The following is a 72089-nucleotide window of genomic DNA, read 5'->3' on the forward strand; positions in this document are numbered from 1 at the left end:
ATGAACCCTGATACTAGCCAATGACTCCCCAGCCATTTACCTCACCGTACATCACTGCCAAATACACCTGCTGCAGGCGAAGGAGAGAGGCTGCTGGACATACACAGGGCAAGGGTAGGTAAGAGGCTGCTCAAGGGACACTGGTGGTTGCATAATATGTAAGGGGCATTACTGTCTGGCCTAATGTTATAGGGGCATTACTGTGTGTGACCTAATATTATAAGGAACATTACTGTGTGGCATAATGTGTAAGGGGCATTACTGTGTGGCATAATGTATAAAGGGCACTACTACTGTGTGGCATAAAGTGTTGTAAGGGACATTATTACTGGGTGGCATAATAATTATTAGGAGTACTCCTGTGTGGCATAATGTGAATGCGCTCTGTGTGGCATAACATAAATGGGCTCTGTGTGGCATAATGTGAACAGGTGGCATTATGTGTGACATCTTATGAATTAGGGTCAGTACTGTGCAGTGTAATATGATTAAGGGGCACTACTGTGCTTTGTAATGTAACTAAGGGGAACTGTTGTGTGGCATAATTTGAATTGGGGGTACTGTTGTGTGCTCATACCCCTTCCCAGCAAGAACACACTTTTTTTTCGGTGCTCTCACTGCTTCAGTTATGGATGGGGCTACCAAAGCTCTTCATGTACACAGGGCACCAAAATGAATAATTACCGCTCTACTTGAGTGTGCATAGATGTGTTGTCCATTGTGCTCAGCACCCCCTGCCCTAAAAATTCATACAGTGATCACTATCTAATCCTCTACAACTACTAAGCCAGGGTTTGGTCATTTGGAAAATGAACCAACCAAATACCAAATGTCTGACTATGGCACATGTATGAATCCCCTACAGCATGTGTGTTGTGTGTATTTTAATACAGAGAATGATGTACACATGTATGTTGTTCTAATATTAATTATATTTGTTAGAGCATAGACTAAGAAGTGGGAGGAGTCAGTAGAAGTAAGAGGAGGAGTCTATTCCAGGAGCCAGGTGCTGACGCAAGGTGGGCCTGTGTGCTTTAAATACTAGGGCCTATTTTTAGTACCAGTCTGGCCCTGTGTCCATCACATGATCCTTGATCATAAGGGAAATACAGGACTATTAAGCAAGATCAGGACTATCAGGGTTAGCATTTCTGCTTTGTAAGGTCACCTACTAAACTAAATAAAATATGATCATTGCCTAGAAAATCATTGACCCCATTTGTGATTTACGTGGGTGCATATGTCTAGAACATTCCCAATATTTGTGTTATTATTTTAACATGTATTTTTATTTCCCTATGAAAGCGGCACTATATGAAAAACCTTCATTATACAGATCCCGCTGGGGAAGAGATGTCCTTTAATGAGAGAGGAGATCTGCCCTCTAAGTGGTCAATGGCAAACATGGTCATATACAAAACTGGCATTACACATGAGTTTCTTCTAAAATCCTTGACCACCTTTGAAGAATCACTAGAAGATGATCAGGTTTCCCATATAGATCCAGCAGAAATCACTTGGAAAGAAGGCACGGTGAGAGAAAATCAAATATACTACTGTACATATAAATTAGTTGTTTGATACAAGGTCTATTCAAATAATTAATCAAACTAATAAATGACCTTATTAACTGCACTAAATTATTTTGTCTGGACATGGAAAATCTTCCTATCTGAGATTATTGACATAAAACTGTAAGACCCCCTACAGAGATTGGTCAAAGACCCTCTGGGTGCAGCCTCTTCTCATGGCTAAGACACAAGGGGCCACCTTCAAGGCAAGTTGACAAGGGCACATTGTGCAGTGATAAAACACAATATCATATAATTAATAGGTATGGGAAGTTTTTGGTATCAAAATGTTTTTCTTCTATTATATGTCTCTGATTGTACTGTATTTATTCACAACTAGATTGTAAGCTCCTAGGAGCAGGGTCCTCCTCCCCACTGTCTCACAGCCTTCTTCTCTAGCACTTTAATTACAGCCTTCACCTTCCCAGCTGTAATGTGCATGGAGAATTGTGTTGCTAATTGCCATCATGGAATATCACTATAGGAAACTGTATACTAACATTTCCTTTGCTTAATATGTACTCTAACACTAAACACCACGCACTGAGGGCCTGATTCAGAGCAGGATGCTATTTGCAGACGCTCGTTCAGAAAAAGGGGATGGCTATTTATATTGAGCGCTCGCTCTTTTGTGGTCTGTTGACGCCTCTATGTCTGAGCGAGCGTCTGAAACATGCGCTCACTATTTTGTAAAAGACGCCCCTTGGCCGCTCGCATCCTACGTCATCTCCGCTATTTATTTGATTAATCGAGTACATCGAAAGGCGTATGAACTGCTCGCTATTCTTGTGGTAGCATTTTCCTACCGCAATCATGTGAGCAGTTCAGGCTAAGAGACAACCAAGTGACTTGGTCAATGACGCTGCTTTGTTAATTATGCACACCCTTAAAACACCCGATTTGACCATTTGGCACGCCTGCGTTCGGATCTCCACTCCCCGTTTTCAAGCACCTTCCCCTGTTACCACCCACATACGCCTCATCCTGTCACTCAAATTAGCAGGCATTCGCTATTTTGCGAGCACACGATTTCTGACCGCACTGACTGGTTGGCGCATGCGCATTACAACCCATACGCATGCGCAGATGTGCGAACATCGCTTGGAGCGAACTAGCGGCCGCTTACGAGCGGCTCTGAATCAGGCCCTGAGACACTACTAGATAGTATGCAGACATGTAATAAAGCTTTGAGTGCTGGATGATATTTAGTGCCATTTATGTCAATACAGTTTATAATACTGCACTCCACTGAAAGCAATGGTGTATTACACCTATATGGTCTCTATTCATTATGTTCATTGCTTTTAGTTTTTAAGGTATTTTTTTTTAGAGTACAATCATGTGAGGTCTGACTAGCTTGTAGTTGGAGGGTAAGTATATTGCATGCTGCAGCCTCCTATTTTTTGCTGTATTTCCATTTCCCAGCATTAGGATTAATTAAAGTGTCTGCAGTTAACAAGCTTTTAGTTGTATCTGTTAATTCTTCTTCAAAAAAGGGTGAGCAGCATACATAGGAGCAGCAGTAGGATGTCCAATTTTAGTAAATTAAATTTGATTATACAGGTTGAGTCTCCCATATCCAAATATTCCGAAATACGGAATATTTTTAGCATGACTGAAATAATGAAACCTTTGATTTTTGATGGTTCAATGTACACAAATTTTGTCTAAGGCACAAATTATTAAAAATATTGTATAAAATTACCTTCAGGCTTTGTGTATAAGGTGTATATGAAACATAAATTAATTTTATTTCTGTACACAAACTTTGCTTGAGACACAAAATTATTGAAAATATTGTATAAACTTACCTGCAGACTGTGTGTATAAGGTGTATATAACACATAAATGCATTCTGTGTGTATATTGGGGTCCCATTCCCAAGATATTTCATTATGGTATGCAAATATTATGAAATACGGAATATTCCATAATCCAAAATACCCCTGGTCCCAAGCATTTTGGATATGGGAGACTCAACCTGTAAAGGCCCCCATATGCTAGCAATTGATTGGGGTAATTCGCCGTTCCCCAGACTTCGGGGTCAGTGCATCGGTAAAATACAACATGTTGGATGACTTTGATTTGCCGATCACAATCAAAACATGATCATGATTAGTAAATCGTCAACTTTCATTATGTGGAATTTCACCGATCCACTGATGGATCGGTGATCGTCAATGGCCGCTGGTCAGCATTTCCAACTGATGGATCATCATTTCTGATCCAGTTGGGGGATCAGGCAATCTGTCGGTAGATGTATGGGCCCCTTAAAAAGCATTGATTTTATTGATGAAGAGTAGAGTATTACAATAAAAATAAAATCAGCTTGGGCCACATGGAGATGGAAGATGAAAGTCGAGTTTTAGCACAATATTTTTCACTTAAATGAAAAAATGTAAATGATTAGATTTGATTAAAAAGATTATAATTAATTTCAATTTGAAAGAGACCCAAACTTCAGTGCTTACACGCCTCTGCTGATGACGGTAATTGTGTTGAGAAAAATATATACCATATAGCAAGCTTCAGCCGAAGTTTGTTTTAATTACAAATTAAGAATTTTTCTTTAAAAATTGACTAAAAAATTATTACAACTCAATAATTAAGGCAGTGACAATTGATTAATGTAGAATTACTAATATTAGACATTGACATCTCTGTCTTATTTTGGATGCCAGTCTTGCAGGGAGGCAAATTAACACCTGTCCCACTCCCATCCTCTTGATTCCACCTGTGGCAATAAGCAGCCTTTGCCACAGAAGTAGGACACTTTAATTTCTTCTAGAGTAACCATTGGTGTTCAAGTCTTGGAGCTGGCAACAGCCTTCTAATTTTTATTGTATTTCACCATTCCCTTCCCCACTCTCTAGCAATTGCATGAATTAAAGTGTCTCCAGTTAATAAGCTTGTACGTGTATCTGGGGATGCAGCTCCTGGTCCTGAAATAGATTAATACCACATCACAGCACAATGGTCAATAATTGGATTTATGACACATTAAATCCTCTAACGAGCACCTATTGGTGATCAGTCTTGGTGCCTGCAGCAGCCTATCTATTTTTTGGCTCTATATTTGCTCCTCTGGGTTTGGGACTGATGTTATTGACAAACCAGTCTCTGAATAATACTGTAATTAATAAATATTAATAAAAAAATAAAAAAATATCTTTGATAAAACAATAATAATGATTTTAGCAACATAAAAAACTACTTATTTTAGGAAATAAAATGACAACTAGTTAATTGATTTCTTTATTGTTTGCAACATTCACAATTAAAAATAATAAAAAATAAATTAATTGGATTTATCTGTATAAAGGATGTTTTCAGACATGTACTGACATTTACAGCACCACCAGTTGCTGTTTTAATATGATTTTTATTTTACCTATGTATCATTGGTTACTGGGATGTGTTACACACTGTTTCGTGGTGTTGGATGGTGGTCTTGCACTCCCCCAGCTGCTGCTGCCATAAGTCCGTATGAGTGCTACTTCTATGCTTTGCTGTTTTTATAATGTTATTTTTCTTTGATGGGGGTAAGTTTACTGACAAATACCAGGGTAGTGCCCCAAACTTTTTCAGCTTCCTATGTAAACTGCGATATAACTTTTAAAACTGATGTTCACACAGTTGAGTGATTTTTTAGCTACTGCACATGCACAAAACCACAGTGGGAAGTCTCACTACGCTTGCGTGAACTAATAGATCCGAATTCTGGAATAAGTTTTAGGAAAGATAAGCACCCTGTTTAGGATGGAATATTGCTAGTTCACCAGTTGTTAAAGGAGAAGATGGGGCGTAGCCAGGATTGTGTCCATCAAAATAATAGCCTATGGTAGCAATAAAGGAAAGGGCCCCTACTATTCATTATAAATAGTCTGGAAGAGGAGCCATCTTCCTCTTTTCCAGTTCTGGAACCCCACCCATCTAAGCTGCTTTATGTGCAATTCTTGTTGATTTTGTTGGACTGTGCAATTATCATGTTTTCCTTCCAACAGGTGGAAGTGCAGCCTGGTGGGAAGCAGTGCTCCTAGGCAACCTATTATAGCATTAGAGTGCCTCTCTAGCATTTACTTTTTGATAGCGGCCAGTTGGTCACTCCCCTTAGGGGGGGACTGGGCCATCATCTTAGGGAGGGGTCAATGCTCTGCCAATTAAGGGAGAATGGTTCTGCCTCAGGCCAGTTTATGCCGGGCGGGTATCCGCCTCTTATTATTTAGTCAAATATATTTGCCGAGCTGTGGCCTTGGAGCACTGCTTTTTACTGCCACTATCTTTCTAATTACAAATTGATCAATAAATTTCGTCTGTGTCCTCTTTTAATTCCACATAGGTGTCCGTGTGGTTATTTCTAGTTAGTAAGTGAATTAGCATAGTATAAGATTCAAACAATGGGTGACTTAAGGCGTTCCTTGGTGGAATTGAGGCCGAAAGTGTTTGTAAAAAGAGGCTGCTTCATGGCCATGTTATGGGAGTCCCAGGGGTGTGTCTGTGCACATGGCTGTGTTCCCTATCACAGAACCATAGTCTCAGAGGCCATGTTATGGGAGTCCCTGGGGTGTGTCTATGCATTTAGCTGTGTTCCTTATCACAGAACCATAGTCTCAGAGGCCATTTTATGGGAGTCCCGGGGGTGTGTTTTTGCACATGGCTGTGTTCCCTATCACAGAACCATAGTCTCAGAGGCCATGTTATGGGAGTCCTGGTGGTGTGTCTTCGCATGAGGCTGTGTTCCCAATTACAGTTCTATAGTCTCAGAGGCCATGTTATGGGAGTCCCGGGGGTGTGTCTATGCATGAGGCTGTGTTCCCTATCACAAAACCATAGTCTCAGAGGCCATGTTATGGGAGTCCCGTATGAGTCAAACCTCGATACGCATCAATCGTATGCAGGGAAATCTTCAGTCACAGTGTATCTTGTTGACTTCTGGTAGGCAAGCTGCTGTGAACTGACTATTCCCACTATGATTCCTATTTTATTATGCATTGCTTCAACAATTGGTTTTTACTTGTGAGTGCAGATGTGGTTTTTACTATCATTGAAAATAAATAAGAAGTATTATACAATTATCCCTTCCTTTCTTCCATACTTACCCCATTGTGGAGCCTCCTTAAAGGGACATCCTAAGATTGGGAAAATTGATCCACGGAACAGAAATACAAAGTGATATGTCTGATAATCAATGATTTCTAAGGGAATATCTATAGGGGAAGGGTTATTGTCATGACTTCATTCATCCTGGGTGGTGTTTGGGATCTAAGGCTTTCTTGCACAAAGGGTTTTATTCAAATGCACAAAATGTTTATACACTATATTTGTTTTATTTTATTTGTAAACCTCATTATACCTTGTGAGAACTTGTTATCAGGGGGAGTGCCCTAGAAGTGAGTCATCTACTTTTATATATATTAAACTTTACTGTGGGAGGAAGAGTAGACCCTCCCCGAGTACACATCATCTACTCTGCAGAAAGGAAATGTCACTTGGATGTACTAACATCCGGATGTGATAAATCTCTGTCCCTGAATATCCTCTTCGCACACTTCTCATGGTGTTTTTGACAACAATACTTTTGTAGAGTGTCTGTGCATGTGCCACCGCCAGCTACCGCTAACCTTTCTGCCGCAGTCACCCTCCCCCCAAAGTTTTATCATCTCAATTTGTTTCATCACTGTGCCACCTCCTCTCCTCACTGATATTCTCCTCTCCACTCCTTACACAGTGCATCCCTTATGTGGTGAGCTATGGCTGACACCCACTTGTGGCAGTACTCTACCAAGCACCGCACTGTGCCCACAGCTGAAGGGTTTGCCAGCCTGGTTTATCGCAATTGTTTTAAATATAATATCAATGATGATAATGATAACGATGATGATGACAATGATTAATGATGATGATGATGATATTGATGATGATGATGATGATGATGATGATGATGATGATGATGATGATGATATTGATGATGATGACAATGATTAACAATGATGATGACAATGAAGGTTTCTGCAGAATAATCTACTGTAGCTGCTTCTGCTTTACTGTAGGCTAACTGTACATTCATCCCCAACTGCTGATAGTATTGTTGTGGCTATATCATGTACAGTAGCTTCCTATTCTGATTGCATTTTTGTCCTTTTCACATGGTCTGTTAAAAAATGAGTAGTCCCATTGAACTTATTTAGCATATATAACATAATATTTTGTGTGAAAATGACTTTTCCTACAACAAATTTTTCTTCCCAGATTTGTAACTCTATGGGGCATATTAAATTAGCTGCAGGGTTTCACCCGCGGCTAATTGTCAGGCAAAAGTCCCGCGACCCGGGGATTAGCTATTCAATTAAATAGGTAATTCTCCATGTCTTTAGAACGGGACTCCCACGCGAGAACACACTGATTCCATGTGAACTGCAGAATCAGTGTGTTATACCCTCTCGCACAAAGCTGAATAGGGCAGCTTCACGCTGATTTTACCTCGCACCTACATGGGGAATTCCTGCTAAATGAATCCCGACTATCGTGATAATTAGCTGCAGATATGCCCCTAAATATTTATTCCCCATATATCTTCTCAGTTTTACAGATTTCTGCTGGTCCATCACACAGGCTAATACATGAAGCCCCACCACCTGCTGTCATGAGTTATACAGGGCATGACTGGGGGGGTGGTCTACCTGTATTGCTTGATATCAATAGTCATGTTCTTGTCCATCACACAGGATTATACACGAAGCCCCACCACCTGCTGTCATGTGTTATACAGGGCATGACTGGAGGGGGTGGTCTGCCTGTATTGCCTGGCATCAATATGACTGGAGGGGGTGGTCTGCTTGTATTGCCTGGCAGCAATAGTCCTGTGCTTGTCTGTCACACAGGACAATACATGAATCCACACCACCTGCTGTCATGTGTTATACAGGGCATGACTGGAGGGGGTGGTATGCCTGGTATTGCCTGGTATCAATAGTCCAGTTCTTGTCCATCACACAGGATAATACATGAAGCCCCATCACCTGCTGTCATGTGTTAAACAGGGCATGACTGGAGGTGTTGGTCTACCTGTATTGCCTGGCATCAATAGTTCTGTTCTTATGCATCACACAGGACAATACATGAAGCCCCATCACCTGCTGTCATGGGTTATACAGGGCATGACTGGAGGGGGTGGTCTGTCTGTATTTCCTGGCATCAATAGTCCTTTTTTTCTCCATCACACAGGATAATACATGAAGATCCATCATCTGCTCTCATGAATTATACAGGACATGTCTGCAGCAGGTGGTCAGTCTGTATTGCCTGGCATCAAAAGTCCTCCTCTTGTTTGCCACACTGGCTAATACATGTAGCCCCAAAACCTGCTGTCATTACTGTATATAAGCCTTGACTTGAGGGGGTGGTCTGCCTGTAATGTGTGGTATCAGTATTCCTCTTCTTGCCTGTTAAATGGAAATTCAGCTTCTCAGCCATGTGGGAGAATCAGGGGAAGGCTGATACTAGCATTTGTATATTATCACAGCTGAAAATCCAAATGATATCGCAACCATGCATGTATTAGCCTCCACCTCTGAATCAGGCCTGTAGCATCAGCAGAACTGCCTTTGGCTTCTGTAGGTTGGCTGAGACATTCTTATGGTATTTTGAAGTGCTTGTAGCAGTTGATGTTTTTTACATTGAAAATTTTAAACTGCAGACAAGGAGCAGACAATGTCCAAGGAATGGGATATTTTCACAGAGGCTCATTTCACAAGTCCACATAGGGCTGGTGTACAATTCAGCATTGGTTAATGTTTTTGGAACATATTGTTTTTTTTACTATGTAGATTTGGGGGCCATTCCACAATATGTCCCATATGTGACACTGCTAAAAAAAATTCTGTAGCTGTGTTACTTTTGTGTTTTCAACATACAGTTTGTTGGTAAGTTAAATTATAGCTATTTCTCATTGGTTTTCTTAAAAAAAATAACTCAGGCTTTTACAAAGAGTTGAGCTGAACAATTAAATAGATCTTTCCTATATGTCCCATACTGTATGTGACATTCAATGGACCTTCGGCACATTTTGGATCACATTCAGAGTCGATCGCTTGCTGCAAGCGATCGCTCTGAATGAGGGCGGCCACTTACTTTTTAAAGTGCCGCCTTCTGGTCGATCACTAGGCTGTGGGTTACCAAAGGTTTAAGTGCGCCTGGCAGGGGTGTAACACTTGTGGGTACTCAGTCACTGGCATAAAACATGCACTTATGTTGATGAGGATTGACAGCTGCATCTGATTGGTTGAGTATGTTTTGATACCTATAAAATGTTTGGATCAATGGACTTGAATAAACCTTCAGAATTGCCATGCCCAATGATTCACCTACAGCACCTGCATTTCTCAAACAAGTGAACCTCAATTAGTAAAGGTTTATTAACAGACACTGATGAGTAATAGTTCAAAAGCTATAAAAACACATTGAATTAAATTCTTATATGGAAACATGTAAAATAAATTATCTTTTTGTTTAGATGTTAAAATACACATGGAGGTGCAGAGGCTGCAGTTTGAGCAGTAATCTGAGAGAACACAAGGAACAGACTGATGATGTGTCTCACTGAGAATAAGATGTAAAGGCCAATGATCAGGCCCAATACAATATGTAGCAGTCTGAGATTTTATATTGATGTGACTAATAGCAGCACAATGAAAGTACAGACCGTAGTGTAGGGTAGTACAGTCTACAAGGCCATGGTCTGAGCCATTAATCAGTTCATAGAGTAACAATAAAAAAGCCAGGCCTTTCCAGTATATCTATCCTTAGAATAGTGAGTGCGGGGGCGTGGCTTAACTTCCAGAGCAGACGTGACTTGCTGGAGCTCTTACTGGCTTTATAGATTTTGGCCCGATTATGCCATACTCAGCTTGACCTGCACCTGCACCCACCTGCTCTGTCCCAGAACCCTCGGAGGCTCTGGTGAGGCCTGGCACTCCGTGGCCCACCCACCCTTCAGAAGCTGCGGCCTCGAGTTTGGAGCTCTAGTGGCAAGCTGCGTGCAGTAGATGCTGCGGCCGCCACTTTGATTCCCGTTTCAGCTGACACATCGGCAGCGGTCTTTGGTCTCCCCTATTGACCCACAGGACCTGGACTTCATCTCCCCAGCAGAGCTACTTATAGAGGAACTACCTGGAGTGTGACCTGACTGCCATAGTGGGTGGACGTGGGACCTCGAAGTTCCTTCCTTTTACTGCTCATACAGTGGGCATATGGCCCGTGAGACAGACCTGAAGGGACTCACAGGTGGCAGTACATCCCTGTACCTCCCGACGAATGCACTTTGGAGCCCACAAGCAACTATTTGACTCCTGAGCTCTGAGGCCTAGCACACAAGACGTATCCCCAGCCTTGCAAGCGACTCTACTCCCGATTGTGTGACATGGATCGTTCGCAATAAAACCACTGGTGAGGAGACACCAGGACAGGTGAGCACAGGTGGCGGATATCTATAAACCTCTCTACCTATTTATTTGATGTGAATGACCAATCCTGTGGATTACTAATACACTGAAATCAGCGGTGATGGATGGCCATTTCCTTCTCACAGCCTACCCTGCACTTACTGCGGCGGGAACCCTGAAATAATTTCTATGGCCTAGACTTGCCTTAAACCTCCCTCCATTCACTCTTCTTTGCAAGTAATCGAAGCAGACAATCCAGTGGTGAGATCATCAGTACTACCTCTATAAATATATATATTATCAGTGTGTTGATGAACACAGGGAATAAGAGGCTGGATTATCCCACCTTCACTCAAAGTCCCACAACACCTACTCTTTCCCCAAATGATGATTCCAGTGATGATGCCCCTCTGACAGTGGGCTCTATGAAATTTTTGGCTTTATTCAAAACAGATATTTCTAATGAATTCAAACTAGCTCTCCAGACGTGTCACATCAGGGGATGATTTAGGCCATCATACTGATCACCTTGAAAATAAACTCAAAGAGGTTGGAAAATCTCATAATAATCTTATTAATCTTTATGAGAGAATTGAGGCAGACGTTGTGGCCCTTCAGGGTAAAGTAGGAGATCTGGAAGATCGGTCAAGATTAAATAATATCAAAATCTGTGGCATTCCAGAGTCAGTCTCTCAACCGGATATAACACAAATTGTCACGGAAATATTTCAGCCGACCAATCAAATGTCTGACTTTCTTTTGGATCGTATCCATTGCTTACCCGCAAGATACCTTGATGCACCTTCATTACTACCATGTTAAGGATGCTATCCTTCATGCAGCCAGACCCTCAGATGCCACCTCCAAAATTTTGGGTGACCTCCAGATTTTTGGGGACCTCTCCGCATCCACCCTGGCCCTACATAGATCCTTTTTGCCGGTCACGAGAGCTCTATAGAAGGCTAATATCCCATATTGGTGGGGATACCCAACTAAATTGCTCTACTTCAGTGGTATTTAATCCAGCAGATGGAGTTCAACTCCTGGTGTCATGGAATCTGGAGGACATTTCTTCAAAACTGCCTGGTAGCCCCCGTATGGACAGGGAGTGGACCACTGCAGGCAGCTCCTCTTCTTGAAAATTTTTTAAGGATAACAATTTGACTGAATGTTTATAAGTCCTTAGTAAGTCCTTACTATGTTGTCCTGCTAGGCTCACCTTTACTGCTATGAATATTCGGTCTCCTGTTTATAATATTGCTTCTCAAAAGTAATTGTATAGCTTTCACCTGGCATTATGTTTATAAGAATATCCTTACCTAATCTGAGCTACAAATACCTTAATGCATACTATGACTGTTATAGTTTATAACTGGTGTGATTTATCTACTCATGATGGCTGCAAGTGTTTACAAATGTTTTATACTGATAATGTATATATTTCCATATTGATATAGATATTGATCCCGCTGTCCCAGGGTGTGGCTGTTTTGCTCGATGATAATACTCCTTAACTCGCCTATTCTTCCCTATGTTGAGAGAATGTTTTGAATGTCTGGAGTACAGCGCCGCAGTTGTCCACTGGGTGGCAGCTAAGTGTTAAGGTTATTTTTTCGGCCATGGTTATTATGTGCCTTAAATTCTCTGTTGAGGGAGGGAGTGTTTTTTTCTTTCAATGCTTCCACATACCCCATTGTGCTGCCTCTGGAGATGGCCCCATATAGCCCCACTATGGGTCTATTTATGCCTTCTTTTTTGTGCTATCCCCTTTTCTTTTAGTAAATTTACTACTATTTTTCTACATTTTTTACCCCTTTTGCTTGGGTAAATGTCCCTGGTATTGTTTCCCTGTCCCTTCTCCTCATATACACACTACATCGATTCTCATGATAATGACAATTATATACCACCTACTGTATCATCCTCTCTTTCATTGATCCCCAATGGTTAAAGTAGTGTCAATAAATGCAAAAGGTCTAAATTCCCCTAACAAAAGGAAGTTGGCACTTCGTTACTTTTTTAACACTAAAGCTCATATTGTAACTGTACAAGAGACACATTTTTCTCGTTCCGCCCCACCAACAATTTTTTACCATAAATTCCCACATTGTTATACATCAAATAGCCCTAGTAAGAAAGCAGGAGTAGCTATACTTCTGGCTGCATCATGCAAATTTACTCTAGACAAACAATGATTGACCAAGAAGGCTGCTATCTCATCCTCATTGGTAAACTAGAAGATACCCAGGTGACTCTATCTATGGTGTACACCCCTATTCCGAAATAGGTTAGCGCCACCAGACATTTTTGTAATGATTTTTGTTCCCATTGTAAGGTTATGCCTCTCATTTTAGGAGACTTTAACATGGTCCTTCATCCCCACATGGACAGGTCCACACATAAAATAATTTCAAGAGCCAGCCCCCCCATGACCACTCTCAGGTATTCTGATGCATCCTGCTGGAATATGATCTGTATCTGTATATTTGGAGGGCCAAAAATCCTTATGTGATAGATTACACCTTCTTTTCCCAGGTTCACCTCTCATACTTAGCTATTTCCAACAAATGGACCCTTCAACAGATTAAAAGGACCTCTATCCTGCCAATGATGTGGTCTGACCACTCCACACAGTCTACAATGGAATATCTCTTTTACTGGAACTCCTCCCAGTTCATGGAGCTTAGGTGAATATCTTCTTACGACCATGCAGCAAAACAATCCATCTCCCAATCCTTATCTTTATACCTCGAGTCTAACCCAGTAGGGGATACATCTGTTTTCACGGTATGGTGTGCTTCAGAAGCAGTGGTTCGTGGGACTGCTATCAAGACTGCAGCCTGACTCCGTAAGAGTGCACTGCAAAGACAAACAGAATTGGAAACCCAAATTGCGACTAGAATCCAGACATAAAGCATCCCCATCTAATAAACAAATTATAGAACTCTCCTTCAAGTTATGGAGGAATGAAACATGTTAGCTCTAAAGGCAGTACATAAATCACTCTTTCAATTGAAGCAGAAATTCTATGTTAAAGAATATAGGGCTGGCAGAATGTTGGCTAGGAAACGTAGGGGAAAGTGGCTAAAGAGCAGATCAGAACTATTACTAATTCTCAGGGAATTAAAGTTACAGATCCGATGGAAAATCTGATGCATTTGCTAAGTATTATTCTCACTTATACAACTTGGCTGATGATTCTGCAACTCCACAGCTGATAGCGGAGGATATTAGCAAATTCCTAGAAACTATACATTTGCCCTCTCTGGACACAGAAGCCCTGCAGTCTCTTAAGCTGCCATTGGTCAGCAGAGTAGATAGTAGCCGCTATAAATGCTCTCCCTTCAAACAAGGCCCCGGGTCCAGATGGTTGCATAAACAAATTTGATTAATTCTTTCAGGATTCCTTAGCCCGTTCCTAGCCCAGGTTTTTAATGAGGCTTCAGTATTAGGATCTTTCCCCAAGGAGATGCTAGAGGCCAGGATTATGGCCTTTACTAAATCTGGTAAGAATCCGACTCTGTTGTCTAACTACCACCCGATAGCCTTACTCAATACGGATGTCAAACTATATGCTAAAATTATCACTAATAGACAATTCCATTACTCTCCTTCCTGATACACCAGGACCAAGTGGGTTTTGTACAGGGGAGACAATCCCCTGACAATACAAAGAGGTTCATCAATATTATCGATGTCTTCTCCAGTAGAGAGGATTTTCTTCTTTTGTTGTCTTTGTACACTGAAAAGGCATTTCATAGACTTCATTGGAAGTATTTGCAAGCCACTCTATGTAAGTTTGGAAAAATGGGCAGAGCCCTGCCCTCTATTTCTGCACTGTACTCCAACCCTTCGGCCAGAGTTTTCATGAATTCCTCTTTTATACATTTTGTATAACCAATGTCACATGCCAAGCCCTGTCTCTGCTTGTGTTTGCTCTTGCGATTGAGCCACTGGCGGAAACTACTCGTTCCACCCTCACTATACAAGGCCCTGTGCTTTATTGGAAAAATTCATAAAGTCTGCTTATTCACGGACAATGTCCTCCTATTTATTACCAATTCTACTTCATCCCTCCCCCATCTGCATAGAGTATTGGAGGACTATTCCAAAGTTAAATTGTTCTAAAACTGAGGCCCTCCCTATCAATTTTACCTCAGGACTACTTAGTTCCCTTAGTGATATATATTCCTAATTATGACAGGATAGGGGCATTAAATATCTTGGAATTCAAATTACCCCTAAAACTGCATCCTTGATCCCCTCTAAATAGCTCCCTCTATTGAGTAAAGTAACACTTATGCTGTTGGACTGGATGATGCAGGAGGTCTCATGGTTGGGGCGTGTAGTGGCTCTAAAAATGGTCATTTTGCCCAAAATACTTTACTTATTTAGAACTATTCCTATCTGAGTCTTTTATAAATATGTTTGGAAAGGTAAGAAACATAGACTAGCTAGATGTACAATGTCGCTTCCGAAGTCTGAGGGTGGACTTTCCTTCCCTGATCTTCATTGCTGCCAAATAGCAACTCTTTTGTCACAGTTGGGTGAATGGTCAATAATGACTGATGCTAAAGCGTGGCTATTACTTGAACGTGATCAAGCAACTCCTCTCCCATTACTGGATATATTAATGTTCACGTCCACTATCAAGCTATCCTCATATTGTTTATCAATAGCGGTGCACGCATCCTGTTGAACCTGGTTAGAATTAGTGTCTCTTACAGAAGATGTGTCCCTTCCTACAACGAAGCTGTCTCTAAAGAGTATAGCACAGCAGATTATTTCCCTACATTTGTGGGCAACTCAGGGAATGCTCTCATTAAACGATATCATGACAGAGGGCACTTTGGTCTCTTATGCTCAACTCCAAACACAATATTCTGTTTCACACAGAGACTTTTATAAATACCTCCAATTGTGATATTGGATCACATGCAATTTGCAGAGATCCCAAAAAGTTTTGACACTCTCTCACTCTCTCTCTCTCTCTCTCTCTCTCTCTCTCTCTCTCTCTCTCTCTCTCTCTCTCTATATATGTATATATATATATATATATATACAGGAGAAGCTTTATAAAACAGGGAGTGAATGTAATATTACTTGGTGGTATTCACTATTAATACAACCTCAGACTTCAATCCTATTCCCCTCATTGATAAAATGGGAGAAGGACCTCTCTTGCTCTATCTCCATGACTCAATGGCATAACATATTTCAAAATTGTTTTTGTGTTTCTAAATGTATCTCCCATTTTGAAAAGTTTTATAAACTCCTTCACATACTGTATTTAACCCCTGCCCTTATGTTATTCAACCATCTACTTCTAATCTTTGTTGGCGGGAATGTGATCATGTGGGAACTTTGTTACACGTTTTTTTGGACCTGTACTAAAATCTCTTTCTTGTGGAAGTCGATATTTGCCCTAATTTCAAAGATCTCCAATACTCATATTGCTCCAAACCCAATGTTAGCAATGTTTCATGTTACAGAAGAAGCCACTATATTCAGCAACACTTACATATTGGGTCATATCCTAATTTCCACTAAGCTCTTATTAGCTCACTATTGGTGCACAAACACGGTTCCCTTTCTTGTAGAGGTGGAGAGAAGTGTACAATCCCATTATGAATTGGAAGTGGCGAGGGTCACTTACTTGTCTAAGGCCTCCAATCTTCATATTCGATGGTTTAGCTATAATGAACATTGATTATCAAAAAATTATTAATAATAACTACAAAGTGGATGCTGACAAGTCTTCATAATAGAGGGTATTACTATTCTCTAATTGTACTGATAATGATACAGTTTCATTTGATATTGAAATATCTGTGACGTATGCAATGGCTTGTTATGTGAAATGTAAGATTGGTGTATATCCCATTATCCTGTTCCCCTCCCCCAATTAACTTTCCCTCTCTCTTTTCTGTATCCTCATCCTTTCCCCCTCTCTTTTTATGTCAGTTTGTGTGTATATATATATATATATATATATAATATATTCTTATTTATATATACTCCAAATAAAAAGGAACTTTGAAAAAAAAAAATCAAAAAGGAATAGTGAGTGCAACTTGGTATCAAAGCCAGAAATTCAACCCAACCATGGAGAGAGCAAATCAGGATCAAAGCCAGTAATTCAGTCTGAGGGGCCTATTCATTAAACCTAAAAATTCTCTGGAGATAATTAGCTTTAGAACTCTCTTGCAGTTCTAGCTAATTATAGGTGGAATTCATCATTCCACCTCTCCATAAGTATCTATTCCGGTACCTGTCATTTTTGCGATGACAGCTTTTTGGGAAATAGATACTTTTCCTGCCTACACTACTTTATCGCATCTGGAAACAGTGTTGCGCATGCGCTGTTACATCTGTAAAACCAGCGCATGCGCAGCACTGCCTACAGATGTGTTAAGATTCGTACCACCCCCCCGATTCCCCCCACCCCCCTCCCCCTTCCGCTCACCTTCCCCCCCCCCGACTTACCTGTCTGCGCAGCAGCCTCCGGCTCCATCCTGCTGGTCTGTTATGTGGTTTCCCAGCAGACCACATGACCGATTAGTAAAAAAAAAAACTTTTTTTTTTTTGTCTAAACTTTCTGTCCGACCAGCCTCTGGAGCCTGAGGACAGAGCAGAGCGCCGGAGGGACTCATCGGGGGACCTGCACACACGGATACAGGTAAGTTTCACCTGCTATTCGCCACCTCACAGTGGCGAATAGTAACTGCATCAAATTCCGAAAATTGATAATTTTCGGAATTTGATGAATACCATAATTTCCACATCCCCATACTAATGTACTAATGTACCCATACTAATGTACTAATGTACTAATGTACTAATATACTAATGTACTAATGTACCCATACTAATGTACTAATGTACTAATGTACCCATACTAATGTACTAATGTACTAATGTATGGGGAGTGTGGAAATTAACGCCGGGGAACTTAGCAAGGAGATATCTGTGATATCTCCTGTGCTAAGTGGCTACATGAATACCAAAATAACGTTATTTAATTAAAATGTCCTTAAAAACTTTATTTTAGTGTTGATGAATAGGCCCCTGAGAATGCTGAGAGAAAGCCATCTTCAAAGGCTGTAATTTGATCCAGGAATAGTGAGCACAAACTTGGGTCAAAGCCAGTAATTCAGTCTGAGAGTAGTGAGAGCCGAAATGTCTGTCTAAAAAATAGTCTACACAAGCTAAGGTTATAGGACCTCATTCAGAGTCGGTCGAAGCGGCCGCACGGTCGTATGCCACCGATGTTCGCTATACTGCGCAAGTGTAAAGTTCACAATGCGCGTGCGCAAATTAGCTGCTACGATCAGAAATTTCTCTCTCCTTGAACACAGCCAGGTCGGTAGTTTGAGTGACAGGATGAGGCATTTGTGGGTGGTAACAGGGGAAGGTGCTTGAAAACAGGGGTGTGGAGATCCGAACGCAGGCGTGCCTAATTATGCGAACAGCGTTTTATAGGAGTGCATACGGTTTATGGGAGTGCATAATTAACAAAGTAGCGTCATGGCACATGTGACATGGGAGGTTTTTACACTGACATGATCGTAGAGCTTAAGAGAGGGTATGGTCAACCTTAAGCTCTACGACCAGTTCCGATGGTTTCCGATGGTCTCGATTAATCCTTATATGTCCGGAGATGACGTGCAATGCGTACGAGAAGGGGGGCGTTTTTTTTTGTCTTCCGACCGCTTCCTCCCCTTGGTCGGCCAGCTACCGATCCGAACTTAGGGACGCAACTTGCGAGGGAATCATTTGCATATCCGGCCCCTTTTCCCGTATGACCGTGCGGCCGCTTCGACCGACTCTGAATGATGTCCATATTCTCATGCAGACAGGAGATTAACTGCACAGATATTAGTAGAATTATTTCACTGCAACCAGGAAACAGGAGCAGTGCTATTATTATTATTATTATTATTATCATTTATTTAAATGGCACCACAAAGGATTCGCAGTGCCTTACACAGTACATAAATGAGCACACAAAAAAAAACATTAATAGAAATACAAAACATTGCAGGACAAGGACATGGTTTATACACACAGCTGCATAACACAAGCAGCAGGGCATCAGCAACTAAGTGTTTGGTGCCAATTGGGGAGTTAGGAGTACATGATAGTATAAGTAAGGGGGGGCAAAAGCACATGAGGGATGAGGGCCCTGCTCGTGAGAGGTTACATTCTAAAGGGAAAGGGAAGACAGACAGGGGCAACACAGATGGGTAGATAGTGAGGAAGGAACATGGAGCAGTGGGTTAGGATATGTGCCACGGAATGTGTGTGTTATAAGACCTTGTGTTATGTTAGAATTAAGTCCTTCGTTCATCTGTCTCTATGACAAAAATAGATTTTATTTATCTGTTATTTACATGAGAAATGTACAAAATAAAGTAGTTACACTTTAATTGTTTTGTGTCACATTTTAGCATCTAAACACATCCAGCTAAAAATGTGGCAATTATGGGTCTGTCTCACCATCCTAATAGTGAGTACTATAGTCCCGGCTGCTGGCTGCTATGCCATGCTCCTATTAGTGGGTGCTTCTTACAGGCTAGGCCCACCAACAGAGAGGTGCAGCCATCCACAACATGCAGTGGCCACACCCCCTCCAGGGGGGGACCCCAAGTTGTTGCTTTACTCGGGTCCAGGATTTCTTATGGCTGCCCTAGAGGGGACCAGCAGAGACAGTAGATAATGGGGCTTAGTGGTGGGGTAGCAAGTCCATTGAGGCAGGAAGGTGGTTAAGATTGGAGGAACAGGAAAGGTGGGTGAGAGAAGTAGAGGTTTGGAAGGGAGCTTGGCGAGAGAAAAAAGGGGGAACAGCAAGTGGAGGAGACTAGAGGGGGAGGATAGGGATGGATAATGTAGGGAAAACAGAGGATTATGTAGACACTGATTAAGGTGGGTGACTGAGGCAAAAGGTATTCATGCTGTGGATGAGGTAATAAGTGAGATGAAAACTGGAGTGTGATGTGTGAAAACTGTGTGATGTGGAGACTGTGATGTAGAGGCTGTGTGATTTGGAGGCTGTATGATTTGGAGGCTGTGTGATGTGGAGGCTGTGTGATGTGGGGACAGTGTGGATAAATGTGGTTAGATATATAATACAGGTAAAAGAACAGTGCTGCTAATATATGAGCACAGCTCCAAATGTGAAATATAAAGAGAAGTAGGTGAGTAGTGGGTGCGGGAATTAGTTACTAAAATAAAGAATATTAAAGTAGATAGATGTGAAGCAATGGAGGGAGGAAATACAGTACAAACAGGATTTTCAGTAGCATGAAGGCAAAAATTACAATGTACAGAGCTGATCTATTCAAAGGTGTTCAACAAGAGCAATCAGTGAGGGCAGCACAGAGTTTGGGAAGTACCTGCTATGTATAAGTAGGGAGTGCAGTAAGGAGTTTCCTGGATATACAGTACAGCAGCTGTTACTGATGGTGAATTTGCTTATTCACACAAGTATGTTTGATATCCTTCAGCAAGTGTTCTGGCTTTCAGTGTGTTCTCTTTCAGTTTTTCTCCAGTATAACTTCAGTATAACTCTGTCTTAGATTATAAGTGTAATTACAATTTAATAACTAACACTTTGAAACTAACACTAACTTTAGAAGCCAAAGGCCATGCAGCCTAACAGATCACTACTAAGTATAGCTACAAACATGTGTCTGTTTTTTCACTGATTGGGAACCCTCCACCAGTACTCAACACACACTAGATTGGGATGCAATAAAGTTGAAGATAAGCAAATATTGAGATGGGAGAAGACCATCACAGATTCCCCAAAAAAAATCCTAACTTCATTTATAGTAATGTCAGCTAATATAAATGTAGTAGCAGATTACCTGCAAGTCATAGAAAGAGAGAAGTCAGATCAGTCTTTGCATCTTGTGCATATGGCTAATAAGATCTTCGGCGTAACTCCGTCTTAGGGCTCTATTCAATCTGAGGTGAAAACACGTTATTGGCGATAATTTATCACTGACGACTTCATTTTCATCTGTTTGAATTTTCCCCGTATTCAATTACATTGACTATTCGCCGGTGCGAAAAGTCAATGTAAACAAATGGGTATAATTTTTCTCCAGCCTTTAGCTGGTGAAAAAAAGTGCAGAATTGGGGTTTAGGGGTGAAGGCTTAAAGAAAATAGCCTGCACCCCTGGGAATGCCCTCTAAAAACAATGTGTGTCAATAAAAGTAAAAAAAAAAAAAATAGGGACACCCCAAAAAAATATTAAAAATTCTGGGGTAAAAAAAAATACAGGGGTACCCATAGTGATCCTCTATGTCTGGACATCTTTAGGGGGGTCCTAGGATGATTTCCTGAAAATTCCCATTTTTTTTGCAGTTCCAAGTTTCGCCAGGTCCCGTTTTCGCATCCTTTGATATTGAATACGGGGAATAACGGGCACGTGCACAATACTTTTCTACCTGGAAAACGGGAGGAGGCAAAAAGTCCAGCATGTGAAAAGTCTGGACTTTTCGCCTCAAATTGAATACGGGCCAATGTTATTAAATTGTAAGTACACTTATAATCTAACACTTTGAAACTAACACTAACTATAGCAGCCAAAGGCTATGCAGCCTAACAGATCACTTATATGTATAGCTATCACCATCACCTGCATAAACATCTGAGGGCAGATAAAATACCAGCATCCAATCGTAAAGACTGCAAACCGTAGCAGGTAATCATTTTATGTACTGTATGTAGCAAGACAAACAACGAAACAGTTGTGAATGATCAGATTGTCTTCAGCTGATGATAACAGCTCTCTCCTTATATTGTTGGAGGAAATGTTAAAGGCACTTTAGATCAAGGTTTCTGTAAAAAGACTTTATTGGTCTCACTGCTGAATGGTTCTTCCTGGCACCTAAGCCATATCTACTGGACCATGGTCTTTCCAGTGAACAAGATAGTGGTTTTGAACTTGATCTTTCTTAGCTTCCAATTGTTTTTCATCAACATATTCTGGAGGGTCATCAATAATCACTGATTATGATTTAGCAAAGCTTCTTCTAGAAAAATCTTTGATGTAAAAACTGCTATATGCAAGGAACAAACAACGGTTTTACGTATTTGAAATTACTTGGGTAAATCAAGTTGTAAAGAGACTGGATTTACTTATGAAATTAGCTGGTTTTCTATATCAAAAATATTCTTGTATCAACAGCTGAACAAAACAATTCTAAATAAACTTCCTTGCAAACCTTCTTTATGCTTATAGCCATGTCCCTTACTTCAGCAACTCCACAACAATTCACGCTCAGAAAAGATTGTGACCGATAGATACAGAAAGAAGGAGAGATCCCTGAAGAAGCATTAACAAAATTGTTATATGAAAACTACAGTAATTGTTGTAGTCAATAATCTTCAGTACAGGAGATGTAACATCTGAGGATGATTTCTAGATGTTGATTAATTCTTTCAGTTTGACTATTGGTCTGGTGATAATTTAAAGAGAAAGCAACCTTAATGTCTAACACTGAGCAGAGAACTTGGAGAATCATGCAATAAATTGGGATGCAATATTGGAAACCATTGATCACAGACAAATACTACTGTCCTCTCCCGGCATTAATCTGGTGGACATGCTGCCCCTATACTGAGACAATAATAGGCAGAAGATGTAGTCATTGATTAAATCCAGGAAGCAATTAGGAGACTGGGAAAGGTCTTTTGCACAGTATATTCCTGTGATCAACAAAATGATAAATTGTAAACTTTTGATATCAATTAACCATCTTCAAAACTTGCTGTAAGAAATGTGTACGACACAAAACACAGAAATCGCTTGGTTGATCTGTGACAATACTTCCTCTGATCAGGAAAACCAAAATTCAAAGAGGTCATTGACCATAAATGTTAGTGTGTAGTGATTGTGACCAGAAACAATGATCATGTTGTGAAGTGTGTGACCAGCTAAAGTATTTCCCTTTATTATAAGTGCCCATAACAGCTTGGGAGGGGGCTGCACTTATTGTAATGAAGAAGTTACTACATACCCATAAAGTATCCAGTCTAACATCTGGATAATCAGCACAGATATAAATCATATAATGGCACCAATGCTTTGTGGGAATAGTGACAATGTGAATGTGTGATGTACATAAGTCACCACATTCTGTCATATATTTATGTTGAATAATTATTGTTACTATAAATCAAGTCAAATGATTTACAGTAAAAAGTCCAAATAAATGTCAGATGGGGAATCCCAACACTATATAATATGCCAACAATAATTACATCACAAATTAAAAGTTTAGAACAATTTTAGAAACAAATATTAAAAAATTAGCAATATGTATAATATAATATTTGACATTTTATTACATGTGCAAGGTCCCCAGATCCCAATGCAATGATAGATGTTCTCCTGGATACAGAAAAGCTTCTAATGGAGGATTCCATGTCTGCTGCTATGTCTGTGTCCCGTGTTCTGAGGGGGAAATGTCCAATGTTACAGGTGGGGATGTGTCATATACAGGAAGAATCATCTTAGCAGTAACTAAAGCTAATGTACAGTACAATTTCTAAGTTAGGGTCCTCACACTAGTGTGTAAATGGTGACAGTGCTATTGACTTAAACAGCAATTAAGCAGTGATACCACAACCCCCTAAAATACTATTGTTCTAATGCCAAAATGTTTTCAGCTAGTGACCCCAATTAATTGAGCTACAGCAGTTACACATTGTAGCTATCTGAGAGACTATAATAATTATATTGATATACTCTAACACCCCTCAATGAGGCACCTAAGCTTTGAGAATTACCAGGTTGAAGCAAGGCCAAAGATTGCTAAGAAAATGGATGGAGGCTATTTGTGTAGTTTTAATGGATGTTGATGTTGTTTATTTGTTTTTTTATTTAAAGAGAAATGATCACAAGTGTGCAACCATAAAGTGCAAATCTGCCTGTGTAACACCAATGGAGCCTTCACCACACTCACAAAATAACTTTTTAACAACAATTAGTGTCCCACAATTTGAAAACAGTATATTCTCTTACCAAAATTCTCAGTCTTTAAAAATAGTTCAGCAACAAATCCTGCTGGAATTTTTCATATAGCTTTTTATCCCAAGTGAGCAATCCTCAAATTACATTTTGTATCTAAAAAGGAATCAGAACAGAAACACATAGTGCAATACAATTTCTTTTACATTGCACTCACAATAGAACAATTAATAATAGCATATATTACAATATCCAAGGTGAACTTATCATAGGGCCACCAATAATCAATAATGTAAAAGATCACTCTCCATGTGGTAATATGTAAATTGAAGTCCACAGGTCCACAGATTACACCTGGTAATCTTCACCACTGATGCCCCAAAAGACAACCTTAGCTTAACGCATTTCAAACTTTGTAGAGTCCTTCTTCAGATGTGTTTCTGTTCTGTCACTTTTTGTTGTTAAATAATTGTTTTATTAGGAAGATAAATACTGAGCACATAGATAATACATGTTATTTTATATTTAATTATAGATAGTGATGTCTGCCATAGATGTCCTGATGAAGAGTGGTCGGATGAGAGAAAAGTGAGCTGTATTCCCAAATCGTACGACTTTCTGTCATATGAGAAGGACATTGTGGTACTAATTTCTGCAGTAACAGCTTCATCTTTTTCTGCCATAACTTTATTTATATTAGGGAACTTTATTTATTACTGGGACACTCCCATTGTGAAAGCCAATAATCGGGCTGTAAGCTTCATTCTCCTGGTCTCCATTTTGCTGAGCTTCCTCTGTGTGTTCTTGTTCCTCGGACGGCCGATGGATATAACCTGCAGGCTGAGACAGACGTCATTTGGGATCTTCTTCTCCATAGCTGTCTCTTCTGTACTGGCCAAGACGGTCACTGTCTGCATTGCTTTCAAAGCCACCAAACCTGGCAGTCCCTGGAGGAAGTGGGTCACACTCAAAGTGTCTAATTATGTGGTGATTGTGTGCTCCTCTGTCCAAGCTCTGATCTGTGGTATCTGGCAGTCTGTTTCTCCTCCCTACCTGGAGTATGACCATCACTCCTATCAGGGAATGATCATCATTCAGTGTAATGAAGGGTCGGTGATTGGGTTTTACTCTGTGTTGGGTTACATGGGGATCCTGATGGCTGTGAGCTTTGTTCTGGCTTTCATGGTGAGAACATTACCGGACAGTTTTAATGAGGCCAAGTACATTACCTTCAGCATGCTGGTGTTCTGCAGTGTATGGATTGCAATGATCCCGGCCTATCTGAGCACCAAAGGGAAAGACATGGTGGCTGTGGAGATATTCGCCATATTGACCTCATGTGCTGGAGTTCTGGGCTGTATATTTTTCCCAAAGCTGTATATTCTGCTTATAAGACCTGAACTTAACTCCAGGAAAATCATCCTGGACAACAATTTATAAAAAATCAAATACTGTACCAATATTCAATACAATAACTGTTTTGTTCCATAAGCTTTGTTTAATTAAGTTGCATTGTAAGATCATTTATTTAAATAATTATAGATACATAAAGAGCTATTAAAGTGATATCATAAACTATTCCTCTAAAATAAACATGGCCACTACACAGGGTAATGTCATTCCAATAACAACAGTTACACAACTGATCCACTATTACAGTATGTTTAAGACTTATAAACACAAAATTCTAAATAATTTATTTAGTAATAAACAGAGGTTCAGCTGTAATTTACCCTCAGGACATGACTGTTAAGTAGACATAATATACAGTTTGTGGAAATAAAATACTTTTATCTTAATGAAAAACTCAGGATTGTTTGATTCTTTTCCAAGGTCTAGCTATGTCCCCATATGCATGCCCCACATTCTGGCCCTCATTCAGAGGCGGTCGGAGGATGCAAGCGGTCAGTCAGAAACTGGGCGGCCGCTTGCATCCTGACCGCCTGCCTCTGTTTCAGTCGTTAGGCTGTGGGTTTACACCCACAGCTCTACGACCGCTAGGGTGATGGTCGTGATGGTCATAGACTATCACGACCATCGGGGCTTACGACGAGACCCTAGGGTAGGGTCTCACTTATCGTAAGCCCTGGAGAGCTTCTGCCTCTGTCAGAGCCGGAAGCTCTCCATTGACATCACTAGTGATGTCAGTGGGGCCTCCCCCAAACGGCAGGTGTTCCCATGGGAATGCCTCCATTTGGGCTGCCACCCCCCCCGGCCCACCTTCCAAACTTGGCGAGCTGTCAATCAACATTGACAGCTCGCCCCCTTTGGAAAGAGACCCGCTACAACCGGCGCTGTCGGTCATAGCGGGTCTCACGCATGTGCATGAAGGAGCCAGCTCCCTTGTGCGCATGCGCACTGGACAAACATCAAGGCGGCCATGCGGTCATAGACCATACGGCCGCCTCTGAATGAAGCCCTCTGTCTTTGCTGTCTTTACTATTAGTATTTGTATGGAGCCACAAGTGTTCTGCAGTGCCTTACAAAGTACAAAAATAAGTGAACAAGAAACCAGTGACTTACAGTACAGTTCAATGCAGGACAAGGTTTACATACATTTCTGCATTAGCAATCATAACACTCAAATAAGTAACAGGGTGTAAGTCACCAAGTGTTTGGTGCCCTAGTGGGAAGTAAGAAGTACATTAAATTATAAATAAGGAGAAGCACAAGAGATTAGAGGGCCCTGCTCATTAGAGCTTACATTCTAATGGGGAGGGGCAGAAAAACAGACATGACACAGATGGGCTAGACAGGGAGAAAGGAAAATGTAGCAGTGGGTTAAGATGAGAGCTGGAAGGCTTTGATGAAGTAGTGGCTCTTGAGAGCCTCTTTGAAGATTTGTAGAGAGGTGGAGAGTCTGATGGGGAGAGGGAGAGAGTTACAGAGGTATGGAGCAGCATATGCAAAATCTTGGAGGCTGGACTGGGAAGAAATAATCAGTTGGCAGGAGAGATGGCAAGTATTTCTTGAGTGAAGAGGGCAGATGGGAGTATGAAGGGAGATAAGGTAAGAGATGTACAGTAGATTGGAGAAGAATGGGTGAGGGCATTGTAAGTGAGTGAAAGAAAGTGTATATTTTGATTCGGCACTGGACTGAAATAAATAATGCTTTTGAAAAATAATTATCAAAAGCAAATAAGTACTAATAGTAGATTGAATAAATCAATTGAATTTCTTCTTTTCTTTTTAGCTTCTGTTAAAATAATTTATTTTGAGTCATTGTAAGTGAGTGTAAGAACCTTGAATTTGGTTCTGAAGGGGAATGAGATCCAGTTGAGGCATTATAGGAGAGGGGAGGCAGATGTAGAATGCTTGGAGGGTAAGATGAGCCAAGAAGCAACATTGAGGACAGATTTTAGTGGAGAGAGGTGTGAGTCAGGGAGGCCAGATAGGATGAGGTTACAGTAGTCCAATCTGGAGATGACCAGTGAGTGGATGAGGGTTTTAGTATCATCCTGGGTGAGAAAAGGTATGATTTTGGAAATATTTTTGAGATGGAAGTGACAGGACGGTGAGAGGTGCTGAATGTGTGGTTTAAAGGAGAGGGAGGAGTCCAAGATAACTCCAAGAAAGCGCACTTTGTGGCTAGAGGAGATAGTTGTGCTATCAATTGATAAGGAAATTGTGGGAAGTGAGGTTATTCAGGAGGGCGGAAAGATATCAGCTCAGTCTTAGACATATTAATTTAAAGAGCACTGGGACATAAGAGATAGCAAGGAGAAATTTGGAGATACGAGTAAGTAGAGAGGGGGCGATTTCAGGGGAGGAAAGGTAGATCTGAGTATCATCAGCATGGAAATGCTATTGAAGTTCAAATAAGCTGAAGAGTTCACCTAGAGAGGATGTATAGAAGGAGAATAGAAGAGGTCCAAGAACAGAACCTTGTGGGAACACCTACTGTTAGTGGAATTACGAGGGAGAGAGGTGATATGAGTGGAGACAGAGCAGAAATGTCCAGGGAGGTAGGAGGACAGCCAGAAGAGGGCAGTGTCACATACACCAAAGGAGTGAAGGATTTGCATGAGGAGAGGAAGGTCCACAGTATCAAAAGCAGCAGAGAGGACAAGGAGAATGAGAATAAAGTAAAAATAATAATAATAATAATAATAATAATAATACTAATAATAATTATAATAATTTTATTTATATAGCGCTTTTCTCCTAAAGGACTTTATATTTGCCTTTACAGTACAAAATACAAAATAAGCTTAAACAAGGGACTTTAGTTAAATGCTTTGGTGAAGAGGTAAGTCTTGAGTCTATTTTTGAAGGATTCTAGAGTGGAGGCCTCTCGAACTGTGCGGGGAAGTGAGTTCCATAAGGTTGGAACCCCAAAACTGAAAGCTCGACCCCCAGATGAATTCCGGGAGATTCTAGGTACTGTTAATAGTCATTCATCAATGGATCGCAGTAATCGAGTTTAACTGTAAGGAATCAGAAGCTGCTTTAGGTACTTTGGGCCATGGTCATGTAGGGCTTTGTAAGTTAGTAATCCAATCTTGAAAACAATTCATCATCTGACAGGCAGCCAGTGAAGGGAGTAGAGAGTGGGTGTTATGTGGCTAGAATGGGGCTGGTTGGTTAATAGCCTGGCAGCTGCATTTTGTATCATCTGCAAGCACTGCAATTCTTTTGCTGGGAGTCCAAGTAATGGCCCTTGTATTTGGCAGCAAGAGGTCTTTGCTGACTTTCATTAAGGCAGTTTCAGTGGAGTAGAGGGAAGGAAAGCCAGAAACAAAAGGGTCAAGGAGGGTGATGGAGGAAGAAAAGGAGGTAAGGTGGTAGTAAACAATATGCTCAAGGAGTCTGGAGACAAAAGGAACGAGAGAGATGGGTTGGTAGTTGGAGACAGTGTTAGGCTAAAAGATAGTTTTTGAGAATGTCGTGGACAAGGACATGTCTGAATGTAGAAGGGAGAGTGCCTGCTGAGAGGGAGAGATTGAGGATGTGGATAATATGGGAACAGGCAGCTGGAGAGAGGTAGTGGAGAAGATGAAAAGGGTGTTATGAAAGGGGGGGACTGGATGAGGGCTATGACTTCCTCTCTAGATACAGGAGAGAAGGATGTCAGAGTTGGTAAGATGGATGAGTGGTGGGGGCCCATGCAGTGGCATCACAAGGGGGGTGCGGGCCGTACCTGGGTGTCACCCGCCAAGGGGTGACACCAAAGTGCAGACTGACACTACCCCACAGTGAGAGGAGCCGGGTGATGAACTGTAGTATTAATGCAGCACCCGGCTCCTGACACTGTGAGGGAGCCAGCACTGCAACACAATGCAGTCAGCACCCCCTGCCACCCCTCCAAGTAATATAAAAAAGGGACGAGAGGGATTGGGCTGCAAGGTCACACCCCTGTCCCACGAGGCCACACCCATTTGGTTGAGGCCACACACCCTTTTTGGGGTGCGCACGGCTGTGCCGCACTCACAAAGTCCCTCCCCACAGCGGGTGACACCGCAGGGAGGGATGCCACTGGGCCCATGATAGGAGGACCACTGATCCATGATGATTCTTGCTCATATGGCATAGCATATATCACTAGTAGTGATATGGAAATACAGATGAATATGACACTGTACACTTAGGCATTTCACTGTATTAGTTCTAGTCTAGGCTAATACAGAGAAACACATCAGATTAAATATGCTTTATGTCTCATCCTTTTAACTACCCATCTATTAAGACCCAAGTGACCCTATGAGAATAAACTGTATTTCCAGGGAGGTATCTGGGCTACAGATAGACAGTTAAAAGGTCAGCAATGTCTAAATAGACATCCGATGTTAGACAGGTTATAGGTCGACAGGTACAAATGATGGGCAGGGACAAAAGGTCGAAGCACTAAAAGTCAACATGGGAGAAAGTTGACAGATACAAATGGTCGACAGGATCAAAAGGTCAACACAAAAATGGTCGATAAATTTTTTTCTTTTCTTTTTAAGATGATTACTACAGTACCTTAAGATCATGGTACAGCAATGGTCTCAGCCATTTCTTATGGTAGTACTTTTTCCTGTTTGGAACTATACATATTTTGCTCAACCTAAATTCAGGTGGCTCTCCCAATTTCCCAGAAGAATAATCTAGTCTCCCAGAGTGCAGCACTGCCCACTTCCCAAGTGAATCACCTCAATTTGTATTCTCATTCTCCACCCGTTGTACCCACCTCTGGTAATCACATATTTGTATAGTGGAGGGCTGTGACTATGATGATGCATTTAAGTCATCACACCCCACGTACCACCCACCTATGACATGTCATGCCCCAACCTTGATGACCTCCTCTCCTGTCTTCTACTGCTGCAGCCTCTGGGTCCTGCCCTCCCTGCAAATGCTGGCAGTCACATTACAACCATAGCTTGGCAACCTTGCGACCTGCTCGTACTCATGGGGAGGCTATCACAGCTTTTACTACTCTGGGTTTCCTGTCTCCTGGCACTCTTCATCTGTGCTCTGTTCCTGGCTCTGGTGGTGTGGCTCCCTGGAAGGGCTAATAAGCCTGTGGTGGATTAAGGGCTCCAGTGGCTGGTGCATATCTCTACTTGGACTCTGTAGTGCTTCTCCTTGCTCCTGTATGCATGAATGAGTCCAGGAACACTACTCCCTGTATTTTTTTTATCTCTGCTTCTCTTCTGCTGCCCTACAGCATTTGGGCTCTTTCATTGGTAATTTTGTCATTGTGTCTGTATTTAATCATTTTAAGTGGTTATCTGGCTGTACTACACCGGATGTACCTACAGTAATTTTGTTTGTTTTCCCCACTTTTATTTTCTCTCCCTCTGCTCCTATGCTTTAATTGGATATATTTATCTTGTGCCTTCTGACCCAAATATGGGAATATTAGGACATGTCTTAGCCGTTGCTTCTAAATTGGAGAGGTTTTCATGACAATCAACTGTGTCTGGCCTTCCTGACCCTCTGCAAGTTCAGTGATATTGCCATCTTCTCCTCCTCTGATTTTTGTTTTCAATTTCAGTGTTTTGGTGGCTGGAATACTGCTTGTTGTGCTAGGGGGGACTGTCTAATGGTTTAGTTTAGTTATTTGTTATGGAAATTAAGTATTTTATAGTTTTACATGGTATTCCTGGTGGGTATGGGTGGGGTTTGTTTTTGGGTTCTTCTGTGCATACAGTATGTTCTTGTTTTGTAATATATCAATCAATGCAGTGTTTGTTTTATTTATCCTTGATTGTTTTTATCCTGTTTGAACCCTTATTGTTTTATACTTGGGTGTAGTGCTGGCTATCTGTGTCCTTTTGTTGTCTGCCCCCATCTCTGAGCAGATCTTTTCCCTTATCCTGATTTCATGGATGTGGTCACATTATGGTAGTAGATGGAGTAGGTGTTAGGAGATTCCATCTGCTAGTGTGGAATGTCCAGGGTCTCAAAGATAGGCTCAAGTGCTCCCTTGTCCTGTCTCAACATTAAAAGATATAATGTTGAAGTCATTTGTGTAGTGGGGACCCATTTATATGGTATCCGGTCCTCGCTCTTAAAAAAATATGGACATGATGGATGTACAATTCTTTTCACTATCTTTGTTTTGGTCAGGAGGCAGCTATACTTTCAGATGGACCAGGTCCAGAAAGACCCATATGGTCCATATATTTTCCATAAAGTTTCTGTTTACTCAGCACCACTGCATATTTGAGATATACTGTATATGTTCCTACCACCATCAGTATTTATGTCCGAAAAAAGGTGGCCTCCTTTCTTCCCTGGTGCCAGGCACTCCTGTGATTTGTTTGGTGATTTCAATAGCATTACAGTTGCCTCATTCGATAGGTAGAGGGAAGTCTCCCAGAGCTCTCCTACTGGCCCAACTGCATTTTCTAAATAAATGATTTGTTTCCAGGATATTTGGCATATGTGTCACACAACTGCTACTCAGTTCTTATGTAACTCCTACTAACACCACTTTCTCATGCATTGACCTTGTTTGTTTCTCCCGTTGTGGCACCATATATGACTGGGATAGAGAAATTTCAGATCACTCTCCTGTGTACATGCCCATATGCCTTTGGGTCAATAGGGGTATTAAATTCTGGAAATGAAATTATTTTTGCTTGTGATCAATGGGGGCAGACACAGATTTAATCTCATCCTATGATAATACAGTATACAATGGTCATATTACAGCTCTATTCGATTTGGTTAGGGGGCCTCAACAGGGTAGTGTGCTTTCCCCCACACTGTTTGCATTGGCCATTGAACCATTGGCATGTCTGATTTGTGCTGATCCTTGCACTCATGACTTGCAAGCCAGTGCCATTGTGTACAGTGCAGCATTGTACAAAAACAAATGGCTTTGGCGCTAATCTAGCTTTAACAAATTATATATAGTTGTTCTATTGTATAACTGAATCTACAGAAAAAATTCTATAATTACCATACCAGCTGCTAGTTCACAGTATCAAGGTGTGTGTATCAAGTATAGGAGATAAACTATAAACTAAAGATGGGTCTGCACTTATTTATTAGAACCAAGTTGTGAGATGGAAGAAAAATTTAAATAGCAGTCAGGTTTCCCAATAATAATACAATAATCACAAAATATAAATTAAAATATTCATATATATAACAATACTCTTTAATAAATACTATTAGAAATATTTATAATACTTAAATCACGATTTGGATAAACCGATCTATGTAATTTCAACATTCAATATATTGAATAAAAATAATCTCAAAAAAAGCACCTGCTGATGGAACAATTACATGTTTCTGATGGTTAGATGCTATTCCACTTGCATATATATAGAGAGAGTGAATATTCCATGCTGAATGTTTTGTGAGGATCACATATGATTAGACAGTTCCAAACAGGCAATAATCATAGGTAATGTTTGTAAAGCTTATTTAGTGTCACAAGCTTTGGCCGCACTAGGTGTTCCTGAACCGTGGGGTTGCTCTGGCAGATAGCCTGATTCGGGCAGCCCTGCTCCAGAAATATTGTCGGGCTCCCATGTATTCCACCTTAGATCAGCCACTTAGCGTCCATCGGGGCCTATTGTGAACACCGTGATGTTGTTCTTAGCGCTTGCTGCACTTCCTCTGTAAAGTCTGTATTTGGCATAACACTCCAGTCTCTTTAGCCTAGATCAAAAGTGCTGTAAATGGGGGAGTCCTCTGATGCGTTTTGCCCCAACATATAAGGGCTTTATCAAAGACTCATTCACAGTTTAACAAACCAATCACTTCAGTGACAGGGATTGCCACTTGTGGCTGAAATGATTGGTTTGTTTGGAAACCCCACAAAACAAGCTGCCAATGTGCAGTGGTCATTGGTGGCAATGATCCCATACACAAACTGGCTTTACAATACATTAGTCTAGATGTCATTGTCATCATCCCTATCAGTGTGTGCACCCTTCTCTTCTTCACACAATATGAATTCATCCCCGCTGGAATCCACCATTACAGAGTCAGATGCTAATGTCTTTTTTGGACTTAAGTGCTGGTAAAGGTCTTCCTCATGGAATTTGTAATTCATTTTGATGAATATCCTCTTTTCCACATTCTGGGGAAGTAACCTCCTATGACAATCACTGACAAGGTTCCCGGCTGTGGTGAAAACTCTTTCAGAGTAAACAATGGAGGGTGGGCAACATAAGTACAGCAAAACCAGTTTTGTGTAAGGGACTCCAAATAGCCTATTTTTCCTGGTAGTAGTGAAACAGACTGTTTGACATGTCTATTTAGATGCTATCCCTAAAATAGTCATCCACCATTCTCTGAATGGTGGCCGTATCAGACAAAGTCACGGTAGACATTTCATTCATTGTAGGCAGTTCTTTCAGACCCAACCAGATGTCATTAGATTTTGCTAACTGATCTGTATCACCACCAGCAGTGGGTCTATTAGGAAAATGTAGTTTTTTCCTGGCAACTGTAGAAACTGAAGGAGGAGATGCTGCCGTGTCACGTTCCACTTGAGCTGACAATTTTATCACCACCAACTCTTTGTATCTTTTTAGATTTATGTACTTTGGAAAGAAAGACAAAAGGTATGACTTAAACCAAGAATCAAGTATGGTCACCAAAATATAGTGATCTGATTTCAAGAGATTGATGACACTTGGATCCTGTCGAAGCGAATGAAGGACTTGATCTACAAGTCCTACATACTTAGCAGAATCACTCTATTTTAGCTCCTCCTTCAGTTTCTCCAGCTGCTTTTGCAAAAGTCTGATTAGGGGAATGACCTGACTCAAGCTGGCAGATTCTGAACTAACTTCACGTGTGGCTAGTTCAAAGGGTTTGAGAACCTTGCACAACACAGAAATTATTCTCCACTGCGCTTGACTAAGGTACATTCCCGCTCCTCTCCCTATATTATAGGCCGTAGTATAGCCTTGGATGGCCTGCCTCTGCTCCTTCATCCGCTGAAGCATATACATGGTATAATTCCAACTAGTTACTACCTCTTGCTTCAGCTGATGGCAGGGCAAATTCAACAGTTCTTGCTGGTGCTGCAATCTTCGACACACAGTTGCTAAATGTCGAAAATGCCTAGAAATCTTTTGGGCCACACAAATCAGCTCCTGCACACCCCTGTCATTTAAAAAAAAATGTTGCACCACCAGATTAATTGTGTGAGTAAAACATGGGATGTAATCAAATTTGCCCACATGTATTGCTCGCACAATATTGCTGGTATTGTCAGAAATAACAAATCCTGAGGAGAGTCCAAGTGGGGTAAGCCATTCTGCAATGATTTCCCTGAGTTTCTGTAAGAGGTTCTCTGTGGTATGACTCTTTCTGAAACTGGTGATACACAGAGTAGCCTGCCTCTGAATGAGCTGGCGTTTCTTAGCTGCTGTTGCTGTTTGCACTATTGGAGGCAATACACATACCTAGTAGGTTGTCACAGTCATGTAATCTTTAGTTTGCCTGTCCCACTTGCCCACATATCTGGACAGTGGGCACAATGGCAATTCGGAGGACATTAATAATTTTTTTAATGCCCTTGTACAGAATGGGAACTGCTATTCTAGAGAATTGGAATCTAGAAGGCACATTGTAGCAGGGACACAGGACCTCCATTAACTGAGTAAAATCCACTGAATTAATGGTGGACACTGGACGCACATCTAATACCAGCCTAGCTGTTATGGCATCAGTAATCCACTGTGCAGCTGGGTGTTTGCTGTCATACTTGTTCGCCAATGCAAAGGACTTTGTGACAGTCAATTGTTTGGTTGAACTTCCTGAATTACTAAGAGTAGTCTTCTACCTGGTCCCCTTCTGGGATGAAGATCCACTTATAGCAACAGCAGCAGCACCAGGCATAATACTCAAGGGTCCTTCTGAAGAACAACGGATAGGAGAGGAGTCAGTCCTTATGATATTGGATGCAGGACTACTTCTGATCAAAAATAATGATTATGTTGATGATGATGCAGGTGTTGGCGGTGGATATTGCAGGTGATTGGATCTAGATAGAAGGGAGCAGCTTGGTGACACTGAACTGATTGCTGTATTTTTTTGTCCCCAAAGTTTCAATACCCTTTCTGGTTTTATAAATGCACTGCAAGTGACGTAACAGGCACACAAAAAAATTGTTGGTTTAATTTTTTTGGGCAGCAGCCCTTGACAGACAGCAGCACAGCACCCCTGCGCAGCTACGCCAATGACAGTGACAGCCAGGTGTGGCTAACTTGCACACAAAATAGTTGTTGTTTTTTGTTTTGTTTTTGGGCAGCAGTCCTTGACAGACAGCAGCACAGCACCCCTTGGCCGTATGCCGATGACAGGTGTGGCTAACACACCACACAAAAAAAATTGTTTATATATATATTTTTTTTAACACAGGGGTGAACTCCTGAAGGAGGCAGCAGACCCTTAACAGACAGCAGCACAGCACCCCTGCAATGATGATAAGTGTGGCTAACACTAATTTGTTTTTGTTTTTTTCACACAGGGGGTGGGTGAAGAGCATCCCTGATGGACAGAGCACCCCCTGGACAACACAGCACTACAGCCAGCACCTATGGACAGGACAACAACTTCCAGCCAGCCCATATGGACATGACAATAGCCAGCCCCACTATAGACAACAGCCAGCCACCCCCTATGGACAGGACAACAGCCTGCCCCACTATAGACAACAGCCAGCCCCTGTGGACAGGACAATGACAGCCCGACAGCCCCTATGGACATGACAACAGCCAGCCCCACTATAGACAACAGCCAGCCCTTATGGACAACAGTAGCCAACCCCTATGCACAGTTTCAGTGTGCAATTAATAACAACAGCATAGCTCAGGTCCCAGCTCTCTCCCTCTTCACTCTCCACAGCCAGAATGAAAAATGGCAGTGATCGTGGGACCTTTATAGAATCCAAAATCTGTGAGAATCCGACAGCAAGATGATGTTTTGCCTCGTTGTCAGAGTCGAGTCAGGAGGGAAAACCTGAGTTGATTCAGAACTGCTTCGGATCCCCAAAGTTTGGGTGGGTTTGGTTCTCATCCCTAATATAAATAATAAAATCATTTAAACATCAAAACTGTCACACCTGATAGCAACTGGGATTATTAATATATGAATCACCACCAGTGAGAAAAAAAACAACTTGAGCAAAATCATAAGATGTGTTCTCCTTCTACTAAAAACAAAGTCCCACTATGAGATTTAATAGAATATCCAATAGTGATGTGTAGTAGGTAACCTAGGCAGACACCTAGGGTCTGGCGGGTTTCAAAGGGGCCTGTGACCGGGCCCCCCAGGAATCCGGCCCTGGAGAGTATATAAATTTTGAGCTGCTGCTGCTGGCACCATCTGGCAGCAAGATGATACACACACACAGCTCAGCAGCAGCACGTCATCCAGAACCCTGTCCCTAACAGGTGGGTGAAGTAGGTGGCGGAGTTGGAGGCCAGGGCCGGCCCTACCATTAGGTAGGGTAAGTAGCTGGCTGAGTACACCCCATTCAGAAGAATTGCTATGTGAGGGCAACGTGACATCATCATGTCACATTGCAATAATACTAGGAGGCGGAGCCACTCAACTCGAGGATCTATGCCAGTTTGCTGGAGCTAGTGGGGAGGGGAGAAATGTGTTATTTTGTTCTGTGTGAGATGAGGGAAGGGGACGGGAGATTGGTCTGAGCTGTGAGAGGGCTGTGCTGAGAGGGGAGAGGGGTTAGTGCTGTGAGGGTAGGGGGGTCTGCTGAGAGGGGTCAGTGTTGTGAAGGGGTATATGCTAAGAGAGAAGAGGGGTCAATGATGTGTGGAAAGGGGGGTATGTGCTGTGAGCAGAGAGGGGTTTGTGCTGTGAGGGGGGTCTGTGCTGAGAGGTGAGAGGCGTCAGTGATGTGATGAATGATTGGGTCTGTACTATGAGGGGAGGGTCAGTCTGTGCTCTGAGGGGAGGGGGGTCTGTACTGAGAAAGTGATGTGAGTGATGTGAGGAAAGAGGGGGTCTGGGCTATGAGTGGAGGTGGGGGGTCTGTGCTGGGAGGGGAGAGGGGTCAGTGATGTGAAGATAGAGTGGGTATGTGCTATGAGGGGAGGGGGCTCTGTGCTGAGAGGGGAGAGGGGACAGTGATATGAGGAAAGAGTGGGTCTGTGCTATGAGGGGAGGGGGCTTTGTCCTTGGAGGGGAGAGGGGTCAGTGATGTGAGGAAAGAGTAGGTCTGTGCTATGAGGGGAGGGGGGTCTGTGCTGGGAGGGGAGAGGGGTCCGTGATGTGAGGAAACAGTGGCTCTGTGCTATGAGGGGAGGGGGGTCTGTGCTGGGAGGGGAGAGGGGTCAGTGATGTGAGGAAAGAGTGGGTCTGTGCTATGAGGGGAGGGCGGTCTGTGCTGGGAGGGGAGAGGGGTCAGTGAGGTGAGGAAAGAGTGGGTCTGTGCTATGAGGGGAGGGGGGTCTCTGCTGGGAGGGAAGCTGGGTCAGTGATGTGAGGAAAGGGGGTTTTTGCTGTGAGGGGAAGGGGGTCTGTGCTGAGAGGGGTTAGGGTTAGGCTGCTGGGGGTGGTAGGTTAGGGTTAGGCTTTGGGGGGATCGTTAGGGTTAGGCTGCAGGGAGGGAGGCTTAGGGGTAAGGTTAGGATTGCTCCTTGACTAGGACTGTTTATTGATGAATATTGCAATAAAAAGAAAAGTTACACACTTTGATCTAACACAATTAGCATAAAAACAAGTAAATACAAAGGTACAATCTGATACATACACGTGTACACTGGTCCAGTATGCAGTATTTCAATCCTGAATCTGCGGTCACCATCACCCAAGGATATGGAGGAAATTACTGACTACTGCCCCAGCTCACAAGCCTATATTCAGTACAGGTTTCAGAGACAACAAAGGCACAGAATAACAGATGCTCATTGGTTCTTGCTTCAGGTCACTCTGTTCATTGGTTAGTTCATATGGTATCACTGGGGGTATGTCCCAGATCTTCAGATGTTGCTTTGTATGGTTTTCCCGCCGAAGAACTAATAAAAAAACACTACATACAGAGATACATTCTAACCTATAATTCATAACTTGCGGGCATATGTTGCAGTCTCCTTGCCGATAGAACCGGAGATCTGCAAAAAAACAGGGATTTAGAATAGTACCTTACATGACTTGTCTACTATGTTCTACACTTTAAATACCATATACATACATTTCACAACGTAATTATATGCTACTAAAACCTCTAATATTATGTTTAATGTGAAGGAACCTTTTTATAAGTTATTGTATGTGGAAGTGTGAGAATATTGTGTCGTTTCACTAGTTTGCGTTGCGCGTATGTGTAGGTGCATGCACACTTCAAAGGTGCATGCGTATGTGTATGCATGTAAGTCTATGTGTGTGTGTTATGTAATTCAGTGTATTTGTGATGGATTAATATATATATATATATATATATATATATATATATATATTATCCATATCTGACATTTTAATAAGTTGCTTAAACTACAGTCCAAGGTGTTATAAGCCGTAAGGTTTATTTCTAAGCAGGGGGAGACCCACAGCTGTTTGCTGATGCCACCTTGAAAGAGAAATGGAAAAAGTAACAGCGCTCACTAAAAATAGAAACAATTTACTGATTTAATAAAGCATGCAAAATATATCGACATACATATTATTAAAATGTATAAAGAAAATGTAAAAACAGTCAAATCCACCAATCACATCGGTCTCATATAGATGCTGGGAGGCTTAAATAATAATCCAATAGATATTGATCCACTGGTACTGAGAATGTAAAGTTCTGAGAATCAGTCCAGACTCATAATTACCAAATCCAAAGTCCACTTGAATTAGGGGCCAATCCTTTCTTATACCATCCATCCACCATAGGAGTGCCGATATATGGTCAAAGTAGCGTGTTTATTCAGCCATACAAACGGACTGCCGAACCTCTGCCGGGGGGACCAATCTTGCGGAAGCCTATCAGCACTGCTAATTAGGACCCCTCAATTCAAGTGGACATTGGACATTGCTGTTGCCACCTTGTCTGGTAGCTTGTGACAGACTTTTCTTTACTTAATTAGAGTGTAGATGTCAGTTCCTATGAACCAAAACAGTATTGAACAAAATGTATACAATTGTTAACTATTTGCAGGTTCATGACAATGATTCCTAACTTTGCATTTAGATCCCTTCTCTGATCATATCACTATCTGTGTTACATTTTAATTATTTGTTTCAGGCATATTGTATTAGTATGCGGAGTTTCTCAAAACACTCACAGACATACACATTAAAAACTGTTTTCCACACTCTGACTAAACCTTCTAGTAATATAAATATATATTTGTGCGTATCAGAATTGTGCTGATGCAGAGTAGCGTACAAGCAATTCATCATCAGACCATAGATGACAAATCATCAGATAATAATTGCAAGCAATCATATCCAATTATCTGACTTCAACAGACAAGATAGAAGCTTATACAAATATGATGGCCTGCACCCATCTTCAAAAGGAACTAGAAAACTGAGTGACCAGTTTGATAGTTTCACCAAGAACTATTTAAACTAGAAGAGGGGGACAGTGAACCAAATAAGAAAAAATAAATCTGCTCCCCCAATAAAGAGGTATTATTTCTGCTGGCAAATGGAACAGGAAGTAGATCCACAGCAACAGGAGATAATTCAGAACAAAACCAAATAACCACAGGCAGAGAGATGAACATACCTAGGAACAGGAAGCACATCCACAGCAACAGAGGATAATTCATAACATAACCAAATACACACAGGCAGAGAGATGAACATACCTAGGAACAGGAGAAAAAAGCAAACAAATAAAACTATAAGAGCAATGTGTGCAAATGCTAGGAGCTTAGGAAATAAAATCCCCAAACTAATTGCAATAATGACAAGGGATTATATGGATATTGTGCTATTACAAATTATGACTGGGACATAGCTATACCGGGATATACTTTATATAGGACGGACAGAATGGGAAGAATAGGAGGAGGAGGAGTAATGTATGTCAATGAAAGCATAAATACTACGTTAATACATAGTATTGAAGAAAAAAACAAGTCCCTTTGGTTGACTATAGAAACAGGGGAGAAAGTGATTCTTCGTATTGGGGTGATCTACAGGCCACTAGCTCAGGAAAAGGAACTGGACAATAAACTATTCCAGGACATCACTAAAATGGCATTAAAAGGAGAGGTTATAATCATGGCAGATTTTACCCGATATAAACTGGGAGGTGTCTGTGGCAAGTTCCACTAGAAGTAGGGACATTCTGAATTCATTGCATGGAGCCTCACTCCAGAAATTGGTGAGGGAGCCCACTCAGAAAGACGCAATATTAGACTCGATACTTACATATGGAGACAAAATATCTGAAGTAAAAGTGGGTGAAACCTGGGATCCAGTGATCATAAAGCAGTATGGTTCAGAATAAAGATAGATACTGACTCACCCCATACAAAAACAAAGGTGTTAGATTTTAGGAAGGCTGATTTTGCAGGGATGGGAAGATGTGTAAGCGAATCTTTGGCAGAGTGAAGGAACTTAAAAGGAGTGCAGGAGACATGGGAAAATTAAAGAGCAATATTAAAGGCAGCAGACCTTTTGTAACAAAAAGGTCTGGAAAACCGCAAAGAAAAGGAAGCCAGTGTGGTTTGGGGAGGACAGCATAAGGCAGGTGCAATCTGACTGAGCCAGATTAAACCCCATGGTTGTGATAGCAGTATACCTTTAAGCACTTTGATGTTGGTGCTAATCATTAGTCTTAGCCTATAGGGTTCTTTGGGGGTTTAGACTTGCTGGTATATTAGGTCTGTTATTCAAAGTCTCAGCCTCTTTGTTTCTGGAAATCCCACCCTCCCTCCCTGTTTGTTGTGTTTGTTTTGTTTGTTTTGTGTGCTGTGGGGGAAAGAATGGTAATGTGCTTTTTGTTATACAAATTAGATGGGTGCGCTCTCCTTGTTCAATGATAGGCCAAAAATGGCCCTACCGGGAAATGTCCAAGCATGCTTTTTGCTGGAGAGTTGAACACCAATGGTGATGTGTTTGGTCTGTGCATATTTTGTGGGAGTGTCCGTTCTTTGTTGTCTGCCACCATACTAACTTTAAGCTCACAATCAAGTTCAATGGGTAACATCTAATTATCTAAATTGATAGCCCAAATTCAATATTTTATTAATTATTAATTAATTATTAATAACCTAATGTCAAATAAATGTGACCTTTAATTTTAAATCCAACTCCTGTTGTCCGTGTGTTTATTTTAGATAAGTCTTTAGTTGTGCCAAGTCTGTAAGGTCTAATGTACATATCAACCATAGGGAGTTTCAGAGGAAGCAAGTATTGTGAATGCAAAAAAGATGGCCTTTAGGAAATAGAAGCAGATGCAAAATAATGAGACAAAGAGGTGTATCTTGTAAAACAGAAGGAGGCTAAGAAAGTGCAAAGCAAAAGCTGAGGAGAAAATGGCACAGTCAGTGGGTAAAGGGGGCAATTTTTTTTTTAAGTATATAAGCGAAAGGAGAAAAACAAAAGGTGGAATAAAAAGACTAAAGACAGAAAGAGGGAGTCTTGTTGATGGAGACAATGTAATAGCTGATCATCTTAATAATTATTTTTGTGCAGTATTTACTACTGAGAGAGAGGTAAAGGGGCCACAGGTAAGTTGCAGGTGTGATAAGAAAAATAAGGTAGGAACAAGCACATTTACAGAGGAGAAGATCCTAACAGAACTCTCAAAACTGAAAGTGGATAAATCAATGGGGCCAGATGGGATACATCCAAGGATACTAAATGAGCTTAAAGGCGTGCTGGTAACACCATTAACATAATTATTCAACCAGTCACAAGCTACTGGAGTAATTCCAGAGGACTGGAAAAAAGCAAACGTTGTCCCACTGCACAAAAGTGGAAGCAAGGAAGAGGCAAGCAACTATCGACCAGTGACTATCGACCAGTGACTACCGACCAGTGACCCGACATCAGTAGTTGGGAAATTGATGGAAACACTCTTAAAAGAAAGAGTCATAGATTATCTCAAATCCAACAATTTGCAGGATCCCAAACAGCATGGATTTACTGGGGGGAGATCATGTCAAACATGTCTTATTGACTTTTTTGACTGTGTAACTAAGGAAATAGATAAAGGGGGGGCATAGATATAGCTTATCTAGACTTTAGTAAGGCTTTTGACACTGTTCCACATTGCAGACTGTTAAATAAACTGGAAAGCATGGGATTCGATACAAAGATAGTTGAATGGATAACATCATGGCTGCAGGATAGGAAACAGAGAGTTGTAGTAAATGGAGTGCAGTCTCAAGAGGGAAATGTTACCAGTGGAGTACCTCAGGGATCTGTACTTGGACCTGTGCTTTTTAATATCTTTATTTGTGATATTGCAAATGGTATTGAAGGGAAACTATGCCTTTTTGCAGATGACACAAAAATATGCAACAGGGTAGACACACCAAGAGGGGTAAAACAAATGATTGATGATCTAGGTAGACTAGAGGAATGGTCAAGAACATGGCAACTACAGTTTAATGTAAAACAGTGCAAGATCATGCACTTGGGTCTCAAAAATCCAAAGGCTAAATATAGTATTAATTACACTATACTGGAAACTACTGAAGAGGAAATGGATCTACTGTAGGAGTCACTATTTCAGGTGACATAAAGGCAAGCAAACATTGTAACAAAGCAATGAGGAAGGCAAGTCAGATGCTTGGTTGCATAGGGAGTGGAATCAGTAGTAGAAAGAAAGAAGTGATAACGCCACTGTATAGGTAATTGGTACGTCCTCATCTCCAATACTGTGTTCAGTTCTGGAGGCCATATCTCCAGAAGGATATTAATACATTAGAAACTGTACAAAGAAGGGCAACTAAAATGGTACAAGGTTAAAATATATATATAACAAGCGCTAAATAGATAAAAGTAAGAGAAACAAATGCAAAAATAAAATAAAATAAAATAATGTTTACAGCCCCTTTGGGGTATTGTGTTTGGAGCAGGTTGAAAGGAATGGGGACGCTATTTCCGTGTCCACACAAAAAGTTCCAGATCTTGGCTTGGTGAGTAATGATCTAACGCTTTCCCTACCTCTAAGTCTGCTGTCCTCGCAGACCGGGGATCTCTGCCAGCCAGATAGTGTGTTACCGTGGCGCCGCTTGATGACGTCAGACGCCCGGACCTCGTGCGGTAAACGGATGGTTCTCCCAGAAGACTTTCTTCCGCTTTGCTCCTCACTGTTCCAACGCATTTCACGCCACTGTCGGCGCTTTGTCAAGGATGCTTGGGGCATTCCCCAGAGTGCTCCTTAAATAGGGTAACTTTATTAGTCAATTAAGGTAAAACCCGGATATTCAAAACCGGAAGTGCCGTCCAAAAGAGCGGCAACCACATGTTAGTGGGAATAATTTTTTTTTATCTCTTACTATTGTGAAAAAATAATAATAATAAAGGAAGAAGGGAAACAAGTAAAAGTTATGTGCCTGGAGGGAAAATATTTATAGGAAAGCTTTCAGTACTATATCAATATTAATGCCATAAGGCTCCAAAGTTTCAAGATTATATATCCATTTTGTTTCGTTTTGTAGATGTTTTTTCACAAGGTCTTCCCCTCTCCAATGTGTAGTGATTTTTTGTATACCCATAAATTTTAAGCCTTTTGGGTTGCAATTATGGTATTTGAGGAAATGTGCTGATAAATTATAGGTGGTCAAACCTCATCTTATGTTATATAAATGTTCAGAAATTCTTACTTTGAGTCTTCTTTTCGTCTTGCCTACATATTGAAGGCCACAGGGACATTCAATTAGATATATAGCGCCTTCTGTTTCGCAAGAGATGTGATCTCTTATTTTGAAATCTTTTTATTTTTGTTTGAAATAAAGTTTAGCACTGCTTTTGTTGTTGTTGTTTGATTCTTGCACCCTTTGCAATTAAGGCAATGAAAAAAACCTTTCATCTGATGTTCTTCCATCTTCTCTATCGGTAAAAAGCTATTTGTTAATTCATTTTTCAAATTCTTTGCCTTCTTATAAATGTCTGTTGGTTTAGTTGGGATTATCTTTTTCACCTCCTCATCCAACATTTATATGTGCCAATATTTAGCTAGTATATTTTCGATTTTCTTATAGTTTCCATTAAACTGTGTAATGAAAATTGGTTGTCCCTCTATTCTTGATTCTCATTGAAGTTTGTATTTAATCAGATCTTCTCTTTTCAACTGTGATGCTTTTTCTAATTGATTTTGTAAAAATTGCTCATTATATCCTTTTTGTAGGAATTTTTGTTTCATTAGATAACTTTGTTCTTTAAAAGTTGAGTTTTATGAGCAGTTTCTCCTAATTCTGCGGAACTGTCCTCCCGGAATGTTCCTAATCCAGTTTCGGTGATGGTTGCTATTGAAAGCAAGAGCATCTTTACCATTACATTCTTTGGTGTGTGTTCTTGTTTGTACTCTATTCTCTTTTATAAAAATTTCCAGGTCTAAAAATATGACCATGTTGTTGCTGTAAGATGAAACAAATTCTAGATTGAGTCTATTGTTGTTCATATAATTAAAGAAAGCTTGTAGGTCTTCTTCACCGCCGTCCCAGATGAAGAAGAGGTCATCTATATATCTTCACCAAAATAGAATGTTCTCTTTATGGGGGTTGTTGTTCCAAACCCTTTGCTCCTCCCACCATGCCACAAACAAATTGGCGTAGCTTGGAGCAAAAGATGTCCCCATTGCAGTCCCTTTTGTTTGTAAGAAGAAATCTCCATCGTACCAAAAATAATTGTGTCATAAAATAGAGTCGATGTTGTCCATAATGAAGTTAATTTGCCTGTTTGATATTGCTGATTGAGAGGAAAGAAAATGGCGTGTTGCCTCACATCCAACTTCATGGTCTATGACCGTGTAAAGGGATTTGATATGTTCTAAGGATCTGATTGCTCTTATCATTGAAGACAGGAAGATTTCTTTGAAACAGGTTAATGAATCAATAGAAAACATTGAAAAGAAATTTAAAACTTTGGAACACATGGAAGACTATTGAAACCTTATGAATATGACCAATAAGAAAATAGAAAAATTAGAAGAAGACATCATCAAACAGAAACAGAAAAAATATCTAAGAGATGAAAAGGAGAAGATAGAGCTGGAAATAAAGATTAATGAAAAAAGATGCCAGATTAAAGAAGAAAAAACAATCCCTAGGAGGAATTATAGAGAGATCCCAAAAAGAGAGCCTCTACTGCAACATCCTTCAGGATCAGGAACAACAAGAAATTACAAGCCTTACAATTGGCGGAATTTCTCATACAAGCAAAACAATCCTTATAAATTAATAAAACACTCCTTTCAAGAAGGTACAAACAAAGCAAAAGATGACGAACACTCAAGTTTTCGAACATTAATTGACAATATAGAGGGAAGAAAAGAAGAAGAAATAGAACAACGTACAAAACAACAAAAAAGAAGTTATCGGGAAGACTCACAAAGTGATGAAGATGATGAACAAGATTTTTTAGAGATGATATGGGGATACGAGAAGCCGCCAGACAACATCAAATTGGATATAAAGAAAAGGAAAAACAACATAACTTTTGGAAAAGAGGGTCAAGGGGAGGAAAGAAGAACAAATCAAAATCGATAATGACAAACCAAAAAAGTGAAACCCTGTTTAATTTAAGTCATAAGAAATTAACAGACACGCAGATCAGTGTATTGAAAAAGGGTTTAAAATTTGCCCCCCATTCAAATTTAAACAAATTCGACCTTTTTATCGATACCCAGAAGTTTATTAGGAAGGTGTGCATTAAAAAATTCTTCTCAAAAGAGACGTCAAATGAGCAGACAACAGAATCAAAATATTATCATACGACATACAAACCAGTGTCAACATTCTACCCAGCCCACATTAAGGGGGTACACATATCAACTTTTCAGCGTCTAGTCGAAGATGATATCTCAAAATTACCAGAAAAATTGGGAAATACATATAACTTTACCCAAGAAGAAAGAAAGGCACTAAAAGAACTGAAAAAAGATACATCAATTGTTATCAAACCAGCGGATAAGGGTGGAGGTGTGGTAGTGATGAACAGAACAGATTATGAAACAGAAACAAAGAGATTACTATCAGATGAGGAGACTTATAAAAGATTAAGAAAGGATCCAACCCAAGAATTCCAAAAAGAACTAACACAACAATTGGAAGAAGGATTAGAAATGGGAATATTAACAAAAAAGGAATTTGATTTTATTCTTGAAAAACATCCAAGAATACCAACACTCTATCATCTGCCAAAAATACATAAACACCGTGACAAGCCACCGGGAAGGAAGATCATCAAACAAAAGGGACTGCAATTGGGACATCCTTTGCTCCCAGCTACGCCAATTTGTTTGTGGCGTGGTGGGAGGAGCAAAGGATTTGGAACAACAACCCCCATAAAGAGAACATTCTATTTTGGTCAAGATACATAGACGACCTCTTCTTCATCTGGGACGGCGGTGAAGAAGACCTACAAGCTTTCTTTAATTATATGAACAACAATAGACTCAATCTAGAATTTGTTTCATCTTACAGCAACAACATGGTCATATTTTTAGACCTGGAAATTTTTATAAAAGAGAACAGAGTACAAACAAGAACACACACCAAAGAATGTAATGGTAATAATTCTCTAGCTTTCAATAGCAACCATCACCGAAACTGGATTAGGAACATTCCGGGAGGACAGTTCCGCAGAATTAGGAGAAACTGCTCAGAAAACTCAATTTTTAAAGAACAAAGTGATCTAATGAAACAAAAATTCCTACAAAAAGGATATAATGAGCAATTTTTACAAAATCAATTAGAAAAAGCATCACAGTTGAAAAGAGAAGATCTGATTAAATACAAACTTCAACGAGAATCAAGAATCGAGGGACAACCAATTTTTATTACACAGTATAATGGAAACTATAAGAAAATCGAAAATATACTAGCTAAACATTGGCACATACTAATGTTGGATGAGGAGGTGAAAAAGATACTCCCAACTAAACCCAGAGTCATTTATAGGAAGGCAAAGAATCTGAAAAATGAATTAACAAATAGCTTTTTACCGATAGAGAAGATGGAAGAATATCAGATGAAAGGTTTTTTTCATTGCCTTAATTGCAAAGGGTGCAAGAATCAAACAACAACAACAAATGCAGTGCTAAACTTTATTTCAAACAAAAATAAAAAAGATTTCAAAATAAGAGATCACATCTCTTGCGAAACAGAAGGCGCTATATATCTAATTGAATGTCCCTGTGGCCTTCAATATGTAGGCAAGACGAAAAGAAGACTCAAAGTAAGAATTTCTGAACATTTATATAACATAAGACGAGGTTTGACCACCCATAATTTATCAGCACATTTCCTCAAATACCATAATTGCAACCCACAAGGCTTAAAATGTATGGGTATACAAAAAATCACTACACATTGGAGAGGTGAAGACCTTGTGAAAAAATTTCTACAAAACGAAACAAAATGGATATATAATCTTGAAACTTTGGAGCCTTATGGCATTAATATTGATATAGAACTGAAAGCTTTCCTATAAATATTTTCCCTCCAGGCACATAACTTTTACTTGTTTCCCTTCTTCCTTTATTATTATTATTTTTTCACAATAGTAAGAGAAAAAATGCATTATTCCCACTAACATGTGGTTGCCGCTCTTTTGGACGGCACTTCCGGTTTTGAATATCTTGGTTTTACCTTAATTGACTAATAAAGTTACCCTATTTAAGGAGCACTCTGGGGAATGCCCCAACCATCCTTGACAAAGCGCCGACAGTGGCGTGAAATGCGTTGGAACAGTGAGGAGCAAAGCGGAAGAAAGTCTTCTGGGAGAACCATCCGTTTACCGCACGAGGTCCGGGCATCTGACGTCATCAAGCGGAGCCACGGCAACACACTATCTGGCTGTCAGAGATCCCCGGTCTGCGAGGACAGCAGACTTAGAGGTAGGGAAAGCATTAGATCATTACTCACCAAGCCAAGATCTGGAACTTTTTGTGTGGACATGGAAATAGAGTCCCCATTCCTTTCAACCTGCTCCAAACACACTACCCCAAAGGGGCTGTAAACATTATTTTATTTTATTTTTGCATTTGTTTCTCTTACTTTTATCTTTTTAGCGCTTGTTATATATATATATTTTAACCATTTAGCAATTTTATCAAGCTGCTCACATTTCCTCCCTTCCCCCCCCCTTTTCTTACATAGCGCAGATTATTGTTTTTTATCATAAAATGGTACAAGTTCTACACCACAAAACGTACCAGGAAAGACTAAAAGATCTTAATATGTATAATTTGGAGCAGAGAAACCCAAATTGTTAAAATGAACACCATCTGGGCAAAAAAATCTGCCTAAATCCAAAACCCAAAAGTTATACCTGACTACCAAGCCACCAAAGGACAGAACATGTTTATTCAAAGCTCTGCTAACCTCACCTTGCCTTATCCAAAGCATTGTGATCTTGCGCACCACACCACACCAGTCGTGGCACTATTTCCTACCAGACAATGCGCACATACGACAACTCCAAACCTTTCAACTTACAAAGATCATTCCCACCAAAAGCAGGACCAACCAATCAGGCACCCCCCATTTTGTTGCAGACTCCACCAGCAAATCTTGAACGGATGCACACAGCAGGTCACGCAGTACCTATCAGGCGAACATGCCTACCGCCCAACAAAAAACTGGCATGTCTAGCCAAACCATGTTGTTCAACCCAGAAAATATAGGAATGTCCAACCAGCCAAGCCTGCTTTTCTCCAAAGTCTTTCCACTGTAAGGAAATAACACCCTAACCATGAGCCACTGCACCAAAACCAAGCTGTACACAACAATTTTAACACACATCAACTAAATTAGCAGGGATGCAATGGGGGAAACAGGTAACCCGAGTGAAGAAGAAAAACTAAAAAAACCTTCCCCGTAAACCAAGTTGGGCCAGATAATGTTCCCCGGGAGGAAAAATGAAAAAATCCCTTCACACCCCCACTTATCGAATGCTAACCATTCGATAACTGGTGGGTAAACAGTGTTTTCAGGTTGGCGCAGCAGCGCACCTACAGCTTGTCACAGTGAACATAAGATTTATAGGCAGAGGACCTCCACCGCCCAACCTTTTGAATATCACTGCTGGATGCTATCACTATTACTGCCCTAGTAGCAGCACCGATCCAAAAGGAATGGGTCCCGTAACTAGCGCCATCTAAACCTAATGCCATTAAACTATGCCAAAGAACAGCAGCAAATTGAAATTTGGAAAGAGGGGACAAATCTGAATGCACCAACCATTGGGCACAGCCTGCTGGCCAACCAGCCATATACAACATGGCAAGTTGCACCAGGCAAACAGAGGAGTCACCCTGTTTATGCAAGGTAACCCACCTGCCCAGACCTAACTGATTCGTCATGGAAAACCGTAGTTTGCACAAAACGGATGACTCCTGGAACACAATATCTCCCATCATGAACCCTGTGGATACCGAGGACATGCTGGAAGCTACAATCTCACTGACCCTAAAATCCCCCAAAAACGCAACTGCAAAAGTCAAATGTAACAGTGAGGCCTCGAAAGAATCCGAAGCCACACTGTCCATCACATCCAGCAAGCGTACAAGGAGATGAATATCGATAGGCAAGGAGATGAAGATCGATAGGCCTGCAGGAATCAGCCCTGGCAGGAAACTCCTTGGCCCAACCTTTAAGGGCTTTAGAAAGGAGGAATGATTTGGTGGGATCTGGTAAACCCCTTAATTTACTGAAATCCCCGCCAGGGCCAAGGCCATGGAAGCCTTGGAGCGAACATGCTGGTAATGCCCCCAAACAAAGCTAGACATCAACACCGAGGAATACTTGCCTGACTGGGGGCTTTGTGAACAGAAAGCCTGCCAGTCCTGCCACACTATAGAATAAGCCCTCTGCGCCAGGCCCTCTATTCTGGCCTGATGACCTACCATACAAAAGGAGGGCAAGGTAACCAACTGCAGAAGCTGCCAGTGCCAGCAAATGGAAATGTGAAAATTGGAATCGGGACAATGAATCAGCAATCGCATTATGCACCCCAGGGACGTGGCGCATGCAAAATTAAATATTGGCTTCTTAGCAACGCAAAACCAAAGGACTAAGGAGATGCAAAGCCAGAGGGGAGGAAGATCGCTGATTGTTAATGGCCTGAACCACCCTTATATTGTCGCATCACAAAACTACATGCTGACTAGCCAAATGCTCCCTCCATAGCTCAACTGCCACTACAATAGGGAAAAGTTCCAACAAAAGCAAATTGCCAGTAAGGCCTTCCAAATGCCACTCGGGAGGCCACAGCGCTGCACACCACTCCCCATTAAAATAGGCCCAAAAACTAGAGGAACCAGCCGCATTGGTGAAAAGCGGCAAAGTAGCATACGTCACAGGAGCAGGAGGCCAAATGCGTTCACCATTAAAACGAACCTGAAAACTGGACCAAGTTTGAAGATCTTCCTTAATCTCAGAAGACAAACGAACATAGCGATGAGGCTGGCTCACCCCGGCCATGGACTTCTCCAACTTTCAGCAAAAAACTGTCTCATGGGGATAATGCAACAGGCAAAATTAAATGACCCAAGCAAAGACTGAAGTACACGCAATTTAACGTTATCTGCCCCTAAACAAACCGCAATCTCATCGAGCAACTTATTTACCTTATCATGCGGAAAGCGACAACAACCCACCACCGTGCCTATCTCAATGCCTAAATAAGAAAGACAAGATGAGGGGCCCTTAGTTTTGTCATGCACAACAGGAACCCCCAAAACCCTAAACAAAGCTGTGGTGGAAAAAAGGAGATCCGTACAAACCTCGCTCCCTCCTGTACCTATAAAGAAAAATCGTCAAGGTAATGTGCAACACCGACATGGCCAGTGCCCGCCACTAAGCACCAATGTAAAAATGAACTGAACTTCTCAAAATAGGCACAGGAGACCAGCACAGCCCATGGGCAGACATTTATCCCCAAAGAAATCCTCCCCCCCCCACGAGTCTAAAACCCATATACTGCATTGCGTCAGGATGTAAAGGTAACAAGCGAAATGCGGACTGTGTATCAAACTTCGCCAGCAAAGCGCCCGGACCAAAACTACAAACCAGACCTAAAGCGTCATCTAAGGACTGATATGCAACACTACAAGCTGAATCGGGTATAGCATCATTAATCAAATTAACATGAGAGTAGGATAAATGTAGAATTAGATGAAAATTCCCAGGCACCTTTTTAGGGACCACCCCCAAAGGTGGGATGCAAACATTCAGCAAGGGAGGACAAGGGAATGGGCTCTCCATCCTGCCCAGCGAAACCTCAGCGTCCACCTTAGATTGCAAAACTTGAGGGCATTCTCGGCTGGAGAGCAAATTGCAGGGCGCTTTAACATGGAACAGGACGGAAATAGGCAAAACAAAACCAAATTTAAAACCATCCAAAAGAAAGGCAACAGCCTCTCTATCAGTATAATGAGCCAACCACTTAGTAAGCTCCAGCAAACAAATGGGCGATCCAGCCTTAACTAGCCTGACCCCCTAAATTAACTTAATCTGCCTAGTAACAAGGATGTCAAGACAGCCAATCAGCAAAAACCCCAGGAATATTATTTAATCTCATGTCTATGCGACCTTCGCTTCCTATAATCAACCAAAACTTACAAACCATATGCTACTGTATTTTCCACAGCATTTTAGCCCAAAAAACTATACTATACAAGATCCAACTATAACAAACAACACTACACAGCTGATCTTACACATAAGGAAATAAAATAGTCTGGCTAATAATAAAATTATCACAATTAAATATAGATATTTTTCTTGAAGTTGATGTTATTATTATAGTTGTTTCTTTCTCGGCAGCTGTAGCTCTGAGTCTAAATCAGTCCCAGATAATGTATATAAGCTGCTGTACTGAGGATCTGCAGGGCTGTCAGAGACTATTCTGAATGTGAACGTCCTGTGTATGTCATGGACTGGCCTCCTGTACACTCTGCCTCTTACCTGTGGTTAGTTATCCTGCCGGTAACATGTTATGGACGTATAATCCTAGACTCATCCATTCAGTGTAAACTTGCTGCACAAAAGTCTGTATTTGAGTATAAATATTACCAAGATGGAGACGTCATTATTGGAGGATTAATATCTGCTCATTCCAGAACTGTGGAACATAATTCTCATGATGGGATATCTGTATTACACAATATATGTGCACAGTAAGTCTTATGCTCACCAACAGTTGATGCCGGCATGGTTATTCTTTGATTCAAAACTTGAATATAAAACACTTATCTATTAAATAAAACACACTAGTGGAGTTGGATTCAAATTAGATCACATTTATTTGACATAATGAATATAATAATAATTACCTTTAAAGGGTAGCAGACAATTAGAACGGACAAAATTAAACTTGAAACATTCATGGTTTCCAAAATCATGCATCGATGTGTAACACTATCACCTGTTATTACACCATAATCCTCTCATGTACACACCATAGTTATTATAGTGTAATACTCACTCCAGATCTATCAGGCTGCACCGATGTTCCCTGCTAATGTCTCATCATATATACCTGTCACTGATCATTATACAGTGTGTGTTACACAGTGTGTGTGATATATACATCAATGTGTGACACTATCACCTGTTATTACACCATAACCCTCTCATGTACAGACCACAGTCATTATAGTGTAATACTCACTCCAGATCTATCAGGCTGCACCAATGTTCCCTGCTAATGTCTCATCATATATACCTGTCACTGATCATTATACAATGTGTGTTACACAGCGTGTGTGATATATACAGCAATGTGTGACGCTATCACCTGTTATTACACCATAACACTCTCATATACAGACCACAGTCATTATAGTGTAATACTCACTCCAGATCTATCTGGCTGCACCGATGTTCCCTGCTAATGTCTCATCATATATACCTGTCACTGATCATTATACAGTGTGTGTTACACAGTGTGTGTGATATATACATCAATGTGTGACACTACCACCTGTTATTACAACATAACCCTCTCATGTACAGACCACAGTCATTATAGTGTAATACTCACTCCAGATCTATCAGGCTGCAGCGATGTTCCCTGCTAATGTCTCATCATATATACCTGTCACTGATCATTATACAATGTGTGTTAAACAGCGTGTGTGATATATACAGCAATGTGTGACGCTATCACCTGTTATTACACCATAACACTCTCATATACAGACCACAGTCATTATAGTGTAATACTCACTCCAGATCTATCTGGCTGCACCGATGTTCCCTGCTAATGTCTCATCATATATACCTGTCACTGATCATTATACAGTGTGTGTTACACAGCATGTGTGATATATACAGCAATGTGTGACACTATCACCTGTTATTACACCAAAACCCTCTCATGTACAGACCGCAGTCATTATAGTGTAATACTCACTCCAGATCTATCAGGCTGCACCGATGTTCCCTGCTAATGTCTCATCATATGTACCTGTCACTGATCATTATTAGGGGTGTGCACCGGCCACTTTTCGTGTTTTGTGTTTTGGTTTTGGATCTGGATCTTTCTTGGTGTTTTGGATCTGGATTGGTTTTGCCAAAACCACCCTTCCGTGTTTTGGGTTCTGGGTTTTGTGTTTTGGATCTGTATTTTTTTGAAAAAAAGCATAAAAACAGCTAAAATCACAGAATTTGTAGGTTTTTCTGCTCCTATGCTATTATTAACCTCAATAACCTTAATTTCCACTCATTTCCAGTCTATTCTGAATACCTCACACCTCACAATAGTGTTTTTATGTCCAAAAGGTTGCACCAAGGTAGCTGGATGACTATGCTAAGCGACACGAGTGGGCGGCACAAACACGTGACCCATCTAGGCGTGAAACTGCAGTGGCAGACAGGATGGCATTGAAAAACTAGGCCCCAAACTGTACATAATGCAAATAAAAAAAAGAGGTGCAAGATGGAATTGTCCTTGGGCCCTCCCACCCACCCTTATGTTGTATAAACAGGACATGCACACTTTAACAAACCAATCATTTCAGCGCCAGGGTCTGCCACACAACTGTGGCTGAAATGATTGGTTCGTTTGGGCCCCCACAAAACAAGCTGGCAATTTATCTGTCCCTGCACAAACTGGCTCTACGGAGGCAAGATGTCATCCTCATCCTCCTCATCCACCGATTCCTCACCCTCTTCAATGTGTACATCCTCATCCTCACAGAGTATTAATTCTTCCCTGCTGGATCCACAGGTCCCTCTGTACGTTCTGGAGGCTGGTCTCCCTGGAAGAGTTGATAATTCATTTTATGAACATCATCTTCTCCACATTTTGTGGAAGCAACCTCCTACGCCTTTCGCTGACAAGGTTCCCGGCTGCACTAAACACTCTTTCGGAGTACACACTGGAGGGGGGGCAACTCAGGTAAAATAGAGCCAGTTTGTACAGGGACCTCCAAATTGCTTCTTTTTCCTGCCAGTACAGGTACGGACTGTCTGACATGCCTACTTGGATGCTGTCACCGATGTAATCCTTTAACAGACAGACGCACGCTTGTCGCTGCTGCTTTGAGGATTCAAGTGCGGCTACAGCCCACACAATTCACAAAGACAGAAAAAAAAAAAGAATATTTTTATTGTTTGTGGAGCACACTTTGAGGGTTACACCACCCTTTAACAGACAGACGCATGCTTGTCGCTGCTGCTTTGAGGATGCAAGTGCGGCTACAGCCCACACAATTCACAAAGACAGAAAAAAGAAGAAGAATATTTTTATTGTTTGTGTAGCACACTTTGAGGGTATCACCACCCTTTAACAGACAGACGCACGCTTGTCGCTGCTGCTTTAAGGATGCAGGTGCGGCTACAGCCCACACATTTCACAAAGACCGAAAAAAAAAGAACAATATTTTAATTGTTTGTGTAGCACACTTTGAGGGTGTCACCACCCTTTAACAGACAGACGCACGCTTGTCGCTGCTGCTTTAAGGATGCAGGTGCGGCTACAGCCCACACAATTCACAAAGACAGAAAAAAGAAGAATATTTTTATTGTTTGTGTAGCACACTTTGAGGGTGTCACCACCCTTTAACAGACAGACGCATGCTTGTCGCTGCTGCTTTGAGGATGCAAGTGCGGCTACATCGCACACAAGTCACAAACACATTAAAAAAATAGTTTTTTATTTTATGGAGCACTTTGAGAGTTACACCACCCTTTAACAGACAGACGCACGCTTGTCGCTGCTGCTTTAAGGATGCAGGTGCGGCTACAGCCCACACAATTCACAAAGACAGAAAAAAAAGAACAATATTTTAATTGTTTGTGTAGCACACTTTGAGGGTGTCACCACCCTTTAACAGACAGACGCACGCTTGTCGCTGCTGCTTTGAGGATGCAGGTGGAATCTAGACGGGATTTGGAACCGAGGACACACTACCTCCATCAATTGTCTAAATCCCACTGCACTAATGTCGGATACCGGACGCACGTCTGACACCAACATAGCAGTCAAGGCCTCAGTTATACGTTTTGCTTCAGGATGACTGCTGTCGTACTTCTTCCTCATCGCTAGGGACTGTTGGAGGGTCAATTGTTTAGTAAAAGTAGTGATGTTCCTACTTAATCTCTGGGATGATGAACAACTCCCAGCAGCAGCAACAGCACTAGGAGGAAGTGGTTCTTGATCTTTCCCTATTTTATTTTTATCGGAGAAAGTTTGGTCCTCCATTTATGTTATATTGATATATATACGTGCGGCTAAAGCGCACACAAACACAGAAAATATTTTTTTATTTTTGCTGGAGAGTAGTGCACTTTGTGGGTTACACCACCCTTTAAGAAATAAGCCAGCCGGCTCTTTACTTATGGGACACAGGCGCACGCTTGGCACTGCTCCTTTGTTGATGCACGTGCAGCCACAGTGCACACAAGTCACAAACACAGAAAATATATATTTTTTTGGTTTGGAGTGTACTTTGGGGGTTACAGAACCCTTTAACGGTCAAGCCAGCCGGCCCTTTACTTATGACACAGGCGCACACTTGGCACTACTTTGTTGATGCACGTGCGGCTACTGCGCACACAATTCACAAACACAGAAAATAAATTTTTTTTTGGTTTGGACTGGAGTGTACTTTCGGGGGTTACAGCACCCTTTAACGGTCTAGCCAGCCGGCCCTTTACTTATGACACAGACGCACGCTTGGCACTACTTTGTTGATGCACGTGCGGCTACTGCGCACACAATTCACAAACACAGAAAATAATTTTTTTTTTGGTTTGGACTGGAGTGTACTTTGGGGGTTACAGCAAACTTTAATGGTCAAGCCAGCCGGCCCTTTACTTATGACACAGGCGCACGCTTGGCACTACTTTGTTGATGCACGTGCGGCTACTGCGCACACAATTCACAAACACAGAAAATAATTTTTTTTTTGGTTTGGACTGGACTGTACTTTCGGGGGTTACAGCACCTTTAACGGTCAAGCCAGCCGGCCCTTTACTTATGACACAGGCGCACACTTGGCACTACTTTGTTGATGCACGTGCGGCTACTGCGCACACAATTCACAAACACAGAAAATAATTTTTTTTTTGGTTTGGACTGGAGTGTACTTTGGGGGTTACAGCACCCTTTAACGGTCAAGCCAGCCGGCCCTTTACTTATGACACAGGCGCACGCTTGGCACTACTTTGTTGATGCACGTGCGGCTACTGCGCACACAATTCACAAACACAGAAAATAATTTTTTTTTTGGTTTGGACTGGAGTGTACTTTCGGGGGTTACAGCACCCTTTAATGGTCAAGCCAGCTGGCCCTTTACTTATGACACAGGCGCACGCTTGGCACTACTTTGTTGATGCACGTGCGGCTACTGCGCACACAATTCACAAACACAGAAAATAATTTTTTTTTTGGTTTGGACTGGAGTGTACTTTGGGGGTTACAGCACCCTTTAACGGTCAAGCCAGCCGGCTTTTTACTTATGACACAGGCGCACGCTTGGCACTACTTTGTTGATGCACGTGCGGCTACTGCGCACACAATTCACAAACACAGAAAATAATTTTTTTTTTGGTTTGGACTGGAGTGTACTTTGGGGGTTACAGCACCCTTTAACGGTCAAGCCAGCCGGCCCTTTACTTATGACACAGGCGCACGCTTGGCACTACTTTGTTGAAGCACGTGCGGCTACTGCGCACACAATTCACAAACACAGAAAATAATTTTTTTTTTGGTTTGGACTTTAGTGTACTTTCGGGGGTTACAGCACCCTTAACGGTCAAGCCAGCCGGCCCTTTACTTATGACACAGGCGCACGCTTGGCACTACTTTGTTGATGCACGTGCGGCTACTGCGCACACAATTCACAAACACAGAAAATTATTTTTTTTTTGGTTTGGACTGGAGTGTACTTTGGGGGTTACAGCACCCTTTAACGGTCAAGCCAGCCGGCCCTTTACTTATGACACAGGCGCACGCTTGGCACTACTTTGTTGATGCACATGCGGCTACTGCGCACACAATTCACAAACACAGAAAATAATTTTTTTTTTGGTTTGGACTGGAGTGTACTTTCGGGGGTTACAGCACCCTTAACGGTCAAGCCAGCCGGCCCTTTACTTATGACACAGGCACACGCTTGGCACTACTTTGTTGATGCACGTGCGGCTACTGCGCACACAATTCACAAACACAGAAAATATATTTTTGTTTTAGCACTTGGGGGGAGCACCCCTGATGGACAGAGCACCCCCTGGACAACACTACAGCACCCCTTTAGGACTGGGACACTGCACAGGACTTTGGAGTGGACACAGCCCCTATGGAGAACTGACTGCACAGCACAACACAGCCAGCCCCTATGGACTTTGAAGTAGTGGACAACAGCAGCACAGCACAGCACAACACAACACTACTCTGCACTACACTACACAGCCCAGCCAGCCCTAACTCCCACCCTCCCTCTTCACTGTCCACAGCCGAGTGAGAAAATGGCGCCGACGCGGGTACCTTATATAGGATCCAAAACCCACGAGACTCGGAAGACGGGATGATGACGTTTTGCCTCGATTTCAGATCCGAGTCAGGCGGTAAAAGTCGAGCCTGATTCGGATCGGACTCGGATTGGGGGGGCTCGGGGGGGTTCGAATTTCAGAAATCCGAACCCGCTCACCCCTAATCATTATACAGTGTGTGTTACACAGCGTGTGTGATATATACAGTAATGTGTGACACTATCACCTGTTATTACACCATAACCCTCTCATGTACAGACCACAGTCATTATAGTGTAATACTTACTCCAGATCTATCAGGCTGCACCGATGTTCCCTGCTAATATCTCATCATATATACCTGTCACTGATCATTATACAGTGTGTGTTACACAGTGTGTGTGATATATACAGCAATGTGTGACACTATCACCTGTTGATAAACAAAATGACTGTATAGGAGTGGAGAGGGTTAAACTTCCTAGGCTGGGGGCAGACCAGTGTGAGGAATCATGTGATAATTAGGGCCAATGGGTTTTTAGCGTTGTAGGTTATAGCAGGGATATTAGAGATTGTTGGAGGCGGAGTCAGCCTCTTTTGTTCCTGTCTTGGAGTGGGGTAAGTGGGTAAGTGCTCTTACCTGAGCTGTTATAGTATCTGCATAGCTATCCTTCTCTGTGTTTCTTTACTCTTCTTATCTTTATTCTTCAGCTTCTTCTGCATCTATCCCTCTCTCTTTTCCACACACCCCCCCCCACACACACTTGCGCTGTGCACTCTCTAGCTACCTCCTAACCCTTATAAGGACTGTGAGCCCCAACCCCCCCCATTTGTTACCATGCCCCACCCGCACCGCGCATCGCGGACCCCCGCCCATTACCGGGTGCAGGAAGAAGGCCCAGGGAGTTCTGGGGAGGCTCCTGCCTCTCAAGAGGGAGCTGAAGGGGCTAGCGCGAGTCGCGCGGCCCCACGGCATCATGGGCGGCCGGGCGCGGCCACGCTTACCCGCGGCCGTCAAGCAGGTGGTGTCAGGGCGGCTGGATACAGCCGCCAGCGGGGGGAAGGCGCGACTGCTCTGAGCAGCCGCGAGAGGCAGTTAGTGAGCCCGCGGGAGGGCAGAGCTGCCGCGATTAGGGCGGTAAGCGCTCGCCCCCCGCGGGTTCAAAGGTCACAGGCGCACACGCGCACCGCGAGAAGGGCTGCTAATAGCCCTGTTAGTGCCCAGAGGGGCAGGGGGGACTTCCCCACAGTTAATGAAGTGGGGAATGTGGAGGTAGGGGAGATGGGCAGCCCTGGCAGCACATTAGGGGCTTTGTCAGACAGGGAGGCAGGCAGCCATTTTAGGACAGGGAGAGCTGATGAAAGGGGGGCGGGGCTTGCACTTAATATGGAGGATGATTGGCAGGCTAGTCAGCAATCAGCAGACAGGGCCATGTCTGGGGCAGCAGCTTCTGGCTATGTGGATACTCAGGTCCCTAGTGGGGGTGCAAGTCAGTCCTTTGACCCTGCAGCTTTTGCGGCCATGATGTCATCAATGACATCTGCTTTTGCTCCCATGGTTGCGGCATTGGCTCCTAGCCAAGCAGATAGTGAAAGGGTGGATCAGAGGCAGCGTTCAATTTCTGCTACTCTAGGGCCAGCGGTAGATCAGTTCATGCAGGCTTGCAGGGCTATGGGCTCCGCTGCGGCTCAGTTGGCAAGACCAGAGGCGTCTGGGGCTGGTGCGGCTGTGTCTTCTCCTGCTGTGTCGACCGTGCCCAGGGTTTCGGCCCAGGGGGCGGCTTCATCGTCTGCTTCAGATACTGCTGAGGGCGAAGCTATGGAACAGGATTTCAGCGTCGAGGAGGCTTCATCATCGGTCGTGTCCGGGAGGGAGCAGTCCGGATCGTCAGGTGAGATCTCAGAAGATGATGATGTTGCTGACTCTGCCTCCTCTTCTTCCTCTGTCTCTGACTTGTCGTCGACCTCTTCTTCTCTGGCTTCTTCTGTCAGCAGCGCGAAAAAGGCGCGGAAGAGGGCTGCTAAATATGCGCGCAAGGAGGCGGATAGGCGGGATAAGCGGGCTAAGCGGCAGCGTCAGAGTAGTAGCGCGCGGAAGTCCAAGAAGCGTCAGCATCAACCAGGTGTGGTGTACTGCGACAATACAGCAGTATTGCGGGGTCTGCGCGATTGTTGCAAGAAAAAAATCAGGAAGGGCGATTATGTGGACATGTTCATTTTAACTGAGCAAGCCAAAAAAGATTTCAAGGCAGCTATGCTTAAAGGCGAAGTGGGGTTGGAAGCTTTTCGTTCCTATGATAACTGGCTTGCTGGGTTTTGCGTATTCGCAGCATGCTACTTGAAAGATCGCCCAGGGGAGCACCTGAACGTAATAAGGTATATCCACCTGATTCATGGGATGCAGCGTAAATCCAGGGGCAGCGCCTGGAGAACATATGATGAGGAATTTAGGCGCAAGCAGGACGAATCCAAGCGCTTAGATTTTGGGTGCAAGGATGTGGAAGTGTGGCTTGACGTCACGCAACCACCAAAAGGTGGAGTGGAGGATTCTCGGGTAGGCGGGGATACTCATAAGGGGGGGTCTGGGGCGTGGCGCCCGAGTTCTGATCCCTCCCCGGGGCGTCGACAGACGGGCCCCGGTCGGCTTTCTGCGCAGACACCTTTTAAAGGTAAATGTTTTGCCTTTAATAATGCCTCCTGTTCCCAGGGCCAACGGTGTCGTTTTCGACACCTTTGCTTGCGTTGCAACGGATCGCACCCCGCCTCTAATTGTTTCAGGTTGTCAGCCCAACAGGGATCCAAGTCGGGAGGAGGAGCTATTCCCAAAGCGGGAGGTAGCGCAGGCGTTAAATAGGGCACCAACCCCTATCCGTTTGGATGCTATGTCCAGGTGGCTAGGGTGTTACCCTAATAGGCAGGACGCTAAGTTTTTGTTTTTCGGGTTCAAGTTGGGTTTTCGTTTACCAGTTATAGGGGAAGTTCGAGTCGGTTCCCCGAGAAATTCACAATCAGCTCGACTTTTTCCTGACGTTCTTCAGTTAAAAGTCGAGAAAGAGGTTCAGTTAGGACGTATGGTGGGTCCATTTGCGCATCCTCCAATGGGGAATCTGATTCTTTCCCCAGTGGGGGTGGTGCCTAAGAAAACTCCAGGAAAATTTCGGCTGATCCAGCATCTGTCTTATCCATTGGGGTCCTCCGTTAATGACGCTATACCTCCTGAATTCTGTTCAGTGAGGTATCAGTCTTTTGATGATGCTCTCAGTATCGTTAGGGCATATGGACGCGGGGCCCTCATGGCTAAGATGGATGTGGAGTCAGCTTTTCGTTTGCTTCCTTTGCACCCCGAATCGTTTAGGTTCATGGGTTTTCGCATTGGGGGGGAATACTTCATAGACAAGTGCTTGCCTATGGGGTGTTCGATTTCTTGCGCATACTTTGAAAAATTTAGCACTTTCCTTCATTGGTGCGTTGAGTTTTCATGTGGGGGTCATGGGATAGCGCACTATCTCGATGACTTCCTCTGCGTGGGGCCCGCTGGGTCAGAGCGTTGTAACGAGTTACTTGGTTCCATGAGAGCGCTGTTTTTTCATTTTGGAGTACCTGTGGCAGACGAAAAGACAGAGGGACCCCTCTCGTGTTTGTCATTTTTAGGTATCGAGATTGATACCTTGGCTGGATCCTGTCGGCTGCCGCGCGATAAAATTGACAAATTGCGAGATTCCATTTCAGAGTGTTTGGTTGCGCGCAAAATTTCGCTCAGGCAGGCCCAATCACTGTTGGGTTGTATGAACTTTGCCTGTAGAGTTATACCGATGGGGGGGGTATTTTGCAGAAAGCTAGAGAGGGCCACAGCGGGGGTTTCCAAACCTCACCATTTGATCCGTTTATCGTCAGAAATAAAGAGAGACCTGGAAGTTTGGGTTTCCTTTTTGGCAGATTTTAATGGGATCAGGATATGGTTATCCCCTCTGGTGGGCAATGTCGATTTGCAGCTTTTCACCGATGCAGCAGGATCTTCGGGGTTCGGTTGCTACCTGAGGGGATCCTGGTGCGTCGCAACTTGGCCGGAGGAGTGGATTCGTGCAGGTTTGACAAGAGATATGCTGCTCTTAGAACTGTTCCCAATAATGGTCGCCTTGGAGGTCTGGGGCGAGCGCATCTGCAATCGCAGCATTCTGTTCAGATGTGACAATCTGGGCGTGGTGCATGCGATAAACGGGCAGCGAGCAAAGTCGTTGCTGGTTTTGCGTGTGCTAGTGCAGCTGGTGCTTGCCTGTTTGCGCCATAATGTGCTGTTTCGAGCTCAACACGTACCCGGAGTTGACAACGGGATTGCCGATGCGCTGTCCAGATGTCAATGGGGTCGGTTCCGTACATTGGCTCCTGATGCAGAGACTGATGGTGTGCTGTGCCCCTCTTATGTTTGGCAGGTTATCAAGCCGGACTGGAGGGGTTAGCGGAGCTGTCCATTGCACCAAGTACCCTCAAGGCTTACCGTCGGTCTTGGGAAGAATGGGAAGTTTTTTCCCGTAGCCAAGGCCTTGGAGGTAAGGGTCAGCATCAATTGATGCTTGCTTTTATTTGGCAGCTGTATGTATCTGGCAAATCGAGAGCGGTAGTTTCACGGTACCTGGCAGGTATTTCGTTTTTCTCCAAATTGAAGGGAATCCCTGACCTTACAAGGAGTTTTGTCATCACAAAGGCCTTGAAAGGTTGGGCGCGCGCTGAGCCGGTTAACCCCGATAAAAGACGGCCTATAGACATTTATCTGTTACCGTCCATTCTAGGAGCGGTTACGGACGTGGCGGCCTCCGGTTTCGAAACGCTTTTGTTTAAGTTAGCTTTTTCCATGGCTTTTCATGGTGCTTTCCGGGTGTCGGAATTGGTTGCTCCCTCCAAGTGGAGGGATTCAACTATGCTGCGTTCGGATGTGAAGGTGGGTGAGAGGTCCTTGCTGTGCAGATTGCGTCGTTCTAAGACCGATCAGTTAGGCAGGGGTCGCTGGATAACATTGGTCCCCTCGGCGGATTGTCGAATTTGTCCGGTCGGCTTGGCCACTCGTTATGCATCTGTCAGACCCTCAGCGGAGGGCTCATGGCTGATGCATGGCGATGGGCTTCCGCTGACAAAATTTCAGTTTAGTTGGATGCTGCGGCGATGTCTTTGCAGCGTGGGCCTCTCACCAGGGGAGTTCGGCACGCATTCGTTTCGAATTGGTGCTGCCACTTCCGCCGCTGCTGCGGGATGTCCAGAGTCACAGATTCAAGCTCTGGGCCGATGGAAATCAGCCAGTTATAAGCGTTACATTCGACCGAATCATTGAGGTTAATGTTGTGCATGCACGTTACATATGGTTTGTTATGTTTTACGAAATGTCATTGGTCCTGGTCTTGTTTGTTTTCCCCTGTCTTTCCTACTCGGGGACTAGCTACTCGCCATTGATTTCAGTGGGAGTCTGGAGAGTTTTGACGATTTTTTTACCTGATCTGACGGATTTAATTCGGCTATTTGGTTTATAATTACAATTATATGTCCCTCAGCAGGTTTTACGTTTTCTCTCTGGTCGAGTTCACTTGTGTTATCCGATATCTCTCCCAAACCCCCCCCCCCGCTCTCCCCCTCCCCTTCTTTTTTATTTTAACTTATCCTCTTGTGTCTTCATGTTGCTTCAAATTGGCACAGAAGCTTGTTGATCTTTAAAGATTCAAATCAAAATTTTTTCTTTTTGGCAGATCCTCAGTAATATGTTCCCCGTTAGATACACATGATTAAATATGCTAAAATTTTACAATAACTTTAATGTTTTCTTTGTTTTTCCCTCATTATAGGAATGGCTTTTGATGATTGTACTGTATGGATAATTGGCCATTCATTTGTTTTTTGGGCGGCTAGGTTCATGCAGGCGCAGGACGCGCCGTTGTTTCCGGGGGCTAGTGGAGTTAGATGGATAGGGGTCAGAGGTATGTTGTGGGAGAGCCTTAAGCCTAAACTCTTGCAGCAGGTTCAGCGGTATGGCTTACCGAGAGTCGTGGTTATTCATCTAGGCGGGAATGATTTGGGCAAGAGGACATCTCTGGATTTAAGGCATGCGGTGGTGGAGGATTTGGGTCAGATTATAATGGAATGGCCAGCTTGCACAATAGTTTGGTCTTTCATGGTCCCTAGATTGTGTTGGCGTGGTGTGGTTGACGGCAGAGCCATTGATGAAGCCCGGAAGAAAGTGAACTTTACGGTTTCAAAATTTGTGTTGGAAAATGGTGGGGCAGTGGTCAGACATCCTAGGATAAAATTTCGGTATACTTACCTTTTTCGGTCTGACGGGGTTCATTTAGCGGAGGAAGGTATGTTTATTTTTCTTGAGGATCTGTTTGAGGTTGTGGTTTCTGTGCGTTAGTTCTATGGTGGCGGTGCAAGGTTTCTTTTGGCAGAACCTTGCTTTTGGCGGGAAAGAACGGCAGGTTACCTATTAGCACTGTGAATATTTGTTTACTCATTGTTTTGCTCACCTTCGTTGACTCATAAAGTCTGCTGGACCACCCTGCCGGGGGCAGCATCATCACCTTACCGGGTGGGTAGTCAAGATAGAAGGCTTGAGCGTATTGTGTTGTGGTTGGAGTGTTTATAGTGTTAGGCTTGGGCTGTTGTTAGCCGTTCTTTCTTTGCCACCATATTTAAATTAATTTAATTAATATAGTAACTAATTCATTATATGTTTCTAAATAAATAGCTAACAAATTCTGCCAAATACAAGTCTCCGTGTCTTTATTTCAATTAAGTATGTTATTGTCACTGATTCACACGCAGGTCAATCCTCAGACGATGGGAAGTTTAATTACACCATAACCCTCACATGTACAGACCACAGTCATTATAGTGTAATACTCACTCCAGATCTATCAGGCTGCACCGATGTTCCCTGCTAATGTCTCATCATATATACCTGTCACTGATCATTATACAGTGTGTGTAACACAGCATGTGTGATATATACAGCAATGTGTGACACTATCACCTGTTATTACACCATAACCCTCACATGTACAGACCACAGTCATTATAATGTTATACTCACTCCAGATCTATCAGGCTGCACCGATGTTCCCTGCTAATGTCTCATCATATATACCTGTCACTGATCATTATACAATGTGTGTTAAACAGCGTGTGTGATATATACAGCAATGTGTGACGCTATCACCTGTTATTACACCATAACACTCTCATATACAGACCACAGTCATTATAGTGTAATACTCACTCCAGATCTATCAGGCTGCACCGATGTTCCCTGCTAATGTCTCATCATATATACCTGTCACTGATCATTATACAATGAGTGTTACACAGCGTGTGTGATATATACAGCAATGTGTGACACTATCACCTGTTATTACACCATAACCCTCTCATGTACAGACCACAGTTATTATAGTGTAATACTCACTCCAGATCTATCAGGCTGCACCGATGTTCCCTGCTAATGTCTCATCATATATACCTGTCACTGATCATTATACAGTGTGTATTACACAGCGTGTGTGATATATACAGCAATGTGTGACACTATTACCTGTTATTATACCATAACCCTCTCATGTACAGACCACAGTCATTATAGTGTAATACTCACTCCAGATCTATCAGGCTGCACCGATGTTCCCTGCTAATGTCTCATCATATATACCTGTCACTGATCATTATACAGTGTGTGTAACACAGCATGTGTGATATATACAGCAATGTGTGACACTATCTCCTGTTATTATACCATAACCCTCTCATGTACAGAGCACAGTCATTATAGTGTAATACTCACTCCAGATTTATCAGGCTGCACCGATGTTCCCTGCTAATGTCTCATCATATATACCTGTCACTGATCATTATACAGTGTATGTTACACAGTGTATGTGATATATATAGCAATGTGTGACATTATCACCTGTTATTACACCATAACCCTCTCATGTACAGACCACAGTCATTATAGTGTAATACTCACTCCAGATCTATCAGGCTGCACCGATGTTCCCTGCTAATGTCTCATCATATATACCTGTCACTGATTATTATACAATGTGTGTTACACAGCATGTGTGATATATACAGCAATGTGTGACACTATCACCTGTTATTACACCATAACCCTCTCATGTACAGACCACAGTCATTATAGTGTAATACTCACTCCAGATCTATCAGGCTGCACCGATGTTCCCTGCTAATGTCTCATCATATATACCTGTCACTGATCATTATACAGTGTGTGTTACACAGTGTGTGTGATATATACAGCAATGTGTGACACTATCACCTGTTATTACACCATAACCCTCACATGTACAGACCACAGTCATTATAGTGTAATACTCACTCCAGATCTATCAGGCTGCACCGATGTTCCCTGCTAATGTCTCATCATATATACCTGTCACTGATCATTATACAGTGTGTGTAACACAGCATGTGTGATATATACAGCAATGTGTGACACTATCACCTGTTATTACACCATAACCCTCACATGTACAGACCACAGTCATTATAATGTTATACTCACTCCAGATCTATCAGGCTGCACCGATGTTCCCTGCTAATGTCTCATCATATATACCTGTCACTGATCATTATACAATGTGTGTTAAACAGCGTGTGTGATATATACAGCAATGTGTGACGCTATCACCTGTTATTACACCATAACACTCTCATGTACAGACCACAGTCATTATAGTGTAATACTCACTCCAGATCTATCAGGCTGCACCGATGTTCCCTGCTAATGTCTCATCATATATACCTGTCACTGATCATTATACAGTGTGTGTTACACAGCGTGTGTGATATATACAGCAATGTGTGACACTATCACCTGTTATTACACCATAACCCTCTCATGTACAGACCACAGTCATTATAGTGTAATACTCACTCCAGATCTATCAGGCTGCACCGATGTTCCCTGCTAATGTCTCATCATATATACCTGTCACTGATCATTATACAGTGTGTGTTACACAGCGTGTGTGATATATACAGCAATGTGTGACACTATCACCTGTTATTACACCATAACCCTCTCATGTACAGACCACAGTCATTATAGTGTAATACTCACTCCAGATCTATCAGGCTGCACCGATGTTCCCTGCTAATGTCTCATCATATATACCTGTCACTGATCATTATACAGTGTGTGTTACACAGCGTGTGTGATATATACAGCAATGTGTGACACTATCACCTGTTATTACACCATAACCCTCTCATGTACAGACCACAGTTATTATAGTGTAATACTCACTCCAGATCTATCAGGCTGCACCGATGTTCTCTGCTAATATCTCATCATATATACCTGTCACTGATCATTATACAGTGTGTGTTACACAGAGTGTGTGATATATACAGTAATGTGTGACACTATCACCTGTTATTACACCATAACCCTCTCATGTACAGACCACAGTCATTATAGTGTAATACTCACTCCAGATCTATCAGGCTGCACTGATGTTCCCTGCTAATGTCTCATCATATATACCTATCACTGATCATTATGCAATGTGTGTTACACAGCGTGTGTGATATATACAGCAATGTGTGACACTATTACCTGTTTTTTACACCATTACCTGCTGGGGCCATTTTCCTGGCATTTGTGCATAAACAATGAGGAATTCACCAGGAAAATGGTGGTTGCGCCATTTTTCTGGCAGCCTGCACATGTGCAGTAGATACTGGGCACAGGCTACTGCTGCTGTGGTCTCCGGTCAGCTGCCTGTCTGCTACCAGCCATTGGGGAGAGAGGATCGAGCCTCGGACGGAGAATGCACATGGGCCACCACCTCTCTTAATGAGCCCCTGTTAACACATCAAGCACTTCAATGACAGGGAGTGACACTTTTGTGGTCAAAGCTATTGGTTTCTTTGGGTCCTCACACATCAAGCTACCAATGGGCTTAAGTCAACAAAGCAAACAGTGCTGTAATTGTCATCATCATCCTCCTCATCCTATACCTCATCAGTGTTTACATCATCTTCACACAATACTAACTCGTTCCGGTTATAATCCATCATTACAGAAGTCTCTGTTTTTCGGTGTAATTGGAGGTAAAGTTCTGCCTCATGGAATTTTTAGTTAATTTTGATGAACATCATCTTTTCCACATTATGAGGAAGTAGCCTCATATGATTATCACTGACAGGAATCCAGGCTGTGCTAAAAACTTTTTTTGAGTAGACACTGGAGAGGATGGGTATGGCTTACCAACAGTTGGGATCCTTGTGGTCAGAATACCGATGCCCGGATCCCGACAGGGTTAACATACCAACACTTGTTGGTAGGTATTCTAACCCTTTCTCTCTCCCTACCCTAACCCTCCCTTCCAGGTGCCTAACCCTAACATCCCACCCTAGTGCCTGAACCTAACCCTCCCCCCTTAGTGTCTAACCCTAACCACCCACCCTTGTGCCTGAACCTAACCCTCCCCCCTTAGTGTCTAACCCTAACCTCCCACCCTAGTGCCTGAACTTAACCCTCCCCCCTTATTGTCTATCCCTGACCTTCCCCCTAGTGCTTGAACCTAACCCTCCCCCCCTTAGTGTCTAACTATTACCCTTCCCCTAGTGCCTGAACCTAAGCCTCCCCCCTTAGTGCCTAACCCTAACCCTCCCCCTAACCCTTGATATTTACCTTCATGATGCCGACGGTCGGTATTCTGGTGCCGTCGGCATTTCATCAGCCGAGGATGCTGACTACATCCCCACTGGAGGAAGGACAGCATAAGTATAGCAAAGCCAGTTTTTTATAGTGCCTCCAAATTGTCTTTTTTTCCTCTCAATAGTTATAGGGACTGTCTGACATGTCTATTTGTACACTGTCATTAAATAATCCTCCACTATTCTATGTATGGTAACCCTGTCAGATTGTGTTAAGGTAGAGGTGTCACTAATTTTGGGTGACCCCTTTAAACTTGACAATGTCAAAATGTTGTGTTGACTCATCCACATCAGCAGTGAGTGATGCTGATCACATTGCTTACTCAGTACATGTAGGATAGAATAGGTACCTATCAGCATGCATGTTTGCTTTAATACAATTTTACTTTCATGGTGTGTAAGTCTTGTCTTTATTTTAAAATTTCCTTTGAAGTTGAACTACAAATACCAGTGGGCTCTTTATGTCCCACATGCTTGTTCTTGTGGTTCTCCAAGGACCAGCATGTTAGGGAAGCTTTCTGGGATCTCTAGTTCTCCAGAAAAATAAATGTTATAAAATGTATTTTTACACACAATTTGACACAATCAACCTGGCACCCACCAGCCAGGGGTGCCAGGTATAGCCCCGGGCTATCAGCCTAGGCATATGGTGTCCTGGAGAGGGGGAACCCCTTTATTTGGGGGACCCCACCTCTCTTTGATTTCTGGCCTGGGCTGACTAGTGGTCAGGTCTAATGCTTTGTCTGCGGGAAACTATGAAAGGGTTCCCTGGCTGTGGCATTACATCCCCGCTAGAAATAGTCTGGGGCTGGTTATGAAAAATACAGGGGACATCTACTAATTAATTTCGTCCTGGATTTTCACAGTCAGGACTGGCACAACAGAGGCTGGTGCTGCTTCATAAAATACAGTGGACCCATTCAATTTTTTCCCTTGTATATTTTGAACTAGGACAGGCTCAAAAGAGCCCGGGGCTGGTTGTGTTTTTTTGTGGGAACCCCACATAATTTTTTAACAAATTTGACTGTTTACTATTTTTTTTTTAAAACAGAAGCCCTTATGGATCTCACTGATCTGTGAAGGCTTCTGTATAACTTGGACCTTTTAATGATAGTCACATTAAAGGGTCCGAGTTTTCATAGGAGAAAACTCACCCGGACTTGCATAATGTAATAGCCTTGAACTCACAAGTTTACAGGCTATTTTGTGAGACAAACTCAGACATTTAAATATGCCAGGAGGTCCAAGTTTGTCTCACACAAAAAAGTCACACCCTGTTACATCTTGCCCCGGGTCTATGAAACCTGTGTGTTTTTGCAATTGCAAAATCCTCATGGATCCATTAGCGCCCGAATAATGTTTGGGGATAATTGGATACTGATTGTTGGCATTCTGATTGCATAACTAAAACATGCCCAAAACATCAGGCAAGACCAAAAGAGGTATAGCAGGTATTTAGCTTTTCAATGAAACCCAAAAATTCTAGGAGAGGCATAATAAAAGGTACTATTTTGTAAACATCACTTTAAGTGAAGCACAAGGAGCTTTGGTATGGTTCTAGTGGGCTATTGAGAACCTAGACAGGTTCATCAGGGTTCAGTTCTAGGATAAGTGGTGGAGAAAGTCTGACAAAAGCAGAGAGATTAATTTGTTTTCTGCTTCCTGGAAGGAAAGGATGTAGGAGAGGTGGAACCCCCAGAGGATTTGGTAGAGCAGATCAGAGGATTATACCCCAGTTGTGCCATAGTAGAGCTGATTTCCGCATATGTCACTCTATGTTTTGGCTACTAAATGTGTTTAGTACATAATTTGTATATGGACATGAAAGACTCAGGAGCATTCTTCCCTGGACAATGGTACAATCAGATAAAGCAATTTATCCTAGGAGGAAGCTAGAAGAGACTAATATTAATGCAGCTTATATTGAGCACGGGAAGCACGATTCAATATCACAATATACATTTTTTTTAAGTACTGTATATCTGCCATGTTTCGGTTCTTTACTTTTTTTTGACTGAAGGCTTCCTGGGTTAGTGGTGAGTACACATTGGGCTACAGCTACATTATGTTCTTAAAATTAATCTTCTAAAGTTACAGTACGGCAATTATTGTTTTAGTAAATGTAAAACATGCTCAACATTTTCCAGCATTAACATTGAAGAGTACAGAAGCATTCTGGCATTTATATTTGCTGTCGATGAAATTAACAAGGACCCCGACCTTCTCCCCAATGTTACTCTGGGCTATCACATATATAACACTTGTGGGGATCCAAATAAATCCTTAGGCTATGTCCTGCAGATATTGTCTGGACAATTGATGGAAGCTCCTAATTATTCATGTATGGAGCACGGGGAAGTAGCTGGATTTATCGGTGATTCCGGTTTCCATACAAGTCATGCGATGGCCCAGTTACTGAGTCTGTACCGGTACCCACAGGTAAGTGGTCTATGTATATTATCTGTATTGTATTATACCTGCCAATAATCTAAGATATAACTGCTCCAAATATGAGGCACTCAAATGTAAACATGTGCATAGAACAGGAAAAGGCAGTGCGATTGTATAGTAAAGTGAGTGTAAAAAAGTCCTGTAATTATCATTTATAGTCAACAAACCTACAGAAATATGGGAGCTCTAGAAGCATACAAAGCTGTAGTAAAAGTTTCGAGATTCAATTTTGTGAAAGTTGTTTTGCAAATCCTTGAGTTACCATTTACCTGGTTTCCCCACAAAATTCAATTTCACACTGTTTTTGTAATTTTACATTTTGTTAGCTCTATTATCTACAAAAAAGTTGGGCCAATGATGACCAATTAATTGTGTCCCGGTTGAGATAGGTTTGAGAAT

The 72089-nt window shown here is 42.2% G+C and overlaps 1 protein-coding gene across 1 annotated transcript; it reads left to right on the forward strand.

The window, feature by feature from the left end:
- Positions 1-1404: 1404 nt before the first annotated feature.
- On the forward strand, positions 1405-25434 carry LOC148481525 (vomeronasal type-2 receptor 26-like). The gene is made up of 3 exons (XM_088453283.1): positions 1405-1533; positions 23382-23505; positions 24530-25434. The coding sequence occupies exons 1-3, from the start codon at positions 1405-1407 to the stop codon at positions 25432-25434; spliced, it is 1158 nt and encodes a 385-aa protein (XP_088309409.1).
- The last annotated feature ends 46655 nt before the right edge of the window (positions 25435-72089 follow it).

This window comes from Taudactylus pleione, unplaced genomic scaffold, assembly GCF_031769625.1.
Source record: "Taudactylus pleione unplaced genomic scaffold, aTauple2 ptg000575l, whole genome shotgun sequence".
NCBI lineage: Eukaryota > Metazoa > Chordata > Amphibia > Anura > Myobatrachidae > Taudactylus > Taudactylus pleione.

Coding starts and splice junctions, on each gene's coding strand:
- LOC148481525 (XM_088453283.1), top strand. CDS start 1,405: ATGGTCATATACAAAACTGGCATTACACATGAGTTTCTTCTAAAATCC. Junction 1,534..23,381: donor TCACTTGGAAAGAAGGCACG/GTGAGAGAAAAT, acceptor TACATGTGCAAG/GTCCCCAGATCCCAATGCAA. Junction 23,506..24,529: donor GGAAATGTCCAATGTTACAG/GTGGGGATGTGT, acceptor ATTTAATTATAG/ATAGTGATGTCTGCCATAGA.